This window comes from Mauremys mutica, chromosome 3 (assembly GCF_020497125.1).
Source record: "Mauremys mutica isolate MM-2020 ecotype Southern chromosome 3, ASM2049712v1, whole genome shotgun sequence".
Taxonomy (NCBI): Eukaryota; Metazoa; Chordata; order Testudines; family Geoemydidae; genus Mauremys; species Mauremys mutica.
In genome coordinates this window covers 2824620-2893425 of record NC_059074.1, presented here as the reverse complement: position 1 = coordinate 2893425, position 68806 = coordinate 2824620, and the positions used below count along the sequence as shown (strand labels likewise).

General features: G+C 63.0%; 2 protein-coding genes across 3 annotated transcripts; one reads left to right on the top strand and one right to left on the bottom strand.

Annotated features, from left to right (window-relative positions):
- The first annotated feature begins 25633 nt into the window (after positions 1-25633).
- Positions 25634-25954, top strand: UCN (urocortin). The gene has a single exon (XM_045010892.1). The coding sequence runs from the start codon at positions 25634-25636 to the stop codon at positions 25952-25954; it is 321 nt and encodes a 106-aa protein (XP_044866827.1).
- A 7875-nt stretch (positions 25955-33829) lies between these two features.
- Positions 33830-65666, bottom strand: TRIM54 (tripartite motif containing 54). Of its 2 annotated transcripts, none has more exons than XM_045010890.1 (10): positions 65499-65666; positions 54263-54435; positions 51099-51270; positions 47435-47530; positions 42015-42248; positions 41656-41678; positions 38288-38412; positions 37705-37803; positions 34792-34830; positions 33830-33981 (listed from the first exon to the last, which is right to left on the bottom strand). In XM_045010890.1, the coding sequence occupies exons 1-10, from the start codon at positions 65664-65666 to the stop codon at positions 33971-33973; spliced, it is 1140 nt and encodes a 379-aa protein (XP_044866825.1). In that variant the 3' UTR covers positions 33830-33970. The 2 variants fall into 2 exon arrangements, with proteins under 2 accessions (XP_044866825.1, XP_044866826.1); XM_045010891.1 differs by having other exon boundaries at positions 34792-34827.
- Positions 65667-68806: the final 3140 nt, after the last annotated feature.

Sequence of the window (68806 nt, the reverse complement as noted above, 5' to 3'; positions counted from 1 at the left end):
TACACCGGAGAATTGTGGACCAGTCAGCTTAACTTCTGTACCTGGTAAGATAGTGGAGCAAATAATTAAGAAATCAATGTGCAGATACCTAGAAGATAATGAGGTGATAAATAACAGTCAGCATGGATCTGTCAAGAACAAATCATGTCAAACCAACCTGATAGCTTGATAACAAGCCTTGTGGATTGGGGGAAGCAGTAGACTGGAATATCTTGACTTTAGTAAAGCTTTTGATACTGTCTTGCATAACCTGCTGATAAACAAACTGGGGAAATACAACCTAGATGGAGCTACTATAAGGTGGGTGCAAAACTGGTTGGAAAATTGTTCCCAGAGAGTAGTTATCAGTGGGTCACAGTCAGGCTGGAAGGACATAACGAGTGGGGTCCCGCAGGGATCAGTTCTGGGTCCAGTTCTAGTCAATGTCTTCATGAATGATTTAGGTAATGACATAGAAGGTACACTTATAAAGTTTGCAGATGATACCAAGCTGGGAGGGGTTGCAAGTGCTTTGGAGGATAGGATTAAAATTCAAAATGGTCTGGACAAACTGGAGAAATGGTCTGAATAGGATGAAATTCAATAAGGACAAATGCAAAGTACTGTATTTAGGAAGGAACAATCAGTTGCACACGTACAAAATGGGAAATGGCTGCCTAGGAAGGATACTGCGGAAAGGGATCTCTTATAGTGGATCACAAGCTAAGTATGAATGAAGAGTGTAACACTGTTGCATAAAAAGAGAACATCAGTCTGGGCTGTATTAGCAGGAGTGCTGTAAGCAAGACACAAGCAGTAATTCTTCCTCTCTACTCCGCTCTGATTAGGCCTCAACTGGAGTATTGTGTCCAGTTCTGGGTGCCACATTTCAGGAAAGATGTGGACAAACTGGAGAAAGTCCAGAGAAGAGCAACAAAAATGGTTAAAGGTCTAGAAATCATGACCTATGAGGGAAGATTGAAAAAACTGGGTTTGTTTATCCTGGAGAAGAGAAGACTGAGAGGGGACATGGTAACAGTTTTTCAAGTACATAGAAGGTTGTTACAAGGAGCAGGGAGAAAAATTGTTCTTAGCCTCTGAGGACAGGACAAGAAGCAATGGGCTTAAATTGCAGCAAGGGCAGTTTAGGTTGGACATTAGGGAAAACGTCCTAGCTGTCAGGGTGGTTAAGCCCTGGAATAAATTGCCGAGGGAGGTTGTGGAATCTCCATCCTTGGGGATTTTTCAGAGCAGGTTGGACAAACCCCTCTCAGGGATGGGCTGGACAATACTCAGTCCTGCCATGAGTGCAGCGGACAGGACTAGGTCTCTCGAGGTCCCTGCCAGTTCTATGAGTCTATGATAATCTCATGGAGCACACACAGCCTCTCAAAGGTGATGAACTATTCAGCAATGTCCCCAGACTCACTGTATGCAGGACACTTGTGGATTTTTGGAGAGGGGGGGCCCCCTGGTGTGGGGTTCTGGTTCTGCTTCTCTATCAAGGTGTCACAGAGTGTGGGGAAGTCAGGGCCCTGCACCCCCACTTCCTGCGATTCACCGGGACTCTCAGCCAGACAATAAAACAGAAGGTTTATTAGATGACAGGATCATAGTCTAAAATGGAGCTTGTAGGTACAGGAAACCGGACCCCTCAGTCAGGTCCATCTTGGGGGTGGGGAGCCCAGACCCAGGTTCTGGGCCTCCCCCCATCTCCCCAGCCAGCTCCAAACTGAAACTCCCTCCAACCGTCTCACCCAGCCACACACCCCGGCTCCTCCTCCAGCCTTTGTCCATTTCCCGGGCAGAAGGTGTCACCTGGCCCCAACCCCCTGCTGGGCTCAGGTTAGGCAGGGCAGCCGCCATCCTTTACATGCTGGCCGCCAAGTATCATCCCTCAGTGAAGTCACCCCCTTATTTCCCGTCACCATCTAGTATTAAAGCAGATGGTAAACTAGTAAAGCGCCCATGCAACATTCCCAGGTTAATCCTCCCTACTCCCTGCTCCGTCACATCTCTCCCCACTTCGAGACTGAACTGAGCGGGGTCACTTTGCCCGGTGACCTGGGGAAGTTCAGGGCCCCCTCTCCGGGACAATGCGTCCGCTATCAGGTTGGCACTTTCCTTCACATGGACCATGTCCATGTCATAGTCCTGCAGGAGCAGGCTCCACCTCAGGAGCTTGGCGTTGGCTTCTTTCACCTGGTGCAGCCAGGTCAGGGGAGAGTGGTCGGTGTACACGGTTAAGTGGCGCCCAAAGAGATATGGCTCCAGTTTCTTAAGGGCCCACACCATGGCCAGGCATTCCTTCCCGATGGCCGCGTAGTTCTGCTCCCGGGGTAGCAACTTCTTGCTCAGGTACACGATGGGGGGAGGGTTAGCTCAGTGGTTTGAGCATGGGCCTGCTAAACCCAGGGTTGTGAGTTCAATCCTTGAGGAGGCCACTTAGGGATCTGGGGCAAAAATTGGTCCTGCTAGTGAAGGCAGGGGGCTGGACTCGATGACCTTTCAAGGTCCCTTCCAGTTCTAGGAGATTGGTATATCTCCAATTATTACCTTCATCCTCCTGCATTAACACTGCCCCCAGTCCCGTGTCTGAGGCGTCAGTGAATACCATAAAGGGCTTGTCAAAGTCTGGGTTTGCCAGAACTGGGCCACTAACCAGAGCCTCCTTCAGCGCCCAGAGAGCCTGCTGGCACTGCTCGGTCCAGACCACCTTGTCTGGCTTCCCCTTCTTGCACAGCTCAGTGATGGGGGCGGCTATGGCACTAAAGTGGGGCACGAACCTCCGATAGTACCCCGCCATCTCAATAAAGGCCTGGACCTGCTTTTTGGTCTGGGGAGCGGGCCAGTCTCTGATCGCCTCCACCTTGGCCGGTTCCGGCTTTAGGCAGCCGCTCCCCACCCGATGGCCCAGGTAAGATACTTCAGCCATCCCCACCTTGCACTTCTCAGCCTTTACGGTTAACCCCGCCTCCCGGAGTCGGTCCAGCACTTGTCTAACCTGGGACACGTGGTCCTCCCAGGTCCGGCTAAAGACGCAGATGTCGTCAATATACGCCACGGCAAAACTCTTCATCCCCCTCAGTAGCTGATCCACCAGGCGCTGGAAGGTGGCCGGCGCTCCCTTGAGGCCAAAGGGCAGGGTCAGAAACTCGTAGAGCCCCAGGGGGGTGATGAAGGCTGATTTCAGCCTGGCATCTGCGTCCAGCGGCACTTGCCAGTAGCCCTTGGTAAGATCCATGGTGGTGAGGTACCGAGCACCTCCCAGCTTGTCCAGGAGCTCGTCAGGCCTGGGCATGGGGTAGGCATCAGATACGGTGATGGCATTGAGCTTTCGATAGTCCACACAGAACCGGATCGACCCGTCCTTCTTGGGGACCAGCACCACTGGCGAGGCCCAGGGGCTGGCGGACGGCTGGATCACCCCCAAGGCCAGCATGTCCCTGACCTCTCTTTCTAGGTCCTGGGCAGTTTTCCCTGTGATGCGGAAGGGGGAGCATTTTATAGGAGGATGCAATCCTGTCTGCACCCAGAGGACAGTCAGATTAGTGAGTTCAGGCTGGTTGGAAAACAGCTGTCGGTACAAACGCAGCACCCCTCTGATCTCAGCCTGCTGGGCCGGGGTCAGCTGATCAGAGAACATAAGAACGTAAGAACATAAGAACGGCCATACCGGGTCAGACCCTGTGCAGCTCGCAGGCCTTCTCAAAGGCAATCAGGAATTCATCTATGTCCTTCCCCCGCACTCACCGCAGCCGGGTGCCCTCTGCTCCTCAGCCTGGCCAGCTCCAGTTCATGCTGCCGCTGTTTCTCCCGATCCTCCAGCTCTTTCAGTTTGATCTCCCTCTCCCATTCCAGCCACTTCAGCTCCAGCGACAGAGAGCTTCATCGTGAGGATCCTCTGCTGGCCCCAGGGTCTGCCGGGCTCCTTCCAGCCCCTCCCCAGCCATAGGTAGGAGGGGCCTTGGAGTGCCCTCAGCAGCAGTCTGACCCCTCCCAGCCGGGACAGACACTGGCACCGGGCTGCTTTTCTCTGGGGCAGGGATCAGCGCCTCCGAACAATCCTCCTCCTCCAGCTGGGCAATCAGCTGTTCTTTGGTGAGCCTCCCACTGCGCAGCCCCCTCCGCTTGCACAGCTCCACCAGGCCGCTCGTAAGGAGATGGTTCTACATCTCCCCGCTGTTCATAGACTCATAGACTTTAAGGTCAGAAGGGACCATTATGATCATCTAGTCTGACCTCCTGCACAATGCAGGCCACAGAATCTCACCCACCCTCTCCTGTAACAAACCCCTGACCTATGTCTGAGTTATTGAAGTCCTCAAATTGTTCCCAAGTTCTTGTGGACTCGCAGGCCTGGGTGCTCTCAGCTCCCCACGGTTTCCAGGAAGAACCCCTAGTGCACCAGCCCTTCTCCAGGTCACCACCTCTCTCCCAGGGTCAAGCCACAGACTTCTGAGCCCCTGAAACCACTCACCACAGTCCCCGGGGGACCCCATTACTGCAACAGTCCTCACTGGTCACACACTCCCAGGGGTTAAGCGTAGCTCTTTCGCCTCCTGAAACCGCCCCTTTCTGAGCCTTCAGCACGCCTGGTCCTCGTCAATCCCCCTTCGTTTTACTGCTCCCCAGTCACTTACTGCAGGAAGCGCCATCCACAGAGTGCAGTAGATCCCACCGCTCCCACCACTTGTCACAGAGAGAGAGGGAGTCAGGGCCCTGCACCCCCCACTTCCTTCCATTCACCGGGACTCTCAGCCAGCCAGTAACACAGAAGGTTTATTAGACGACAGGATCACAGTCTAAAATGGAGCTTGTAGGTACAGGAAACAGGACCCCTCAGTCAGGTCCATCTTGGGGGTGGGGAGCCCAGACCCAGGTTCTGGGCCTCCCCCCATCTCCCCAGCCAGCTCCAAACTGAAACTCCCTCCAACCATCTCACCCAGCCACACACCCCGGCTCCTCCTCCAGCCTTTGTCCATTTCCTGGGAAGAAGGTGTCACCTGGCTCCAACCCCCTCCTGGGCTCAGGTTACGCAGGGCAGCCGCCATCCTGTACATGCTGGCCGCCAAGTATCATCCCTCAGTGAAGTCACCCCCTTATTTCCCGTCACCATCTAGTATTAAAGCAGATGGTAAACTAGTAAAGCGCCCATGCAACATTCCCAGGTTAATCCTCCCTACTCCCTGCTCCGTCACACAAGGCCAGTTCATGCTTGTGATGCTCTGTACCTTGGGGGAACACCCAGCACCCCATGTTCATCCTTGTAAAATGATTGTGTGGTATCCAATGCAAAGTTTGTCATGTCAGGTGTCTTTGGAAGGCTCATGATGCACTGATCATTGTTGTTATAGTAATGTTATAGGTTATAATTTCATGTATGTAGTTATGAGGCTGAAAATGTATCCCCATGGCTTAAAATAAGCCCAGGCAAAAACTCTCCAAGAGCAGAGAGGCAGTTCGCACCTCATCAGGGCGCGGATGGGACAAACCCAGCCCGACCACGCAGGAACAAAGGGTAATGGCCTAGGCAGCAACAAAAGAATCTGTTAGACTCTTGAGAGAGTTGCCCCCCTTCCTTTGGTCAGTTTGGAACTGCGAGGAGGTAATGCTCACCTGACTCTGAAGTCGGGGGTGGGCGGGGGAGGCGGCAAAGCCAAGAGGGAAGAAAGGACATGATAAAAGGGAGAGACATTTGCCAGGCTCTCTCTCTCTCCCACCTACATCTACATACACCACCACCAAGCAACTGAAGTGCTGATCAAAGGGGAGAGCCTGGCTGAAGAGCAACCAGCCAACCTGTGGTGAGAAGCATCTAAGTTTGTAAGGGCACTGAAAGTGTTAAGATCAGCTTAGAATGTATTTTGACCCAATCTGACTTGTTGTGCTTTGACGTATAATCACTTAAAATCTATCTTTGTAGTTAATACATTTGTTTGTTTAGTCTACCTGAAGCAGTGCGTTTGGTTTGAGATGTGTCAGAGACTCCCCTTGGGGTAACAAGCCTGGTACATATCAATTTCATTGTTAAATTGACAAACTCCTATAAGGGGGTAGGGATAGCTCAGTGGTTTGAGCATGGGCCTGCTTAAACCCAGGGTTGTGAGTTCAATCCTTGAGGGGGCCACTTAGGGATCTGGGGCAAAAATCAGTACTTGGTCCTGCTAGTGAAGGCAGGGGCTGGACTCAATGACCTTTCAAGGTCCCTTCCAGTTCTAGGCGATTGGTATATCTCCAATTATAAAAATATAAAAAAGCTTGCAGCGTCCAGGGGGCATAACTGGACACTGCAAGACGGAGGTTCCTAGGGTTGTCTCTGGGACTGGAGATATTGGCTAGTGTCATTCCGTTGCAAGTAGCTGGGAGCAGCTTACATGCCAGAGGCTGTGCGTGAACAGCCCAGGCGTGGGGGTTCTCCCAGCAGAGCAGGGTAAGGCTGGTTCCCAGAGTCAAGGATGGGGGTGACCCAGCAGATCCCAGGTCCAGATGACAGCAGAGTGGAACACCGCAGCGAGCAGGGTGTAGGCGTGGCTTGCTATTCCAAGTGGAGTGCACACTTTAAGCACTGATAGTTGTGATTTTCAGTGCAGTGGCTAAGAACGGTCAAGAGGAGGTCACCGGTTTGTTATTTGCTGTTTGCTTATTTCAGGAAAGGGAAGTAGGAACGGAAAAGGAGTGAAAGCAGTGAAGTGATTGCAAAGTTGGAGCTTTTTAGGCTGCAGGTTGCGGAAAAGGCGCGGGAGCACCAGAGATTATTGCAACGGAAAGAACTGGAGATAAAAGAAAAAGAGGCAGCCAGGGAGGAGGCTGCACACAGAAGAGTCACGGAAGAAAAAGAGCGGGAAGGACGAGAGAGGGAGAAATCACCAACTGGACCTGCTAGAGAAGCAGAACCAGAACCCCTGACCCCAACGACTCCCATCACTCCAAACAGCCACATGTGGGAACACATGTCCCGCACACAGTGAGGACGATGATATTGCTGAATATCTGACTACCTTGGAAAGGCTGCGTGTAATACATGAAATCAAGGCCAACGAGAGAGGGCGGGGGAAGCCGGTACAAATTACCGGGGCCTGGCAGTCCCCAGGGCCCAGCTTCCCCGGCTTCGTCGGCCCTGTTTAGCCGGTCCACCCTTGCTGGGGGACTCGAAAAATTTTTTTCACCGGGGCCTGAACCCGCTCTTGGTGGCCCTGCATGAAATCCTGGATGATAAGAGAGTTCCTACCCTGATTGTGAAATTAACTGGTAAAGCTCAAAATGTATTCAGTGAAATGCCTATTGAAGATGCTTTAGACGATTGTAAATTTAAAGATACTGTTTTGTGAAGTTTTCAGATTGCCCCTGAAACATATAGTTAAATGTAGGACTCTTAAGGGGGATATTGGGATGAGTAATGGGGAATATGTGAACAAAACGAAAGCGTTGTTGGGGAAATGGGTGAGGGGTAAAGAGGTGGCAAGTTTTGAGGGAATGTTGGATCCTGTTGTTCAAGAGCATTTCCTGGGCAGGTGTGACGAAGTGGGACTGTTCGCACTGGGGGCTGGGTACAGTTCCTAAGTATCTAGCAGCAAAAGGCCATGCAGCCAAATGCCTGACACTCTGTCTCCTAGCAACGGATGGCCGGGCCCCTCCCTGCAAAGGTGCATCTAAAGGTGTTGGAGACAAAGGGGTCAGGTGACCTCCTGGCCCGGGAGAGAAGCTGAGGAGAGAGGAGGGGCCGGAGGGGGCTGGGCAGACGGGAGCTGGCTGGGAAAAGAGGGGAAGCAGAGACAGGGCTTTGATCCCCAATGGGGGCTGTGGGGCCCCAAGATGGAGCTAACGGGGGGATCCTGTTATCTGTGCCTGCAAGACCTGTGTTGGACTGTGTTCCTGTCGTCTAAATAAACCTTCTGCTTTACTGGCTGGCTGAGAGTCCTGGTGAATCGGCAGGGAGGCCGGGGGTGCAGGGCCTGACTCCGCTACACTCCGTGACAGCCTGTGTAAGGCTGATGGACGCAGGGTCTGTGGGACAAAGCTGTAAAGTCTGTGGCTAAGGCGGCTTTTTTAGCTGATGCCTTTGAACAGACTCAGGCGTCTATTGCGGGCAGGCCACAGAGGGGTTTAGAACTGGTGGGAAGGGAGGATCCCATATTGCCCCTGGGAAGAGAGAAGGCGGCTGGGAGCCTAAACATTCTCTTACCCCCAAACATTCCTCTAACCCTCACCCCCACCCCAAATCTCCTGTAGGAGCAGAAGCGCCCAAGGAGCTATCAGGGTAATCCCACGGATCGTCTGAGGCATAAACGCCCTGTGCTAGGAGGAAGCCGGCAACCGATAGCTCATGTTAGTGCTGCCGTCCTCACCACAGAACCCCCCCCCCCCAGGCAATCGAAACCTGTCGCATTGGTTCTGTGAGATTAGCCTCTGCAGAACCAGCCATGGAGCATGTTAAGGCTGCCGAAGCTGATGGCAGGGAAGGCTTGGGGCAGAGGGATACAGGGGCCCAGATCTCTCTGGTTAAGCAGAGGGTGGTCCCAAGGCCAGTATGCTGCCTGGCCAAAGGGCAGAGATTGTGGGGGTGGGTGAAAGCAGATTCCTCGTACCACTAGCTAAGATCCATGTGGTTTGGGAAGGTTTGGAAAATATTTTAACTGGGGGGGTAATGGAAACAGAGAAGGGACAGGGAATCTCAGAAACCACTGAGGTGGGTGAGGATTCCCATGACTCTGTAGCACAGGTGTGACATTACTGACATAACCTGTGACCATATAAATCATTGTTGCAACCACTGTTATATATTTGCAGCAAGTAGTGTACAAAGGTTGTCATGTAAGGTGTCTATGGAAAGGTTCTGATTTGCTGGTGATGATTATGCTGTCTGTATGGGTGTATCAGCTTTGTAGTTGAAGTTATGAATATTGGGCTCTGTACTGGTATCTCCATGTGTTTTGATTCTAAGAAGCCTCAGTGAAGCATTTGGGCAGCGTCTTGAGAAGGGGCAATTCTCAGGAAGTGCCCAATCAAGAAACACTTAACGGACAATGGACCTTGGGAGGCTCCAATCCACATCTGAGAAGTCTTCCTGGGACGTTCAAGGCAGCATGTGAGCAATGGCTGCTCTCCCTGAAAAGAACTGAGTAATGCATGGACATGTGACTTGCCCATGTGACTCCAAACTCCATCTTGCTGCTGTGATTTTCCACAGTAAGAACAAAGAGGTGTCCTACCACCTGGAAGAGACTATAAAAGGCTGCTGCATCTCCTCCATCTGATCTTCAATCCTGCTTCTTGCCTCTGGAGGGACTTTGCTACAAACTGAAGCTCTGAACAAGGGACTGAATGACCCATCCCAGCTGTGAATGTTCCAGAGACTTGATTTGAACCTGCAGTTTACTCCATCACTGCTACAAGCCTGAACCAAGAACTTTGCCATCACTGTATGTAATTGATTCCATTTAACCAATTCTACCTCTCATCTAGATCTTTTTTCTTTTATGAATAAACCTTTAGATTTTAGATTCTAAAGGATTGGCAACAGCGTGATTTGTGGGTAAGATCTGATTTGTATATTGACCTGGGTCTGGGGCTTGGTCCTTTGGGATTGAGAGAACCGTTTTCTTTTACTGGGGTGTTGGTTTTCATAACCATTTATCCCCAGGACGAGTGGCACTGGTGGTGATACTGGGAGACTGGAGTGTCTAGGGGAATTGCTTGTGTGACTTGTGGTTAGCCAGTGGGGTGAGACCAAAGTCCTCTCTGTCTGGCTGGTTTGGTTTGCCTTGGTGTGCAAAGGACCCCAGCCTGGGGCTGTGACTGCCCTGCTCGGAGCAATTTGTCCTGCATTGTCACTCTCAGAAGTATCCCGCCAGAGGCAGCATTGTAACGACAGGGAAGCAGGGTGCTTCCAAGTATGGGACTGAAGTAAGGGACTGAAGCGCTGATCAAAGGGGAGAGCCTGGCTAAAGGGCAACCAGCCAGCCTGTGTGAGAAGCATCTAAGTTTGTAAAAGAATTGAAAGTGCTAAGATCAGCTTAGAATGTGTTTTGACACAAATCTGACTTCTTGTGCTTTGACATATAATCACTTAAAATCTGTCTTTGTAGTTAATAAATTTGAAGAAGTGTGTTTGGTTTGAGATGTGTCAGAGACTCCCCTTGGTATAAGAAGTTTGGTGCCTATCAATTTCTTTGTTAAATTGATGAACTCATATAAGTTTGCAGCGTCCAGGGGGCATAACTGGACACTGCAAGACGGAGGTTCCTAGGGTTGTGCCTGGGACTGGAGCTACTGGCTAGTGTCATTTGGTTGCAAGTAGCTGGGAGCAGCTTACATAGAATCATAGAATATCAGGGTTGGATGGGACCTCAGGAGGTATCTAGTCCAACCCCCTGCTGGCTACTAATTGTGACGAAGTGGGACTGGTCTTACTGGGGGCTGGGTACAGTTCCTAAGTATCTAGCAGCAAAAGTCCATGAAGCAAATGCCTGACACTCTGTCTCCTAGCAACTGATGGCCGGGCCCCTCCCTGCAAAGGTGCTGGCTAAAGGTGTTGGAGACAAAGGGGTCAGGTGACCTCCTGGCCCGGGAAAGAGGCAGAGGGGAGAGGAGGGGCCGGAGGGGGGTGGGCAGACGGGAGTTGGCTGGAGAAGAGAGGGGAGGCAGGGAGATCGGGCTCTGATCCCCGAGGGGGGCTGTGGGGCCCCAAGATGGACCTAACAGGGGGGGATCCTGTTATCTGTGCCTGCAAGACCTGTGTTGCACTGTGTTCCTGTCGTCTAAATAAACCTTCTGCTTTACTGGCTGGCTGAGAGTCCTGGTGACTCGGCAGGGAGCCCGGGGGTGCAGGGCCTGGTTCCCCCACACTCCGTGACACTAATACAGCCCAAAATGCCGTTAGCCTTCTTGGCAACAAGGACACACTGTTGACTCATATTCAGCTTTTCGTCCACCGTAACCCCTAGGTCCTTTTCTGCAGAACTGCTGCCCAGCCATTCGGTCCCTAGTCTGTAGCAGTGCCTGGGATTCTTCCCTCCTAAGTGCAGGACTCTGCACTTGTCCTTGTTGAACCTCATCATGTTTCTTTTGGCCCAATCCTCTAATTTGTCTAGGTCCCTCTGGACCCTATCCCTACCCTCTAGTGTATCTACCTCTCCCCCCAGCTTAGTTTCATTTGCGAACTTGCTAAGGGTGCAGTCCACACCATCCTCCAGATCGTTAATGAAGATATTGAATAAAACCGGCCCCAGCACCGACCCTTGGGGCACCCCACTTGATACCGGCTGCCAACTAGACATGGAGCCATTGATCACTACCCGCTGAGCCCGACCATCTAGCCAGTTTTCTATCCAGCTTATAGTCTGCGCAGTAAGTGGCTGGGCAGTGTGTAACCTCGGGAGTTACGGCGCAGAAAGCTGCTTTACTGCACAGAAACTTGCCAGTGTAGACAAGGCCAGAATGACTGTTCCCCTGACAGCGAGCTGGGAGGGGGAGAGGCTTTGGGTGTGTTTATGTAAATATAGTTTGCTCCTGCTCTGCTTTATATTCAGCAGATAGAGCGGTGTCAAAGTAATCAATTTTGGCTGGTGTTGGGTACGAATCACTTTAGTACTGAATGCAGGGGCAGTGAAATGCTGTTACCAAAATGTTGTAATTACTGTAGGAATGCAAAGAAGCAGGACTGTGCTTAGCCTGTCCCAAATGAGGGGGGTGACCTTCAGCTGAAAGCACCTTGTTAAGCCAGGGGCTCGAATGCCAGAGGCCTGTGAAAGGAAGAGTGGGTGGGAACAGATCTTCCAGCCGGGAGGTGTGTGGCCTCTGCCTAGGAATCCCTAGACTGTTCCTCCCCCACTGTTCGACGACCACGCTACGTAAGGGCTGGTCTAGACTGAAAAGTGCTGCCCTGGCACCAGCGCTCTAAACGCACCATCTGCCCAGGGGCGCAGCTCCCAGCGCTGGTGCCCTGTCTACACTGGTGCTTTACAGCCCTGAGAGTTGTGCTCGGGGGGTGGTTTTTCACACCCCTGAGCCATGCTGTAAATTGCCAGTGTAGACGAGGCCTCGGTTTCATTGGGAGCCTCTTTTGTTATTTTAAATGCTCCATCACTGAGAGCGGGAATCACTTGGGATGGGGCAGTGTCTGCCCAGCCAGCGGAGAGCTGAAAATCAGTAAGAGACGGCTGAGCAGAGGGTGCAGCAGAGCGGCAGGTGGCTGGCAGAGGAGTGGCGGGTGAGCGGCCAGATAGCTGTCAGGGGAGCATTCCCTCAGACCCCTGGTTAACGGGAAGTAGAAATGCAGGTGCTCAGGCATCACCACCAGACACTGGACTCTGATGAGTGGTTACTGAAAACCAATTTCATCACATATGGGGCCTCTAACCCCAGGAGAGCAGCCCCTTAGCCAGGTCAGGAGCCAGCTCAGATCTGCCCCAGTAACTGCACTGCTGCCATGCGGCGGCGTATTATCGCCTAGGCCAACAAGGCCTAGGTCTAGGGCAGCAAATTTCCTCGTGACCCCTCTCCAACTCCGAGCGCGCCACAACTCCCCTTGCCCCCCGCCCCCAGGCTTGCCGCGGGGGAGCGGAGGTGAGCTGGCGGGGGGGGAGGGATTTTTTGAGGGCCTAGGGGCGCCAAATTTGTTAATCTGCCACTGCTGCCACGCCCGTAGGCACTAGAAGCCACAGGGTTAATGGCAAACGCAAGAAGAGCGCGACTAAGACTTAGCAGCTCACACGCAGCCCACCATTGCGACGCCCTCGTTTCCGGGCAGTGGCAGTGACGGAATAGCCTGCTGGCTTGCAGCGTCCCGCTGGCATCTCCCAAAAGTCTGGGAGGGCCTCGGGCCATAGTTCAAAATGCTCCGCTCAGCTGGAAAGCCACAGGCCAGAGAAGCAGGGCAGGCAACGGAGGCCCAAACAGAGATTTCTCAGGGCCTTTTATATCCTCTGCCATGTGCCTGGAAATTCACTGTCTCACACAAGCCCACAGGCATGGAAAGTTACAGGCCCAAGCTGGAGTCCAGGGTCGCATGGGCACATGCACATCCCCAGCCGCTGCCTGGCCTTGCAGGAAATCCATGGGGCTCGTCCCGGCAGCCGGCCCGTGTGTGATGCCAGGGCATTGCCAACACTCATTACTTCAGCCAGTCGCACCTTCCCCCGGCCCGGCGGCCAGGACAGGCTGCAATTGTCGAACCCTGGCAGCAGGCACTCGCCCAGCCTCGCAGCCCGTCTGCCACGGAGCCGGGCTGCCAGGCGCCTGCGGGGGGCGCTGGCCACGGAGCGGCTCCTTGAGCTGAGGGCTTGGCGGGGCCGGTGCCTGCAGGTGGGTGACTTGGGGGAGAGGCCGTGGGGGGAGGGGGTGCAGACGGGCGGGAGGTCTGGGCGTAAGGGGCGTGTGAGGTGGGAGCGGGTGGCTCCTATGGGGCATGCAGGAGGGGCTCGCAGCCAGGAAGTGGGGAGGCTGTTTGTGGACCCCCCCTCCCCTCGCCCTGTGCCCCACACGCATGGCCTGCTGGGACGAGGCTGCAGCCAGCGAGGGCCCATGATTAACCCCTTCCTAACGGAGCTGTTCTGTTTGAGAACGCCGGGCCCCTTGTTCTGTGCTCGTGACGGATTCTCACGCGGGTAAATCATCGGCCCCCTTCCCTCTCTCACTCGCCATGGCTGATGGGCCGAGCTGGGGGCAGGAGGCTCATCACACAGACCCCTCCCCTGACCCACACCCCTCCCCTGACCCCCGGCCCATCACATGGACCCCCTCCCCTGATCCCCACCCCATCACACAGACCCCCTCCCCCATTGCACAGACCCTCTCCCCTACCCATCACACGGACCCCTCCCCTGACCCCCACCCCTCCCTGCTGCATCACACAGACCCCTCCCCTGACCTACACCCCTCCCCTGATCCCCACCCCTTCCCGACCCCCGCCCCATCACACGGACCCCTCCCCTGACCACCACCCCTCCCCGCCCCATCACACAGACCCCTCCCCTGACCTCCACCCCTCCCCTGGTGATCCCACACCCCACACCCCTTCCCGCCCCATCACACAGACCCCTCCCCCATTGCACAGACCCCCTCCCCTCCCCATCACACGGACCCCTCCCCTGACCTCCACCCCTCCCCGACCCCTGCCCCATCACACGGACCCCTCCCCTGATCCCCACCCCTCCCCGCTGCATCACACAGACCCCTCCCCTGACCCACACCCCTTCCCGCCCCATCACACGGACCCCTCCCCTGATCCCCACCCCTCCCCGCTGCATCATACAGACCCCTCCCCTGACCTACACCCCTCCCCTGATCCCCACCCCTCCCCTGACCCCCGCCCCATCACACAGACCCCTCTCCTGATCCCCACCCCTCCCCAACCCCATCACACGGACCCCTCCCCTGACTCCCACCCCTCCCCGCCCCATCACACTGACCCCTCCCCTGACCCCCACCCCTCCCCTGATGCCCAGCCCCTCACACGGACCCCTCCCCCATTGCACAGACCCCTCCCCGGCCCATCACACGGACCCCTCCCCTGATCCCCACCCCTCCCCGCTGCATCACACAGACCCCTCCCCTGACCTCCCCCCCTGCCCCATTGCACTGACCCCTCCTCCCCATCCAACGGACCCCTCCCCATATCCTCACCCCATCCTGCCCCATCACACAGACCCCTCCCCTGACCTCCCCCCCTGCCCCATTGCACTGACCCCTCCTCCCCATCCAACGGACCCCTCCCCATATCCTCACCCCATCCTGCCCCATCACACAGACCCCTCCCCTGACCTCCCCCCCTGCCCCATTGCACTGACCCCTCCTCCCCATCCAACAGACCCCTCCCCATATCCTCACCCCATCCTGCCCCATCACACAGACCCCTCCCCTGACCCCCCACCCCTCCCCACCCCATCACATGGACCCCCATCCCCCCTCCCTATCACACAGACCCCTCCCCTGACCCCCGCCCCATCACACAGACCCCTCCCCACCCCACCCTGAACAACACAGACCATGAAACTTCCCCAAAATAATTTCCAGAGCTGATGTTTTAGGAAAACATCCAGTCTTGATGGAAAAACAGCCAGTGCTGGAGAACCGCCCCCACCCCCGGCCCCTATTCTGATGGTTAATCACTCTCACAGCTACATTTACACTGTATTTACAGTCTGAGATTGTCTGGCTTCAACTTCCAGCCCTGGGCTGTGTCAGACCTTCCTCTGCTCGATTGAAGAGCCCATTAGCAAATATTTGTTCCCCATGTAGAGCCTGATAGACCATGGCTCTTCTCTGACCCTCACCAACTGATCAGCATCCTCCCAGAATTGTGGCACCAGACCGGGACACAGGATCCCAGCAGCAGTCACATCAGCACCAAATCCAGAGGGAAAAATAACCTCTCGGCTCTGACGCAAGATTCCCCTGTTTGTCCAGCCCAGGATCACGTTAGCTGTTTTACTGGAGTCATAGACGATTAGGGTTGGATGAGATCTCAGGAGGTATCCAGTCCAACCCCCCTGCTCAAAGCAGGACCAACCCCAACTAAATCATCCCAGCCAGGCCTTTGTCAAGCCTGACCTTAAAAACCTCTAAGGAAGGAGATTCCACCACCTCCCTAGGTAACCCATTCCAGTGCTTCACCACCCTCCTAGTGAAATAGTGTTTCCTAATATCCAACCTAAACCTCCCCACTGCAACTTGAGACCATTGCTCCTTGTTCTGTCGTCTGCCACCACTGAGAACAGTCTAGTCCAGGGGTAGGCAACCTATGGCACGGGTGCCGAAGTCGGCACACAAGCTGATATTTAGTGGCACTCACACTGCCTGGGTCCTGGCCACCGGTCCAGGGGGCTCTGCATTTTAATTTAATTTTAAATGAATCTTCTTAAACATTTTAAAAACCTTATTTACTTTACATACAACAATAGTTTAGTTATATATTATAGACTTATAGAGAGAGACCTTCTAAAAACGTTAAAATGTATTACTGGCATGTGGAACCCTAAATTAGAGTAAATTAATGAAGACTTGGCACAGCACTTCTGAAAGATTGAAGACCCCTGGTCTAGATCCATCCTCTTTGGAACCCCCTTTCAGGTAGTTGAAAGCAGCTATCAAATCCCCCCTCATTCTTCTCTTCTGCAGACTAAACAATCCCAGTTCCCTCAGCCTTTCCTCATAAGTCATGTGCTCCAGCCCCCTAATCATTTTTGTTGCCCTCCGCTGGACTCTTTCCAATTTTTCCACATCCTTCTTGTAGTGTGGGGCCCAAAACTGGACACAGTACTCCAAATGAGGCCTCACCAACGTCAAATAGAGGGGAATGATCACATCCCTCGATCTGCTGGCAATGCCCCTACTTATACAGCCCAAAATGCCGTTAGCCTTCTTGGCAACAAGGACACACTGTTGACTCATATCCAGCTTCTCATCCACTGTAACCCCTAGGTCCTTTTCTGCAGAACTGCTGCCTAGTCATTCGGTCCCTAGTCTGTAGCAGTGTGTGACGTTATGTGTCTGATCTAATATCTCATTGAAGGATGACAGGGCCAGAAAGAGTTAATTACCTCCCAGACTGACCTGACCCAGGGCCGAACTTTAAAGACTTGTTAGGAAGATCTGTAAATGACTAGAGCTTTGAAATGCAGCCCATTGTTAGAGGTAGAAGGATAGATGTTTGCTCAGGGCTTGGGATGTCAGCAAACAAGGCTTGTCTATTGCTATAGCTTTGATTCAAAGCTCAAAAAAGGAATATTAACATTTAGGAAGACACTTGAATGAAATAGTATTATTGTCTGTGTGTCTCTTTGAAGGTTGTGGTGACCTGTATCTGAACTTGTGGCACCTTGGAGACTAACAAATTTATTTCAGCATAAGCTAAAATAAATTTGTTAGTCTTCAAGGTGCCACAAGTACGCTTGTTCTTTTTGCGGATACAGACTAACATGGCGGCTACTCTGAAACCTGTATCTGAACTGTTAATGGATAAATTACTCTGTGCTAATTGCCAGGATGGTTGGGAGAAGGAGAGTTAAGCCCATTGTTTTCTCAGGCGGAAAGGCTGCTAAGAACCCTGGGACATGATCCTGCTTCATCTCAGATCTGCTTTGGGTTTCAAGAGGGGGAAACCTTAAGCCACAAGGATTGAGATCCCCAGTCACTGACTGGAGTCACCCTGAATATGGACATTGGACTGTAACCTCTGGACTATTTCTAAAAGGACTTTTGGCAACTACAAGCTCATCTCTGCTGTGTCTGAACCTCAAGAACTGAATTCACGTCTGTCTGTAGATTGATCTTTTAACCAACACTCTCTCTCTTTTCTTTTTAAATAAATTTTAGCTTAGTTAATAAGAATTGGCTGTAGCGTGTATTTTGGGTAAGATCTAAGTTATAATTGGACCTGGGTGTGTGGCTGATCCTTTGGGGTTGGAAGAACCTTTTCTTCCGCTCTCCTCTGCGCTGGTCAGGCCTCGGCTGGAGCATTGTGTCCAGTTCTGGGCACCGCATTTCAAGAAAGATGTGGAGAAATTGGAGAGGGTCCAGAGAAGAGCAACAAGAATGAGTAAAGGTCTAGAGAACATGACGTACGAAGGAGGCTGAAAGAATTGGGTTTGTTTAGCTTGGAAAAGAGAAGCCTGAGAGGGGCCATGATAGCAGTTTTCAGGTATCTAAACGGGTGTCATCAGGAGGAGGGAGAAACCTTGTTCACTTTAGCCTCTAAGGACAGAACAAGAAGCAATGGGCTTAAACTGCAGCAAGGGAGGTTTGGGTTGGACATTAGGAAAAACTTCCTAATTGTCAGAGTGGTTAAACACTGGAATAAATTGCCCAGGGAGGTTGTGGAATGTCCATCTCTGGAGATATTTAAGAGTAGGTTAGATAAATATCTATCAGGGATGGTCTAGACAGTATTTGGTCCTGCCATGAGGGCAGGGGACTGGACTCGATGACCTCTCGAGATCCCTTCCAGTCCTAGAGTCTATGAATCTATGATGAGATAAGATGTTCAGGAATCATCAGCATATCTGATGTGTGTGTCTGGATGGAGGCCTGAGGCTGGGCACTTTAAGGGAACTGCGGGGTTTGGACTCTGAGTAACCAGTGAGGTGCTACAGAAGCTGTTTTGTGCTGGTTGGTAAATCTAAGTATTGGAATAACCACCAGCTTCTGGGGTTTGTCTGCCCCGTTTGGTTTGCAGTTCACCCGAAGTGAGTGACCTCAGCTGGCTCCCACGGGCAGCACCATCACACAGTACATGGGATTCTTCTGTCCGAAGTGCAGAACTCTGCACTTGGCCTTGTCAAACCGCATCAGGTTTCTTTTTGGCCACAGCATTGCTCTGGGAGCTCATGTTTGTCTGTCGTGGGCCCCAAACTTTTCCAGAGTCCCTGCTGCCCAGGACCGAGTCCCCCAACCTGTATGTACAGCCGTATCCTTTGTTCCTAGATGGACACATTTACACCTGTTTGCTTAACATAAGAACGGCCGTACCGGGTCAGACCAAAGGTCCATCCAGCCCAGTATCTGTCTACCGACAGTGGCCAGTGCCAGGTGCCCCAGAGGGAATGAACAGAACAGGAAATCATCAAGTGACCCATCCCCTGTTGCCCATTCCCAGCTTCTGGCAAATTGGTTAGGGAGACCCAGACCATTGGGTTGCATCCCTGCCCATCTTGGCTAATATCATCCAGGAACTTATCTAATTTTTGTTGAACCCAGTTATACTTTTGGCCTTCACAACATCCCCTGGCAATGAGTTCCACAGGTTGTGTGTTGTTTGAAGAAATACTTCCTGTTCTTTGTTTTAAACCTGCTGCCTATTAATTTCATTGGGTGCCCCCCGGTTCTTATGCTATGTGACAGGGTAAATAACACTTCCTCTTTCACTTCTTCACATGATTTGCCTCTATTGTACCCCCCTCAGGCAGCTCCTTTCCAAGCTGAAAAGTCCCAATTTGTTTTCTCTCTCCTCATACGGCAGCTGTTCCATCCCCCGAATCATTTTTGTTGCCCTTCTCTGAACCGTTTCTAATTCCAATAGATCTTTTTTGAGATGGGGCGACCACATCTGCACACGGTGTTCAAGATCTGGGTGTCCCATGGATTTATACTCAGGCAATATATTTTCTGTCTCATTATCTATCCCTTTCCTAATGGTTCCCAACATGCTGTTCGCTTTTTTGGCTGCCGCTGCACATTGAGTGGATGTTTTCAGAGAACTATCCACAGTGACTCCACGATCTTTCCTGAGTGGTAACGGCTAATTTAGCCCCCAGCATTGTATATGTAGCATTGGGATGATGGTTTCCAATGGGCATCACTTTGCATTTATCAACATTGAATTTCATCTGCCATTTTGTTGCCCAGTCACCCAGGTCCCTTTTTAACCAGCGCAGCGTCTTTGTGACTGTTGGATTGTGGATTGTGGGGCCCCTGGTACGGTGTCTTACATGATTTCCAATTCTCATTCACATTTTTCTGATTAAACTCTTCCTCCCAGCTGATCTGGCTCCGAATTGTTTTCAGCTCTGTCAAATTGGCCCTGTTGAAGCCCCAGATGTGCATATTACTGGTCCGGGCTTTATGCTGGTTGCGCATTATAAAGGTGATCAAGTCAGGATCACTGTTACCGAAGCTGCCAGGAATTTTTCGCTCTGTGATCAGTTCCCCTCTGTTAGGACCACAGGAGCCAACTTTCCTTGGTGCCGGTGGGTGCTCGTACCCCCCTGCCCCTGGTCCCGCCCCTGGCCCACCCCGACTCCGCCCCCTCCCTACCCCTATTGTACCCCTCCCCAAATCCCTGCCCCGCCTCTTCTCCGAGCGCCGTGTTCCCCCTCCCCCCCAGCGCTTGCCGCGTGAAACAGCTGTTTTGTGGCGCAAGCGCTGGGAGGGAGGGGGAGAAGCAGGACTCAGCGGCGCCCCAGGGGAGGCTGCGGAGGTGGAGCGGAGGCGAGCTGGGGCGAGGAGCTGCCGGTGTCGGAGTCGGCGCCTATGGTTAGGACCAGGTCTAATGTACAATCCCCCCTGTCGGCTGCAACCCTTTGGAAGGTAGGGACTTGCCATCGCCATGCGCAGCCATTCCAAGGACGTTTCGCGCTGGCAGGACGAGCCCTCCAGCAGGTCACTCAGCATGAAGGCGCCAGCGGTCACGGCTTGTTCCCCTGCAGGCTGTAGGTAGGTGCGTACGGCGCGGGTCATCCTGGGGTCTGTAACACACACCAGCTCACGCCCTGTCCTGTGCTTCGGCTGCTAGGACATCGAGCCAGAAACATCTACCACCATTTTCTTCTGAGTTATCCGTGACTTGGAGCCAGGTAATGCCCCTCCCTCTCCCCTGCCTGGGTGGGGTGCACCACTGATTGTGACACGCGCGTTGTCCCACCAGCTCTGTGTCAGAACAAGGAACAGGCTCAGAAATCAGCAGTCCCAACCCCCCTGGCTCCGCGCCGTGCTGCAGCGGCACAGGGAGGAGAGGAGCCCTTCTCGCCATGGCCTTCGGCTCCTGAACGAGTTGTGTTCTCAGCAGCTCCAGCCTGTGCTGAGCGCTCGGCTCTGCTTACCCCTCCTGTGCGATTAGCTGAACCCCGCAGCTCCTCCAGCCAGCCCGTCCCGAGGAGAGCGACCCCCCTCCAAGGTGCAGGCCAGGCAGCCTGTATCGCCCCCTCGCCCTGGAGAAGGGGCCCCATATTCCACTCCCGCAAAGCCCTCCCCCTACATGCCTCACCCAGCCAGCGATTCCCCTCCTGCCTCCTCTGGCTCCTTGCTCGTGGGACAGGAGGGCGCTCGGGGGACAGGATGGCCTGGCCATTCCTCGTCAGCAGGCTGCTGCGTGCTCTGACGTCTCCCGTGAGCCCGCCCGGCACGCGGTGTCATTGGGATGCACAGGCCCGAGCCCCGGGGGCCCCTGTCTGTGGCCATCAGCCCCTGGCCAGTCTTCGCTCTGGGGAGGGTGCACCCCTTGGGGCCAGGGTCGCCGGGGGGGGGAAGGGGGGCCATTTGCCCCAGGCCCCCAGGAGAATATCGTATTCTATAGGATTGCAACTCTTGTTTATGGAAGGGGCCCCCAAAATTGCGTTGCCCCAGGCCCCTGAATCCTCTGGGCGGCGCTGCCTGGGGCCTGGGGAGCGATGGTGCATGTGGGTGCATTGCTGGGGGGCGGAACATCCCTGTGGGTGCATTGCTGGGCAGGGCAGGTAGTGTGTGTCAAGGGATGCGCTATGTGGGAGGGGTGGGATGTGCTGGGTGGGGGGGAGCTGTGCCATGTGGGGGTGAGATGCACTGTATTGCTTGGCAGGATGCACCGTGCGGGGGTGGGGTGATCTGTGTGGGGGTGGGATGTGCCATGTGGGGGTGGGTCACACTGTGTGGGGGGTGGGATACAGTGTATTTCTTGGCAGGATGCACTGTGTGTGGGTGGGATGTGCCATGTGCGAGTGGGATGTGCCATGTGGGGGTGGGATGGGTTGTACTGTGCTGGGGGAGCGGGATGCATCACGTGGGAGTGGGATGCAACAGATGGGTTGTACTGTGCTGTTGGGGGGGGGGCTGGATGCACCATGTAGGGGTGGGATGCACTGTGTGAGCTGGCATGGGTTGTACTGTGCTGGGGGGGGGGCGGGATGCACTGTGTAGGGGTGGAAAGCATTGTGTGGGGTGGGATGCACAGTGAGGGGGTGGGATGGGTTGTACTGTGCTGTGGGGGGGGAGTGCACCGTGTAGGGGTGGAATGCACTGTAAGGGGGTGGGATGGGTTGTACTGTGCTGGGGGGTGGGATGCACTATTTAGGGATGGAATGCACTGTGTGGGGGGTGGGATGCTCAGAGAAGTGGTGGAATACACTGTGAGGGGGTGGGATACAGTGTATTTCTTGGCAGGATGCACTGTGTGTGTGTGGGCTGCACCTTGTGGGAGTGGGATGCGCTGTGAGGGGGTTGGATGGGTTGTACTGTGCTGTGGGGGGGATGCACTGTGAGGGGGTGGGATGCACCATGTGGGCTGAGATGGGTTGTACTGTGCTGGGGGGGTGGGATGCACTGTGAGGGGGTGGGATGCAGTGTATTGCTTGGCAGGATGTGCCATGTGGGGGTGGGATGCACTGTGTAGGGGTGGGATGCACCATGTGGGCTGGGCTGGGTTGTACTGTGCTGTGGGGGTTCAGGATGCGCTGTGTGGGGTGGGCTGGGTTGTACCATGCTGTGTCGGGGGGGATGCACCGTGTAGGGGTGGGCTGGGTTGTACCATGCTGTGTCGGGGGGGATGCACCATGTAGGGGTGGGCTGGGTTGTACCATGCTGTGTCGGGGGGGATGCACCGTGTAGGGGTGGGCTGGGTTGTACTGTGCTGTGTCAGGGGGGGATGCACCGTTATGTATCTCTGGCACGCCCCCGCCCCCCCACCCCCGCCCACTGTCTCTGGCTCCCTGCAGGGCAGAGGACCCCGTGATTCAGGAACAGGCTGGCGAGGGCTCCGGCTTGCTCTGGAGCAGCGGGTGGGGAACAGCCCCTCCAGGTGTTGGCCGGAATCCCAAGGGCTGCAGGTGGTTTGCGCAAACTGGAGGGACGAGCTGCTGCCCCCTCTCTGCCAGCATGTAGGGGAGACCCCCGCAGGCACCTCGCTGCTCCCCGGGAGCCAGGGCCTGGCCGAGCTGGTGCCGGCTCCACAGAGTGCAGGTCACAGGCCCAGGCTGCTCCTTGGCCACTGGCACAGGGCTCTCCAGGGAACGCCGCAGCCTGAGCCAGCGGGTCCCTCCCCGCCTGGGCTTTGACTGCCCCCCAGGATGCTCTCAGCCCCCGAGCCTGCTGAGACAGGAGCAGAAGTGTCCCCCTGGATGGGCCCAGGCAGCGTCTGGGAGTGCCCAGATCCATAAACGTCCCCCCATGACCTCACACCGGGGTCAGGGGGCCAGGGCCCAGGAGCAATGGGGCTCAGGGCAGACAGCCCGGGGGGGATTTTGCTCCCCAGCAGAGACCCATGGGGTGCTGCCTGCCCTGGGCTCACCCCAGCCAGGGACAGGAGCGCCCAGCCCCACAGGGCCCTGGCTGGCTCTGACCTCGCCCAGCGCCCTGCGGCTGAGGGCGGCAGCACCGTATGCTGCAGGGGAAGGGGTGAGAGCCCCTGGCAGGTAGCCATTGCCTTCAGCCCCGAAGCAGGGTGTTTTCTCTCTGTTACGGCATTAATGGGGCTGGATCCTCCGGGGATCCCTAGAAACGGCTGGTCCCTTGCAGTCACACTCAGTTCTGGCCCTCAGCGACTCCCAGTGGCAGCGAGTTCCACAGGCTACGTACACCTGGGCTGGAGAAGCGTTTCCTCTTCTCACTTTGAGCCTGCCACCGTGTGCGCCACTGACTGTCCCCTTGTCCTTGTGTTCAGTGGCTGGAGAACAGACACTCCCCTCTCCGCCAGCCACTGGGGCCAATGCATGTGTCCTGGCCTCCCTTATCCACCTCCCCACCCGTCCCGCCCTCCCTGCCTGGCAGTTTTCCCAGCTCCTGATCACACTGGTCGCTCGTCGCTGGCCCACAGCTCTGTGCTGGCCCAGGGCAGGTGGGGGCCGTGCTGCGGTGGCAAGGGGAGCTGCCTGGCGCTCGGACCCACATCCCGCAGCCGCCCTCGCCCGCTTCCCCCCAGCTCTGGGCAGCGCTCACCAAACCCCAGCAGAGCAGAGAGACGGGCACCGACCAGCCCCCGGCAGCGCCCACCCGGGGGCACGGCTGATGGACCCCCAGTGCGGGCCAGACCCGGGAGCCCCTGCGCCCGGTAACCGCGGCAGCCACTTCCCTGCCCCTGGGGTTCGGGGAGCGGAGCGGCCGGCAGCAGAGCTCAGCACCATGGACAGCAACGCGCGCAGGCCCGGGCTTCCAGCCCCGGGGGGGGGGGCGGGGAGACATAGGGGGCGCAGGCCCGCGCCTCCGGCCCCGGGCTATGGGGGGCAGTGAGTGTAGGGGGCTATGGGGGGCAGTGAGTGTGGAGGGCTATGGGGCAGTGGAGGGGGGTTATGGGGGGCAGTGAGTGGGGGGGACTATGGGGCAGTGGAGGGAGATTTGGGTGACAGTGAGTGGGGGGGGACTATGGGGACAGTGGAGGGGGCTATGGGGGCAGTGAGTGTGGGGGGGGCTTTGGGGCAGAGAGTTTGGGGGGCTATGGGAGCAGTGAGTGTGGGGGGCTATGGGAGCAGTGGAGGGGGGCTATGGGGCAGAGAGTGTGGGGGGCTATGGGGCAGTGGAGGGGGCTATGGGGCAGAGAGGGTGGGGTGCTATGGGGACAGTGGAGGGAGTTTTGGGGGGCAGTGAGTGGAGGGGGCTATGGGGGCAGTGAGTGTGGGGGGGGCTTTGGGGCAGAGAGTGTGGGGGGCTATGGGAGCACTGCAGGGGGATATGGGGGCAGTGAGTGTGGGGGGACTATGGGGACAGTGGAGGGAGTTTTGGGGGGCAGTGAGTGGAGGCGGCTATGGGGGCAGTGGAGGGGAGTTATAGGGGGCAGTGAGTGTGGGGGGCTATGGGGCATTGGAGGGGGATATGGGGGCAGTGAGTGTGGGGGGCTATGGGGGCAATGTGTTATGGGGGCTGGCTCTAGGGGACGGCTGTGGGTACATGGGGCTGTGGGTGGAGCGGTTATAGCTGGGGGGTTGCTCTGGGGGGCAGTGCGGGGGGGCAATACGCTATGGGGCTGGTTATGGGGCGGCCCAGGAGGGGGCATGGCCATGCAGAAGGAACTGAATGGGGGCCACATACCTATGGGCTGGCTATGGGGGGGGAGGCTTTCTGGCCGCTGCGCCCCACCGGCAGCTAAGAATCTGAAAATAAAGCGCAGGGAGAGGAGAGACGCAGGGCCTGGGACCGGCCCAGAACGAACCGTCCCCGAGCCGCGGCGCTCGGTGCCCCCGGGGCTCAGGCTCGCCAGGTGCCAGCGCTGCGCGGGCCGGTCCGAGGGCGGGGGGCGCGTACCGGGCCGGTCCGGCGCTGGCCCAGGCCGGACCCTGAGTCGCTCCATCTCTAATCAGTTCATGTCCCACTGACGTCAATGGAGCTCCCGGCTCTATATAAACATCCCGCGAGCCTCCGGCTCAGCGCGCTCGGGACGGACCGGACCGGACCGGACTCACCCCGCACGGCACCACTCGGTGAGGCCGCCGGAGGGGCCGCGCGCCCCGCCCGATTCCCCAGGACCGGGCCGGCCGCGGGACCCTGCGCCGGAGAGCGCAGCCTGGGGCGGGGGCGGGGGTCGTTGGGGCAGCCCGGGGCAGGGGATGGGGTGGGGCTTGGGGGCTCGGCGAGGCAGCCCGGGGCCTGGTGTGGGGAGGGGGCTCGGCGGGGCGCGCAGCCGGGGCAGGGTGTGGGGAGGGGGCTCGGCGGGGCGGGGGGAGGGGCACGGGGGGGGAGCGCAGCCCGGGGCGTGGTGTGGGGAGGGCGCTCGGCGGGGCGCGCAGCCGGGGCAGGGTGTGAGGAGGGGGCTCGGGGGCAGCCCGGGGCAGGGGATGGGGTGGGGCTTGGGGGCTCGGCGAGGCAGCCCGGGGTGTGGGGAGGGGGCTCGTTGGGGCGGGGGGAGGGGCTCGGCGGGGCGCGCAGCCGGGGCGGGGTGTGGGGAGGTCGCTCGGCGGGGGCTCGGGGGCAGCCCGGGGCGGGGTCCGGTTCCCGGTCACCTTCGCGGTCTCTCCGCAGGTCCCGGACCGCGCCCGGCATGAGGCGGGCGCTGCTGACCGCGCTGCTGGCGTCGCTGCTGCTCTCCCCGCTGCGCCCCGCCGGGCCCCGCAGCAGCGCCGAGGCCGCGCCCCGCCCGAGCCGGTCCCTGCGGGGCCCCGCGCAGCGCCCCGAGCCGGCCCCGCTGCTGCGCGCCCTGCGGCCCGTGGGCGGCCTGGCGCGGGCGAGGCGCGAGGAGCCGCCGCTCTCCATCGACCTGACCTTCCACCTGCTGCGCCACATGCTGGACGTGGCGCGGGCGCAGAGCCAACGCGCGCAGGCCGAGCAGAACCGGCTCATCTTCGACTCGGTGGGCAAGTGAGGCCACGTGCGCGGGCCGCTGCGCTGCGCCGGGCAGGGCCGCCGGGGGGCGCGCAGAGAGCCCGGCCCCGCAGCGCCCCCCGGCCCGGCCCCGCAGCGTTTCGCGCCAGGGCGCAGCTGGAGGCGCGGCTCGGGCGCTGCGATTTTCTAATAAAATGTCTTGGGAAAAGCCCCGGCGTCTGCGCGTCTGTGCTGGGCGGGGGTGCGGGGCTCTCCGGGGCGCAGGGTCTGTGCGGGGTGCGGGGGTGCGGGGCTCTCCCGGGGGCAGGGTCTGTGCGGGGTGCGGGGGAGCGGGGCTCTCCCGGGGGCAGGGTCGGTGCGGGGTGCGGGGGAGCGGGGCTCTCCCGGGTGCGGGGGTGCGGGGCTCTCCCGGGGGCAGGGTCTGTGCGGGGTGCGGGAGTGCGGGGCTCTCCCGGGGGCAGGGGCGGGGGTGCGGGGCTCTCCCGGGGGCAGGGTCTGTGCTGGGCGGGGGGCGGAGCTCTCCCGGGGGCAGGGTCTGTGCGGGGTGCGGGGCCGCGGGGCTCTCCCGGGGGCAGGGTCTGTGCGGGGTGCGGGGGTCCGATGCTCTCCCGGGGGCAGGGTCTGTGCTGGGCGGGGGTCCAGGGCTCTCCGGGGGCGGGGGGCGGAGCTCTCTGGGGGGCAGGGTCTGTGCGGGGTGCAGAGTGCGGGGGTGCGGGGCTCTCCGGGGCGCAGGGGCGGTGCGGGGGGCGGTGCGGGGATCTCCCGGGGGCAGGGGTGCGGGGCTCTCCGGGGGCGGGGGGCGGAGCTCTCTGGGGGGCAGGGTCTGTGCGGGGTTCGGGGGTGCGGGGCTCTCCCGGGGGCGGGGGCGGTGCGGGGGGCGGGGGGGCGGGGCTCTCCCGGGGGCAGGGTCTGTCCGGGGTGCGGGGGTGCGGGGCTCTCCCGGGGGCAGGGTCGGTGCGGGGTGCGGGGGTGCGGGGCTCTCCCGGGGGCAGGGTCGGTGCGGGGTGCGGGGGTGCGGGGCTCTCCCGGGGGCAGGGTCTGTGCTGGGCGGGGGTCCAGGGCTCTCCGGGGGCGGGGGGCGGAGCTCTCTGGGGGGCAGGGTCTGTGCGGGGTGCAGAGTGCGGGGGTGCGGGGCTCTCCGGGTGCAGGGTCTGTGCGGGGTGCGGGGGTGCGGGGCTCTCCCGGGGGCGGGCGGCCTGGGGCTGGAGCCGCAGGGCCGGGGACCGCCGAGGGCTATGGGGGGGATGCGGGGATCCGGGCGGGGCTGAGCTCTGCTGGGGCGGCGCTGCCCGGGACGGGAGCGGGGCCGCGGCGCTGGGGCCGCGGGGGGCCCCCTGTGTGCACCCCGGACCCGAGGGAGCGGGCGGGAAGCGAGCTGGCCCGGAGCGCCGCAGCGGAGCTGCCTGGGGTCCCAAGGACCGGCCGGGCCGGGCCCCCACCGGCCGCAGCGGGTCGTTAGCCTGGAGCCGCCGACACCAGCCCCCGGCCGAGCCCGAGGAGGGGGAAGGGGAGTCTGGCGGGGGGGGGGGGGAGCCCAGGGGGCCAGACCCCGAGGGGGAGCGGGCGGAGTTGGGCCAATAGCTCCGAGGGGCTCCAGCCCCATTGCTCGGACCTCACCCCCGGCCCAGGGTCAGTCCCGGGGGCCCCGCCTGTCTGGGGGAGCCGGGGCCTGAGGGGGACCGACAAAGGGGGGAGGGGCGCTGCCCCCAACACCCAGCCGGGCTGGGGGCGGGGACCGAGACCCGGAACATTGGCCTGGCCCGCGGGGGGCGGGGGGGCGGGAGGTCAGGCGGGAGGCGCCTCCCCCCGTGCGCAGGGCAGAGCGGGCTGCTGAGCCCCGAGTTCGGTCCGCCTCCCCCTTCTGGGTGCGCCTGCAGGCGGGGGGCGGGGGAGATTTCTATGGGCCAGGGGCCTGGGGGAGGGCAGGGGACCCCGACGGGCCAGGGGCCTGGGGGAGGGGAGGGCAGGGGACCCCGACGGCCCAGGTGATGGGGGAGGCGTTGGCCGCCCCCTCCCATTGCAAAGTCGCTATTGACTCTGGTGTTTCGTGCTGCCCGTCTCAAGGTCCCTGGGTGCCTGGGGTGGCGGATCCTGTAGTTGGGGGCTCGGTGGTGCCTGCTCAGAGCCCCGGGGAAGGCAGCGGGGTGCCCATGGGGCTGGGTGCCCATGGGGCTGGCCCCTGCCCCTGCTTCCTTTCTCCCAGGGGGGGCAGGCTTTGTTCGGGTGGTTCCCTGGGCTCCAGAGGGGCCCAGCCCCCAGCGTGCCAGGAGGGGCAGGGACTGGGGCGCCCGGGTGGGTGGGAGACAGGGCAGGGCCCGGCCCTTTGTGGCGCGGTGCCCAGGGGTGCCCTACGGTGCTGCTGGCAGGGTGCTGGGGCCCAAGACAACCCAGACCCCGGCAACCTGCCGCAGCCGTGCGGGGCAGAGCCGCGTGGGCTGCAGCACCAGCCCCTCTGCGCAATGAACCCCCTGCAGATTCCCTGGGCGCCCGGCAGCTCTGCACGGGCCTGGGGCTGGGGCTGGACGGGTTTGCTTGGCTGCAGGCGCGGAGAGTGGGTCTAGCCCCCTGCATTGGGGGAAGCAGCTTGTAGGGCCCAGGTCTTGCTGGGTGGCACAGGGTTTGCAGCATGGGGGACACGGGGGGGGGCATGGGAAGGGAGGAGTGGTGGATCTGGGGGGCACAGGGTTTGCAGCACAGAGACAGAGGAGTGGGGGAGGTGGGGGGACAGGGACAGAGAAGCGGGCAGCACGGGGACAGAGGAGCGGGGGAGCTGGGGGGCACGAGGACAGAGGAGCGGGCGGCACGGGGACAGAGGAGCGGGGGAGCTGGGGGGGGCACGAGGACAGAGGAGCGGGTGGCACTGGGCCATACAGGGACAGAGGAACAGAGGAGGTGGGGGGGACACAGGAGCGGGGTGGCACTGGGCCGTACAGGAACAGAGGAGCGGGCGGCACTGGGCCGTACGGGGACAGAGGAACAGGGGAGGTGGGGGGACACAGGGACAGAGGAGCAGGCGGCACTGGGCTGTACGGGACAGAGGAACAGGGGAGGTGGGGGGGACACAGGGACAGAGGAACAGAGGAGGTGGGCCGTATGGGCCAGGATGGGTAAGAATGGTGTCCCTAGCCTCTGTTCGTCAGAGGATGGAGATGGATGGCAGGAGAGAGATCACTTGATCATTGCCTGTTAGGTTCACTCCCTCAGGGGCACCTGGCATTGGCCACTGTCGGTAGACAGATACTGGGCTAGATGGACCTTTGGTCTGACCCGGTACGGCCTTTCTTATGTTCTTATGTTCTTATGTTGGGGGGACACAGGAGCGGGGTGGCACTGGGCCGTACAGGAACAGAGGAGCAGGCGGAACTGGGCCGTATGGGGACAGAGGAGCGGGCGGCACTGGGCCGTACGGGACAGAGGAACAGGGGAGGTGGGGGGGACACAGGAACAGAGGAGCGGCCGGCACTGGGCCGTACGGGGACAGAGGACCCGGGGCGGGGGGGGGACACAGGGACAGAGGAGCGGGTGGCACTGGGCCGTACGGGACAGAGGAACAGGGGAGGTGGGGGGACACAGGGACAGAGGAGCGGCCGGCACTGGGCCATACGGGGACAGAGGGACAGGGGAGGTGGGGGGGACACAGGAGCGGGCGGCACTGGGCCGTACGGGACAGAGGAACAGGGGAGGTGGGGGGGACACAGGGACAGAGGAGCGGGTGGCACTGGGCCATACGGGGACAGAGGGACAGGGGAGGTGGGGGGGACACAGGAGCGGGGTGGCACTGGGCCATACGGGGACAGAGGAACAGGGGAGGTGGGGGGACACAGGGACAGAGGAGCGGGTGGCACTGGGCCATACGGGGACAGAGGAACAGGGGAGGTGGGGGGACACAGGGACACAGGAGCGGGTGGCACTGGGCCATACGGGGACAGAGGAACAGGGGAGGTGGGGGGGACACAGGAGTGGGCGGCACTGGGCCATACAGGGACAGAGGAGCGGGCGGCACTGGGCCGTACGGGGACAGAGGAACAGGGGAGGTGGGGGGACACAGGGACAGAGGAGCGGGTGGCACTGGGCCATACGGGGACAGAGGGACAGGGGAGGTGGGGGGGACACAGGAGCGGGGTGGCACTGGGCCATACGGGGACAGAGGGACAGGGGAGGTGGGGGGGACACAGGAGTGGGCGGCACTGGGCCATACAGGGACAGAGGAGCGGGCGGCACTGGGCCATACGGGGACAGAGGAACAGGGGAGGTGGGGGAGACACAGGAGCAGGCGGCACTGGGCCGTACGGGGACAGAGGAACAGGGGAGGTGGGGGGGACACAGGGACACAGGAGCGGGGTGGCACTGGGCCGTACGGGGACAGAGGAACAGGGGAGGTGGGGGGGGACACAGGAGTGGGCGGCACTGGGCCATACAGGGACAGAGGAGCGGGCGGCACTGGGCCGTACGGGGACAGAGGAACAGGGGAGGTGGGGGAGACACAGGAGCGGGGTGGCACTGGGCCGTACAGGAACAGAGGCACGGAGGAGCTGTGGGGCACGAGGACAGAGGAGCAGTTCCAGAGCATCGCCCAGGGACCCCATGACAGACCCACGGTTGGACACCTGTGGGGCCGGGCCCATGGGGGTGAGCCCAGGGCTGGGTTCTGGGGGCACTGGCAGGCACTGGCAGGCACTGGGCATCCCGAGGCTTCTGACCTGAGCCCCTGGCTGGCCTGGGCTCAGGGTTCCTCACAGGCCGCAGCGCCACCCACTGCCCTTGGAAGTGGCTATAAAACTCTACTGCTCCATGGGGCTGACACTGAGGGCCTGGGGGGGGGGGGGGGGACGGACCCAGCTGCGCGGCTGCCCTGACGCTCCCATGGCGTCCCGCAGCCCCAGAGCCGCTTGCATTGGGTGTGGCAGCTTGTACAGGGGTGAGCGGCTGCAGACTGGAGGGGCCACCAGTCCCCCCACCGAGGGCCAGGCCCTGCCATGGCTGGTGTCTGGGGGCCACAGTTCAGCTGGGCCCTTGGCCCCAAGAAGCAGAGGCCGCTCTGGGGCAGACTCCTGCCTTTCTGGGCACCAGCAGTGAGCTGGGGAAGAGGATATCAGCTTCCTGCAGCCACAGGAGAGGGGAGGCCAGGCCTGGTGTGAGAACTGGGACTGTTCTTACTGGGGGCTGTGATTGCTGAGTGGGGGGGTCTTGGCCTGGGAGGACAATCTGCATTGGGGGATGGGAGACTGGCTGGAGGGAGGAGACCTGAGCGTGTAACGTGAGAACCCAGGAAGGGGTAGAGGCCAGGTGAGGCCAGGTGACACCTCTGCCCGGGAAGCTGAACAACGGCTGGGAGAGGAGACGCTGGGGGGAGTGAGAGAGTTTTCAGGAGCTGGCTGGGGAATGGAGGGGAGCCCAGATGGGGCTCTGACCCCCCAAGGGGGCTGTGGTGCTCCTGGGACCCCAAAATGGACCTAATTGGGGAGGATCCTGTTATCTGTGCCTGCAAAACCTGTCTTGGACTGTGTTCCTGTCGGCTAAATAAACCTTCTGCTTTACTGGCTGGCTGAGAGTCCCCGTGAATCGCAGGAAGCCGGGGGTGCAGGGCCCTGACTCCCCCACACTCCGAGACACCTTGCCCCCCCATGGGGGTATTCAGAGTGGGGGGCTGAGCCCCCCCCCATGCTATTAGTTCTGTGCTGATCCGCCTCGGCAGTGGCGTCAGAGCCCAGCTGGGGCCGTGCACAGAGCTCCGCCCGAGCACCTGCAGCTGCCCCCCGTGTGTGCTGAGCCGGGGCTGGCTCCTGCGTCACTGGGCCTGCCGGCGGCTCCAGGGCCAGGGTCAGGTTTGTGGAGCCAGCGTGAGCTGCTGCAGGCACAGCGCCGGGGGCAGGCAGGGGCACATCTCCCAGCTTACGGCAGTAATTGCACACAGCCCCACGCTGCTGGGTGCCTGCTTGGCCGAGCCCTGTTTGCCCACTGCCGCCAGAGGAAATTGCATGAGACACAGCACCTGCCCCATCTGCACAGGCCCATGGCAATGGAGGGCTGCGGGGGGCTCCGTGCTGCTCCCCCTCCGCGGCCGTGCCCACAACTCCTTCCCATGGGGGAGCCACCACCCCCACAGCCGCATACAACTGGAGGCCCAGCAGGCTAAGGCGGCAAAGCCAGAGCCCTGCACCCCAGGCAGCGTGTGCAAGGTGAGCAGGACACCTGGCTTCTATTCTCCACCACCCCCGCAGGCTATTAATACCTCACAGCACTGACCCCAGGCTGGTGCCAGGGAGCAGCTCAGCAGGGGGCGCTCTCCCCCGGCAGGCAGGGCTGGCCCCAGGGCGGCGCTAGGGGGCACTGGGCTGCAGGGAGTGGGGTGGGGCACTCAGTAGGGGGCGCTGTGCTGCAGGGAGTGGGGTGGGGCACTCAGTAGGGGGCGCTGTGCTGCAGGGAGTGGGGTGGGGCACTCAGTAGGGGGTGCTGTGCTGCAGGGAGCAGGGTGGGGGGCTCAGTAGCGGGCGCTCTCCCCTGGCAGGCAGGGCTGGCCCCAGGGCGGCGCTAGGGGGCGCTGTGCTGCAGGGAGTGGGGTGGGGCACTCAGTAGGGGGTGCTGTGCTGCGGGGAGTGGAGTGGGGCACTCAGTAGGGGGTGCTGTGCTGCAGGGAGCAGGGTGGGGGGCTCAGCAGGGGGCGCTCTCCCCTGGCAGGCAGGGCTGGCCCCAGGGCGGCACTAGGGGGCGCTGTGCTGTAGGGAGCAGGGTGGGGGGCTCAGCAGGGGGCGCTCTCCCCAGCAGGCAGGGCTGGCCCTTGGGCAGCACTAGGGGGCGCTGTGCTGTAGGGAGCAGGGTGGGGGGGCTCAGTAGCGGGCGCTCTCCCCTGGCAGGCAGGGCTGGCCCTGGGGCAGCACTAGGGGGCGCTGTGCTGCAGGGTGCAGGGCTCAGCAGGGGGCGCTCTCCCCAGCAGGCAGGGCTGGCCCCGGGGTGGCACTAGGGGGCGCTGTGCTGCAGGGAGCAGGGTGGGGGGCTCAGCAGGGGGCGCTGTGCTGCAGGGTGCAGGGCTCAGCGGGGGGCGCTCTCCCCGGCAGGCAGGGCTGGCCCCGGGGTGGCACCAGGGGCCCATGATGCAGGGAGCGGGGCAGGGTGCACTGGGGTGCGCTCCTGTTGCAATTAGCGTGGTGCTATCCAGTCTTTCCCTGGTGGAGGCGCCATTGCATGGCGGGGGTGTCGGATCGGGGGTGTGTGTGTGACAGGCCTGGTCATTGAGCTCGGGGGGGCTGTGATGGCTCCCTCCCCCCCCCACCCCCGTATGTGACCAGGGCTCTGCGGGACGGGGCCTGATGGCCCTCTGAGCTAGCGCAAGTGGTGACGCAATGGGAAGATCCGGCCCCCACCTGTGTCATCTGAACCCCAGCCCCCTCCACCCCACCCCACCCCACCCGCAGCACCACCCAGCCAGTGACACCAGAGGGTTTTTCACATGCTTTTAACAAAATTACAAACAAAATTCCATTATTCTTGGAATATAGATAACCTGAGGGAAGGGGGCCAGGAACGCGGCAGGGACTTAGATGGGGGGGTGGGGGTAGGTTCAAGTGGGGGCCGGAAACGCGGGGCCTCGGCCGGGGGAGAAGGGGCCGGGAACGCGGCAGGGACTTAGCTGGGGGGGGGGGTTCAAGTGGGGTCCGGGAACGCGGGGCCTCGGCCCGGGGGAGAAGGGGCCGGGAACGCGGGGCCTCGGCCCGGGGGAGAGGGGGCCGGGAAGGCGGGGTCTCGGCCGGGGAGAAGGGGCCGGGAACGCGGGGTCTCGGCCGGGGAGAAGGGGCCGGGAACGCGGGGTCTCGGCCGGGGAGAAGGGGCCGGGAAGGCGGGGTCTCGGCCGGGGAGAGGGGGCCGGGAACGCGGGGTCTCGGCCGGGGAGAAGGGGCCGGGAACGCGGGGTCTCGGCCGGGGAGAAGGGGCCGGGAACGCGGGGTCTCGGCCGGGGAGAGGGGGCCGGGAACGCGGGGTCTCCGCCGCGGGAAATCGGTCGCTGTTGACACCACGTCCTGGGGGTCTCACTCGTGGGCTCCTCCTGCAGTGCTGGCTCTCAGTGCTGACCTGGCGCGGGGAGAGGGGGATCAGCACCCGCTCCCTGCGCTGGAGCCCCCTGGGCGGGCACTGGCTGAAATCCCAGAGGGTCAGGCCTAGTGCCGGGCTGAGCACATGGCGAGGTGCTGGGGGGCAGGGGCTGGAGGCTCCTGACTCAGCCAGGCCAGGGTCCGGGGCAGGGTCCGGGGCAGGATCCGGGGCAGGGTCCGGGGCAGGATCAGGGGCAGGGTCCGGGGCAGGATCAGGGGCAGGGTCCGGGGCAGGGTCCGGGGCAGGGTCCGGGGCAGGATCCGGGGCAGGGTCTGGGGCAGGGTCCAGGGCAGGGTCCGGGGCAGGATCCGGGGCAGGGTCCGGGGCAGGGTCCGGGGCAGGATCAGGGGCAGGGTCCGGGGCAGGATCAGGGGCAGGGTCCGGGGCAGGGTCCGGGGCAGGATCCGGGGCAGGGTCTGGGGCAGGGTCCAGGGCAGGGTCCGGGGCAGGGTCTGGGGCAGGCCTGTCCTGACAGTCGGGGCTACAGGACTGTCCCCCGGCTGGTTCCTAAGCATGTGAGCAGCAGGGCCTCCGGCTGCCCTGGGAGACGTGTCCCCGGCTGCCCCCATCTCCCTGCCGGGGAGTTTGCAGTTCCACCCAGTCACCCCCTAGCCCCCCTCCCCCCATGGCCTTTGCCATCTTCTCAGCCCCTGCCCCCATCTACACTCTCCCCTGTGGGTCGGGACCTCCAGCTGGACGTCAGCTGCCCCCGTGTAGGGCCCCCCCGGCCCCCAGGCTGGCCCGGCTGCACCTCGGCCCAGTGGGGGCCTGGCCGGGAACGGCACTTACCATGCGGGGAGCTCGCTGGCTTCTGCCTGGACCCCACTGCTAGGGAGGGAGGGAGAGAGGGCGGGTGAGCTGGAGTAGGAGGCTGCCTGCAGCTGCCCCTCCCCAAATATTCCCCCCACCCCCGCAGCCCGGCGCCCCCACCCAGCCCCGCTGGGGAGCCTGGGCCCGGTGAGCTGATGGAGGAGGGGTCAGTGGCAGGCCAAGAGCGGAGCCAGGCAGCGGGGCAGCGAAGGCGCGTGGGGCCCGGGGCTCAGGACCCTCCAGCCAGACCCAGCCTAAGTGCAGGCCACGCCTTCCCCTCCCACCTCCCTGTGGCCCAAGTCGCAGCCTCTGACCCTTGCGGGCCCCGGGCTGTCAGGCTGGGACTAGGGGGCATTTTCTGTACTATTTTATGAGCCCTGCGTGTGCCTCAGTTTCCCCTCGGTGCTGCGTCGTTACCGAGTGGGTGGAAAGGGGCTGTGTGCTCCCAGGGCAGGGGGAGACGGGGGTGGGCGTCACCCAGCTGCCCAGGCCCCCTCCCAGCGAAGCTCTGCGGGTGACAGTGGCAGATCCAATCGCCAACGCCCCAGAGGGAGAGGGATGTCCTGCCTCTCCGCAGGGAGCTGAGCACCAGTCCCCAGCTCAGAACAGGCTGGGGGGGGGGGTTGCTGGAGGGGGGCCCTCAGACCAGGGATTTGGACCAAGGAGTGAGATGGAGACAGACAGAGCTTGAACCACGGGGGTCACTGCAGCTGGGCTGGGCTGTAACCGTCACTTCTCTGGGCTCCCCAAGGGCTGCCTGGGCCGTGTGCCAGGCCGCGGATACACCCGCCTGCCTGCCCGCGCTGGCTGGGTGTCCCCGCAGACGCTGGCGGGGGGGTGCTGCTCCCCCAGATTGTACACGTCTCCCGCAGGGTCTGTCCCAGACTCGCTGCCCGGAGCTCCCGGGGGGGGGTGGGGGGGCTGCAGCCCCAGGGGACCAGTCTCAGGAGATGGGGAGGCCGGGTGGCTCACCCTGGGGGAAGAGTGGGACCCCCGGGGGTCAGGGTCACTGCAGGCCCCTCCCAGGGACTGTTAGAATCATAGACTTTAAGGTCAGAAGTCCTATACATAAATGTTTATGACTTCTCACTCATTTTTTAATCTGTATGTGATCCTCTACTCTGACCTCCTGCACGAGGCAGGCCACAGAATCTCACCCCCCACACCTGTAACAACCCCCTAACCTATGTCTGAGTTACTGAAGTCCTCAAATCGTGGTTTAAAGACCTCAAGGGTCAGAGAATCCTCCAGCAAGTGACCCATGCCCCACACTGCAGAGGAACGTGAAAACCCCCCAGGGCTCCTGCCAATCTGCCCTGGAGGAAAATTCCTTCCTGACCCCAAATATGGCGATTAGTTAAACCCTGAGCATGTGGGCAAGACTCACCAGCCAGCACCCAGGAAAGAATTCTCTGTAGTAACTCAGATCCCACCTCATCTAACATCCCATCACAGGCCACTGGGCATATTTACCACTAGTAGTCAAAGACCAATGAATTGCCTGTTCGCAGCCTGGGGCGTACCTGGCGCTGGGCGGTGGCAGAGGGTCAGACATGCACTAGGAGGCCGGGGGTGAGCTCAGGAAGGAGGCTGATACACTGGAGAGGGGTCAGGGAAGAGCCGTGGGACTGATCGAAGGGGTAGAAACCTGCCTCAGGGACATGCCAGGAGCTCGAACTAGACGCAGGGAAGGTCTAAGGGGTGACGTGCTCCCAGCCTAGAGCAGTGGCTGCTTCCCCACCTGTGTAAATGTCGCGACCCAGGAACTAGTCTGGGGGTGGGGGCCCTGGGGTGGTGGTGAACGGGGGGGGTTGGGTCCTGCCCGGCTCCTGCAGCTCCTGTGCTGGGGGCAGGGGGGTTGGGCTTGGCTCTCTGCTCGGGCCCTTGCACCTCGGGGTGGCAGTGCCGCCCTGGCTCACGGGTGGCAGCGCCAGCCACTCAAACCCGGCCCACCCAGACTGAGTGGGGCAGGGACCCGAGGTGCCGGGACGGGGGGAGCACAAGGTGCCACAGCCCCCCCCGCTGCTGAAAGTGAACAAGCCTGGCCTGACCCCGCCCCCCAAGGCCTGCCCACAGGCTGGAGCCCAGCCCGGCTCAAAGCAGCTGTGGGGAGCCACGGACCCGCTACTGCCCAGGGCATGAGAGCAGCCCCTGGCCTGTGTCGCCACCCCATGGTCCAGCTGCGGCTCTTGGGCCCCCAGGGGCCCGCCCCCCCCAGCCAGGCTGGACGTCGGAGCCGGGCCAGGGTAAGAGCAGGCAGCTGTGATGAGCCGCAGCCCCTCCCTCCACCTGCCCTGGGCGGGGGCCCCGGGAGTCGGGGACACAGGCTAGGGGCTGCTCTTGGGCTCTCCCCCCCGAGCAGGAGGGGCAGGGCCAGGGCCACGGAGGGGGGCCTCGTGGCCCCCCGCCTTTAGGAAGAATCTGTAGCCCCTGGCAGGGACCACGAGGGAGCCCAGCCAGCCCCGTGGGACAGGAGCTGCCACACGACCCTTCGACACAGTCTGGGGCGGACGGTGGGTCCCGACGCCCGTGCGGAGAAGCCCTGCTCTGCCAGTGCCTCCGCGGAACAAGCCTTGCCCAGGGGCTGTGCGGGCAGGTGGGGGACGGGCGAAGCCGAAGCGGGACAGATCCCCACTGGCAATGGGGGTCGGTGTTTAACGGGGAGGTAATTAGCCATTGGACAATCCCCCAGGCCGGGCAGTTCTCTGGCTCTGACAGCTGCTCAGTGCAGCCAGCTCTGCTCTGGGGCAGGTCTCTGGCCCGGGTCGTACAGGGGGCGAAGCACATGGTCACGGGCCCTGCTAGCTGGGGGCTCTGGGGGGCTCTGTACAGCAGGAGGAGGCTGTTACATCGTGTGGCCCGGGGTGACTGTCCCTCACTCCAGGCACTCACCTTCGGCCCCCTCTAGCGCCTCTGGCCTGTCCTCGTCGGCTCCAGCGTCTCCTCCATCCCCGCCCGCAAACCCGTCCGTGTCGTCCTCACCCAGCGAGTCTGGGAGAGCGAGGGAATCCAGAGTCAGCACCCGCACCGGTGGGGGCTGAGCCTGCCCCACCCTCCCCGCTGAGGGTCCCTGGCCAGGCCGCCCCAGAGAGCCCAGCGGGGCGGAGGATCTGGCCATGCCACCTGCCCCCAGCACACAGCCAGCTGCGCGTGGAGAGGGGCAGAAGCCGGGACCCACTGCCAGGGAGGGGCCGAGCTGGCAGCCACTCCAGGAGGCTGAGATCAATGCTCTGCCACCCCCTCTGAAAGCCCATACGCCCTGGTCCCCACACCCCTCGGAGGGGTCCCCCTGCCACAGCTAACACCAGCCGTGCCCCTGCCTTGGTGCATGTCAGACAGACACACAGACGGACGTCTGGGCCGAGGAGCGGCTCTGCCCACCCCGCACAGCACCCAGGGCCGGGGCTCGCACCATGGCCCCAGCAGGACCCGCCGGTGCCACCCCCCCACCACCCTGTGGCACCCCCTGGGTCACCTGTCTGGAACTCGATGGTTCTCAGCATCTCGGCCAGGTTGTCCACATTGACAGAGAAGTGGTCCATCTTCTCGTAGCCGGGCTCTGGGCGGCTACTCATCGACACCTTCGACATGTCCGTGATCCTGCAGGCAGAGCCGGGGGCAGGTCAGCCTCATTCACAGCCAGTGCGGAGCACCGAGCCTGACTCCGTGACACCCCTGCACAGCCCGACCAGCTCCCCCCACACTCTGGGATTGGGGACCCTGGCCGAGCTGTGTGCGAGGAGCCCAGGGCTGGGGCACCACGGGGCTACAGGTCAGGATTTTTGTGCTCACCCCCCCGCCAGAGACACAGGCATCGCCTCATGGGATCCCAGCCAAGGTCCGTCCAGCCCAGTGAGAGTGGGACAACCTGCCTGTGATGAAGTGGGGATATTTTGTAATATTTTATTAACCCTATGTGTGCCTCTGTGTGCTGTGACATTCCTGACATAACCTGTGACCAGACAGATTATTGTTCCAACCACATTTATATATTTGCAACAACTACTGTTCAAAGGTTGTCGTGTGAGGTGTCTATGGAGAGGTTCTGATTTGCTGGTTGTAACTATGCTGTCTGTACGTGTGTATCAGTTTTGTAGTTGAAGTTATGAATATTGGCTCTGTACTGGTATCTCCATGTGTTTGATTCTAAGAGGTCTCAGTGAAGCATTTGGTCAGCTTCTTGAGAAGGTAAGTGCCCAAACAAGAAACACTTAACTGACAATATAACTGCATCTGCTCCAACCCCTCAGACAGAGCCCAACACCTACAAGATCTTCACCAAGCAGTCTCAGAACTCTGATACCCGCACGAGGAAATAAGGATACAAATCAACAGAGCCAGACGTGTACCCAGAAGTCTCCTGCTGCAAGACCAAGCCCAAGAAAGAAACCAACAGGACTCCACTGGCCATCACATACAGTCCCCAGCTAAAACCCCTCCAGCGCATCATCAGGGATCTACAACCCATCCTGGAGAATGATCCCACACTTTCACAGGCCTTGGGTGGCAGGCCAGTCCTTGCCCACAGACAACCTGCCAACCTGAAGCATATTCTCAGCAGTAACTGCACACCGCACCATAGTAACTCTAGCTCAGGAACCAATCCATGCAACAAACCTCGATGCCAACTCTGCCCACATATCTACACCAGCAACACCATCATAGGACCTAACCAGATCAGCCACAACATCACCGGTTCATTCACCTGCACGTCCACCAATGTAACATACACCATTATGTGCCAGCAGTGCCCCTCTGCTATGTACATCGGCCAAACTGGACAGTCTCTACGGAAAAGGATAAATGGACACAAATCAGATATTAGGAATGGCAATATACAAAAACCTGTAGGAGAACACTTCAACCTCCCTGAGCACACAATAGCAGATTTAAAGGTATCCATCCTGCAGCAAAAAAACTTAAAGACCAGACTTCAAAGACTGTGAATGGCTAGCCAACTACACAAGCAGTTTCTCCTCTATTGGTGTTCTCACCTCAACTGCTAGAGGAGGGCCTCATCCTCCCTGACTGAACTAACTTCGTTATCTCTAGCCTGATTCTTGCCTGGATATTTATACCTGCCTCTGGAAATTTCTACTACATGCATCTGATGAAGTGGGTATTCACCCACAAAAGCTCATGCTCCAATACATCTGTTAGTCTATAAGGTGCCACAGCTACCCCCCTCTGATACTTAACTGACAATGGACTTTGGGAGACTCCAATCCACATCTGAGCTTTCCTGGGAACATTCAAACTAACATGTAAACAATGGCGTTGGCCTGTAAAGAACTGAGTCATCATGGACATGTGGCTTGCCCATGTGACTCCAGGCTCCATCTTGCTGCTGTAATTTTCCACTGTAAGAACAAAGAGGTTCTTACACCTGGAAGAGACTATAAAAAGCTGCTGCCTCATCTCCATCTTGTCTTCAATCCTGCTTCTTACCTCTGGAGGGACTTTGCTACAAATGGAAGCTCTACACAAAGGACTGAATGACCCATCCCAGCTGGGGATGTTCCAGAGACTTGATTTGAACCTGCAGTTTACTCCATCACTGCTACAAGCCTGAACCAAGAACTTTCCCATCACTGTATGTAATTGATTCTATTTAACCAATTCTAGCTCTCATCTCTACCTTTTTCCTTTTATGAATAAACCTTTAGATTTTAGATTCTAAAGGATTGGCAACAGCGTGATTTGTGGGTAAGATCTAATTTGTATGTTGACCTGGGGCTGGGGCTTGATTCTTTGGGATCATGAGAACCTTTTTTCTTTTATTGGGGTGTTGGTTTTCATAACCATTCATCCCCAGGACGAGTGCACTGGTGGTGATACTGGGAGACTGGAGTGTCTAAGGAAATTGCTTGTGTGACTTGTGGTTAGCCAGTGGGGTGAGACCAAAGTCCTCTTTGTCTGGCTGGTTTGGTTTGCCTTAGAGGTGGAAAAACCCCAGCCTAGGGCTGTAACTGCCCTGCTCTGAGCAATTTGTCCTGAATTGACACTCTCGGTTGGGTCCCACCAAGGGCAGCATCGTTACAGCTGCATCGTTACCCAGTGAGGGGAGGGCTGAGCACCCCCAGGCAGGCTCGGGCACAGATGGGAATGGCGCCCAGGTGTCTGGGACTACGTGGATCATTGGAAAAGGACTGGCTGACTCCGTATCAATGGAGAATCCATGGCAACGCTGGCAAATCTAATTGCTGGGACATGGACACCTGGCCCCACCTCTCAGCAGGAGCCGAGCAGCATCTCCCCAGCTGGGGAACAGGGGCTGGGAGGTGCGAGGGGGGGATAAGAGCTGGGGGCTGGGAGGAGTCGGGGGCAGGGCTCTCACCTGGAGTCTGACCAAGGAGGGTGGACGGAGAGACAGACAGAGCTGTCTGGGGGGGGGTCACTGCAGCTGGGCTGGGCTGTAACCGTCAGTCAGGTCTCTGGGCCGCCCGAGGGGCTGCCTGGGCCGTGCGCCAGGTGACCAATAAACCCGCCTGGTTTCACAGGGCTGGGTGAGTGTCCCTGCAGGCGCTGGGCGAGGGGCACTGATCCCTGAGGAGAGGACACGTCCCCCCAGGCTCTGTCCCGGAGCTCCCGGGGTGGGGCCCCGTCTCAGGAGGTGGGGAGGCCGCGTGGCTCACCCCGGGGGAAGAGTGGGACCCCGGGGCGGGCGGGGGGGGTCAGGGTCACTGAAGGCCCCTCCCAGAGCCTGTTCCCAGGCTGGGGGCTTAGCACTGACCCCGTGGGTCTGTGACTCTGCCCCAAGGGCCCCCCACCCCTACAGAGATGGGCTCCACCCAGAGGTTCCTCTCCTCTGTTGTCTCCCCCCACCCCTCCCCCCAGACTTACTTTTGAAGCAGCTCCTTGGATTGCTGCAGGGAGGGAGAGGCAGAGAGCTTGGTTAGCGTCAGCACCTGCTCCTGGAGCCCAGCCCCCGCCTGAGCCCATCGGCCTGCCGGCTGGCACTGGCATCGCCGCCAGCGCTGGCTAGGGGCTCACCAAGCGGCCCGTGGGATCGGGCTTTACCCCTCAGCCAAGCAGGGCCTGGCTGGGGGCACGGCGGCAACCACAGGCGCCTGTGGCCTAGCAGGGCCCTGCCCCGACCGAGCCCTTTGCCCAGGCCCTTGTTCCAGGAGGAGGGTGCCCACGGCTTGGCCAGATCCCAGCATGGTGAAGCCCCTCTCCTGCCCTCCCCTTCCCCCACGGACCTGCAGGTACGCGGCCATCTGGGGCTCCTCCATGGCCTGGATGGCCGACTCCACCAGCTTGGCGGAGAGCTCCAGGTGCTCCCCGTACTGGCGGATGAGGGAGCGCACGTGGCTGACCCGCTCCTCCTGCTCCCGGCTGATGCGCTGCACCAGCTCCTTCTTGCGCTCCTCCAGGGTGCTGTAGAGCGAGTCGAAACGCTGGCTCAGGTGCTGCTTCTGCCGCCGACTGTTCTCCTGCAGGGGGAGCCGCACGCACATCACTGGAGGGGCTCGGGGGCCACCCCTCCTCCAGCCCCACATTCCCAGGTCAATCCACCCCGCTCCCTACTGCGTCACCCTCCCCCACTGCAACTGGAGACCACTGCTCCTTGTTCTGTCATCTGCTACCACTGAGAACAGCCGAGCTCCATCCTCTTTGGAACCCCCTTTCAGGTAGTTGAAAGCAGCTATCAAATCCCCCCTCACTCTTCTCTTCTGCAGACTAAACAATCCCAGTTCCCTCAGCCTCTCCTCATAAGTCATGTGCTCCAGCCCCCTAATCATTTTTGTTGCCCTCCGCTGGACTCTCTCCAATTTGTCCACATCCTTCTTGTAGTGTGGGGCCCAAAACTGGACACAGTACTCCAGATGAGGCCTCACCAATGTCGAATAGAGGGGAACGATCACATCCCTCGATCTGCTGGAAATGCCCCTACTTATACAGCCCAATATGCCGTTAGCCTTCTTGGCAACAAGGGCACACTGCTGACTCCTATCCAGCTTCTCGTCCACTGTAACCCCTAGGTCCTTTTCTGCAGAACTGCTGCCCAGCCATTTGGTCCCCAGCCTGTAGCAATGAATGGGATTCTTCCGTCCTAAGTGCAGGACTCTGCACTTGTCCTTGTTGAACCTCATCAGGTTTCTTTCGGCCCAATCCTCCAATTTGTCTAGGTCCCTCTGTATCCTGTCCCTACCCTCCAGCGTATCTACCACTCCTCCCAGTTTAGTGTCATCTGCAAACTTGCTGAGGGTGCAGTCCATGCCGTCCTCCAGATCGTTAATGAAGATATTGAATAAAACCGGCCCCAGCACCGACCCTTGGGGCACCCCACTTGATACCGGCTGCCAACTAGACATGGAGCCATTGATCACTACCCGTTGAGCCCGACGATCTAGCCAGTTTTCTATCCACCTTACCGTCCATTCATCCAGCCTAGACTTCTTTAACTTGCTGGCAAGAATACTGTGGGAGACTGTATCAAAAGCTTTGCTAAAGTCAAGATATATCATATCTATTGCTTTCCCCATATCCACAGAGCCAGTTATCTCATCATAGAAGGCAATTAGGTTAGTCAGGCATGACTTGCCCTTGGTGAATCCATGCTGACTGTTCCTGATCGCTTTCCTCTCCTCTAAGTGCTGCAGAATTGATTCCTTGAGGACCTGCTCCATGATTTTTCCAGGGACTGAGATGAGGCAAAATCTACTCACATTGGCCACTTTGGGTTTACCTCAGTCCCACTTCCGGGGCGTCTCCACGTCCCTCTCCCAGCACCCAGGCTTAGGCCCGTCCCCTTCGGGTCTCTCCATCCCCAGACCGACTGTCCCCAAAGTTGTGACGAAGTGGGACTGTTCGCACTGGGGGCTGGGTACAGTTCCTAAGTATCTAGCAGCAAAAGGCCATGCAGCAAATGCCTGAAGTGCTGTCTCCTAGCAACTGATGGCCGGGCCCCTCCCTGCAAAGGTGCTGGCTTAAAGGTGTTGGAGACAAAGGGGTCAGGTGACCTCCTAGCCTGGAAAAGAAGCTGAGCAGAGAGGAGGGGCCGGCGGGGGCTGGGCAGTTTGGAGTTGGCTGGAGAACAGAGGGGAGGCAGAGAGACCGGGCTCTGATCCCCAATGGGGGCTGGGAGGCCCCCCAAGATGGACCTAACAGGGGGGGATCCTGTTATCTGTGCCTGCAAGACCTGTGTTGGACTGTGTTCCTGTCGTCTAAATAAACCTTCTGCTTTACTGGCTGGCTGAGAGTCCTGGTGAATCGGCAGGGAGACCGAGGGTGCAGGGCCTGGCTCCCCCACACTCCGTGATCTGCCCACCGGCCTGCGCGGCACAGACACTTCGGCTTCCTGTCCACTACCCACGGCCTAGGCTCGTAGGGACACATCTCCTGGAGTTGTTCCGACCCAGCCAGGTTACACAAATCCTCCAGTGCAGTGACCCCTCCCCCCACCTCATTTGTGGGGACCTCCTCCCAGCGGGGGGGGGGGGGGGGGCTTCCATGTGGGTCACCCCCAGGGTCTTCTGCACACCCCAAAACCTGTTCCCATAAGCCTCAGGTGCCCATTCAGACGTGAGCAGCGGAGCCTGGTTGAACTGTTCCTAGTCCCCGGTATTGGCTCTGCCCATCTGGCTGGGCGCCCCTATGGCTCTGGGACCGAGCAAGGGGGTGAGACGTGGAGCCGGCCCGCGGGGTCAGCCTGGTTCGGTCACAGGCCTCCTCAAAGGCTGGAGGTGGGAACCGATATCCCGCCCTCATCCAACCAGGCAACAAGTTGGGATCCAGGCTCCCCTAGAACTGGCATCCTGGGGCCTTTCCCCACTTTCCCCTCAGTGGGTCCTCTCGCCCTCGGCTTCTCCAGCCCCCGTCCTCGCTTTCGCCGCCTCTCCTGCTTCCTCGTGTTTTCACTGCATCTCACGGGCTGCTCCAGCTCCCAGCACTTCAAATCCATCGCTGGGGAGCCAGGTCGCGAGGACACCCTGCTGGACAGGGAGCCAGGTCATGGAGGGAGCCAGGTCGCGAGGACGCCCTGCTGGACAGGGAGCCAGGTCGCGAGGACGCCCTGCTGGACAGGGAGCCAGGTCGCGAGGACGCCCTGCTGGACGGGGAGCCAGGTCGCGAGGACGCCCTGCTGGACAGGGAGCCAGGTCGCGAGGACGCCCTGCTGGACAGGGAGCCAGGTCGCGAGGACACCCTGCTGGACGGGGAGCCAGGTCGTGAGGACGCCCTGCTGGACGGGGAGCCAGGTCATGGAGGGAGCCAGGTCGCGAGGACGCCCTGCTGGACGGGGAGCCAGGTCATGGAGGGAGCCAGGTGGCGAGGACGCCCTGCTGGACAGGGAGCCAGGTCGCGAGGACGCCCTGCTGGACGGGGAGCCAGGTCATGGAGGGAGCCAGGTCGCGAGGACGCCCTGCTGGACAGGGAGCCAGGTCATGGAGGGAGCCAGGTGGCGAGGACGCCCTGCTGGACAGGGAGCCAGGTCATGGAGGGAGCCAGGTCGCGAGGACGGCCTGCTGCTGCCTCCATTCCTGCGGGACTTTTCTGGAACCCCATGTGAGGCAGGAGGGAGCAGGCGGACTGACCTGGGAATGTCCTTTAGTGTTACTGGGGCTGTCTGCATGGGGGAGGGGAGAGCGGGGGGGGTGACTTTAGGTGAGGGACGATACCTGAGCCTGTAACCTGAGGCAGGAGGGGGTGGGGCCAGGTGACACCTTTGCCCGGGAAACGACAAAGGAAGAGGAGGAGCCGGGGGAGGGGAGCGAGTCGGCTGGAGGGTTTTGGTTTCAGTTGGGGCTGGCTGGGAGGAGGCAGGAACCCCCAGTCTGGGGTCTAAGCTCCTTCCCCCCAGAGGGACCTGGCTGAGGGGCCCTGGTTGTACCTACAAGCCCTGCTTGGGACTGTGTCCCTGTCGTCTAATAACCCTTCTGTGTTACTGGCTGGCTGAGAGTCCCGGGGAATCGCAGGAGGGGGGCAGGGGGTGCAGAGCCCGGACTCCCCCACACTCCATGACACCCACTTGGGCCTGGAACCTGCTTCTTGGACCGACGGTCCTTCTCCAGCTGTGCAACCAGCTGCAGCTTGTCGAGTTTCCCAATGTTTAACCCTCTCTCCCTGCACAGGTTTGCGATGTCCCTCTTATGGAGGTGGTTATACCCCGTTTTCTTCTGCTTCCTTTCAACTGGCCTTGTTTTACTGTTGCAAGTCACTTATTGCAAAATGCTACTGGTGCATCCAGGATCCCACCGCTACCACCACCTGTCATGGCTCCACAGGATGAGTGCTATGGCCTCAGCTTGGGAACAGTCTCTGGAAGGACCCTTCAGTGGGCCAGACCCCCCCGGGGGCCTCATTCTTCCTTCAGTGTAGGCCCCATGGCCACACCGCCTCCTTAGACTGAATTTCTGGGACTCCAAACCTCCTGCTTCACCCCTTGAGCTCTGTTCAGTGACTATAACTGAGCCAGACCCTGGGGGGACGTGTCCTCTCCTCAGGGATCAGTGCCCCTTGCCCAGCGCCTGCAGGGACACTCACCCAGCCCTGTGAAACCAGGCGGGTTTATTGGTCACCTGGCGCACGGCCCAGGCAGCCCCTCGGGCGGCCCAGAGACCTGACTGATGGTTACAGCCCAGCCCAGCTGCAGTGACCCCCCCCCAGACAGCTCTGTCTGTCTCTCCGTCCACCCTCCTTGGTCAGACTCCAGGTGAGAGCCCTGCCCCCGACTCCTCCCAGCCCCCAGCTCTTAAATCCATCTCCCGCTGGGGCGTAGGGTGCCTGGTGCCAACGTCCCGGGGATTGGATCAGCCACTGATGTGGGGTCAGCCTCGGCCAGTCCTTTTTAATGCCCCGCCTGGCTCAGGCTGCTGGGCGCCGTTCCCACCGCTGTCTCATTGCCTATCCTGAGAGCAAACGGTCCCTTCCCCACACTGGGTAACACTGCTCCATAAAGAGGAACCTGAGGCACATGCCGGTGTCATAAAAATATGACAGAAAATCCCCCCTTTGTCCCACCCTCCCTGTTGGACACCTGCACCTTGTTCCCAGACCGAATTCGTGCCGCTCCCGCTCCCAGCCGGCGGCTCGCGATCCTCTGGCAGATGGAGGAGCCGTCTGCTCTCCCAGCTCTCTCCCCACACAGGTACGAGCAGACCCTGAGCAAGTCACCTTTCAACCGTCGAGACAATCAGATCCGCCTCCTCCAGGCTCTCCGCAGCCGGCGGATTTTCTAGCCCTCTGTCCTGTTCCCTGAACCCCCCGTTGGCAGAGCAGGCCCCAGCCCCCGGCTCACTTCCCTGGCTGGAGAGCCAGTCCACCTTGTACCTGGAAGGGCCTTCGCCCTCTTAGCTACAGCCTGGCACAGGCTACGCTGGGCCGGCTGCTTTCCCCAGGAGCCCTTCCCGGCTCACCCCAGCCCCAGGCACCTAGCCTGTGACCTGGCGTTTGTGCCGCAGGGCCGCGCTGCCCCGGGGCTATTTACCGCTCCCCTCTCCCCAGCAGGTTTGACCAGCGGGGATTTTTATCTTGGCTGCCAGGTCCCTGATGAAGACCCCGAAGAGCCGTGGGCGGCTCCCGGATCGAGCCCACTCCCAACCCCCGCGGGAGGAGAGACCCCTGCGCAGAGCCACCGGCTGCTCTCGCCCCGTGCGGGGGCCGCCCGGGGACCCCTCACCTCGATGGCCTTGCAGATCTCCTCCATCTGGGTCACGATGGCCTGGATGCGGTCGTTCCCAGCCACCAGCATGGCGACGCCGTCGCTCAGTTCGCTCTGCCACAGGGGAGGGGGGGTCAGTGCTGGGCACGGGCAGAGGGGTCGGTGCTGGGCACGGGTGGGGGGGTCAGTGCTGGGCACGGGCAGAGGGGTCGGTGCTGGGCACAGGTGGGGGGGTCGGTGCTGGGCCCGGGGGGGGGGTCAGTGCCAGGCACAGGCAGAGGGGTCGGTGCTGGGCACAAGGGGGTCAGTGCTGGGCACGGGTTGGGGGGGTCAGTGCTGGGCACGGGCAGAGGGGTCGATGCTGGGCACGGGCAGAGGGGTCGGTGCTGGGCACGGGCAGAGGGGTCGGTGCTGGGCACGAGGGAGTCGGTGCTGGGCATGGGCAGAGGGGTCGGTGCTGGGCATAGGGGTGGGGGGGGTCAGTGCTGGGCACGAGGGGGTCAGTGCTGGGCACAGGCAGAGGGGTCGGTGCTGGGCACGAGGGGGTCAGTGCTGGGCACGAGGGAATCGGTGCCAGGTACAGGCAGAGGGGTCGGTGCTGGGCACGAGGGGGTCGGTGCTGGGCACGAGGGGTCGGTGCTGGGCATGGGGGTGGGGGGGTCGGTGCTGGGCACGAGGGGGTCAGTGCTGGGCACAGGCAGAGGGGTCGGTGCTGGGCACGAGGGAGTCGGTGCTGGGCACAGGCAGAGGGGTCGGTGCTGGGCACGAGGGAGTCGGTGCTGGGCACGGGCAGAGGGGTCGGTGCCGGGCACGGGTGGGGGGGGTCGGTGCCGGGCACGGGAAGAGGGGTCGGTGCTGGGCACGGGCGGGGGGGGTCGGTGCCAGGCACGGGCAGAGGGGTCGGTGCTGGGCACGAGGGAGTCGGTGCCGGGCACGGGTGGGGGGGGTCGGTGCCGGGCACGGGCAGAGGGGTCGGTGCTGGGCACGGGCGGGGGGGGTCGGTGCCGGGCACGGGCGGGGGGGTGGGAGCCGGGAACGGGTGGGGGTCGGTGCCGGGCACGGGCAGAGGGGGTCGGTGCCGGGCACGGGTGGGGGTCGGTGCCGGGCATGGGAAGAGGGGTCGGTGCTGGGCACGGGCCGAGGGGTCGGTGCCGGGCACGGGCAGAGGGGTCGGTGCTGGGCATGGGTGGGGGGGGTCGGTGCTGGCCAGGGCCAGAGGGGTCGGTGCCGGGCACGGGTCGGGGGGTCGGTGCCGGGCACGGGCAGAGGGGTCGGTGCCGGGCACGGGCGGGGGGGGTCGGTGCCGGGCACGGGCCGAGGGGTCGGTGCCGGGCACGGGCAGAGGGGTCAGTGCCGGGCACGGGCGGGGGTGGTCGGTGCCAGGCACGGGCAGAGGGGTCGGTGCCGGGTACGGGCGGGGGGGTCGGTGCTGGGCACGGGCGGGGGGGGTCGGTGCCGGGCACGGGCAGAGGGGTCGGTGCTGGGCACGGGCAGAGGGGTCGGTGCTGGGCACGGGTGGGGGGGGTCGGTGCCCGGCACGGGTTGGGGGGGTCGGTGCTGGGCACGGGCCGGGGGGTCGTTGGTGGGCACGGGCAGCGGGGTCGGTGCGGGGCAGGGGGGTGGGGGGGGTCGGTGCTGGGCACGGGCAGAGGGGTCGGTGCTGGGCACGGGCAGAGGGGTCGGTGCTGGGCACGGGTGGGAGGGGTCGGTGCTGGGCACGGGAAGAGGGGTCGGTGCTGGGCACGGGTGGGAGGGGTCGGTGCTGGGCACGGGCAGAGGGGTCGGTGCTGGGCACGAGGGAGTCGGTGCTGGGCACGGGGGGGGGGGGTCGGTGCCGGGCACGGGCAGAGGGGTCGGTGCCGGGCACGGGTGGGGGGGCTCGGTGCCGGGCACGGGCAGAGGGGTCGGTGCCGGGCACGGGCAGAGGGGTCGGTGCTGGGCACAGGCAGAGGGGTCGGTGCTGGGCAGGGGGGTGGGGGGGGTCGGTGCTGGGCACGGGCAGAGGGGTCGGTGCGGGGCACGGGCAGAGGGGTCGGTGCTGGGCACGGGTGGGAGGGGTCGGTGCGGGGCACGGGCAGAGGGGTCGGTGCTGGGCACGAGGGAGTCGGTGCTGGGCACGGGGGGGGCGGGGTCGGTGCCGGGCACGGGCGGAGGGGTCGGTGCCGGGCACGGGGGGGGGGGCTCGGTGCCGGGCACGGGCAGAGGGGTCGGTGCCGGGCATGGGAAGAGGGGTCGGTGCCGGGCACGGGCAGAGGGGTCGGTGCCGGGCACGGGCAGAGGGGTCGGTGCTGGGCACGGGCAGAGGGGTCGGTGCTGGGCACGGGTGGGAGGGGTCGGTGCTGGGCACGGGAAGAGGGGTCGGTGCTGGGCACGGGTGGGGGGGGTCGGTGCTGGGCACGGGAAGAGGGGTCGGTGCCGGGCACGGGTGGGAGGGGTCAGTGCCGGGCACGGGAAGAGGGGTCGGTGCTGGGCACGGGTGGGAGGGGTCGGTGCCGGGCACGGGCAGAGGGGTCGGTGCAGGGCACGGGAAGAGGGGTCGGTGCCGGGCACGGCTACAGGGGACGTTGCTGGCAACGAGGGGTCAGTGCTGGGCACGGGCAGAGGGGTCGGTGCCGGGCACGGGCAGAGGGGTCGGTGCCAGGCACAGGCAGAGGGGTCGGTGCTGGGCACGGGCAGAGGGGTCGGTGCTGGGCACGGGCAGAGGGGTCGGTGCTGGGCACGGGTGGGAGGGGTCGGTGCTGGGCACGGGAAGAGGGGTCGGTGCCGGGCACGGGGCGGCGGGGTCAGTGAGGGGCACGGGAAGGGGGGTCGGTGCTGGGCCCGGGTGGGAGGGGTCGGTGCCGGGCACGGGCAGAGGGGTCGGTGCCGGGCACGGGCAGAGGGGGCTGTGCTGGGCACGGGGAGAGGGGTCGGTGCTGGGCACGAGGGGTCTGTGCTGGGCACGGGCAGAGGGGTCGGTGCCAGGCACAGGCAGAGGGGTCGGTGCCGGGCACGGGCAGAGGGGTCGGTGCTGGGCACGGGTGGGGGGGGTCGGTGCTGGGCACGGGCAGAGGGGTCGGTGCCAGGCACGGGTGGGGGGGGTCGGTGCCGGGCACGGGCAGAGGGGTCGGTGCTGGGCACGGGCAGAGGGGTCGGTGCTGGGCACGGGCAGAGGGGTCGGTGCCGGGCACGGGGTGGGGGGGGTCGGTGCCGGGCACGGGCAGAGGGGTCGGTGCTGGGCACGGGCGGGCTGCAGTCCCCCCTTGCTGCGGGAGGGGGCCTGGCCGGCAGCCACCACAGCAGTGAATACGTGGGGAGCTCAGCAAGCCCAGACTGGGCCCTGCAGGCTCCCTGCCAGCCGCCCCTACCCCCGGCCCCCTGCAGGAGCCCCACAGAGCCTGCACCTGGGGCAGCTCTGGCCCCTCGGTGTCCCCGGGGAGGAGAGACCTGCCCCAGGCCCGGAAGGGGGGGCAGCCGCTGAATCGCACAGACCTGGGGGTGGGGCTGTCCGGTCCCCCTCCTGCTGCTCCAGCCGGGCCAGGCCAGGCTGCTCCTGGGGGGATCAGGGCAGCCCAAGGGCCCCCGCGGCCACATGGGCACCAACCGCAGCGGAGGAGAACGGGACACGGGGACCCCGCCACGCCCCTCCCCCGGCCACGCGCCCCCTGCCCCGGTTCCTGGCCCCCCGGGCGCCACCAGGTACCTTCTGGCGCTTGTAGACGCTGGGCAGCGGGGCCACCTCGCAGTCCTTGTGGGCCCCGAACACCTTGCACAGGGAGCAGGTGGGCGCCTCGCAGCTCAGGCAGTAGATGTTGATCTTCTCGTCCTCGTGCTCATCGCACATCAGCTGCTGCTCGGCTTTGGCGTGCAGGGGCCTGGGGGATGGGCACAGCTTGGGCCCCACTCCCCGCACACCCCCTGCCGGCCCCCAGGGCCCCCCGCCCTCGGTGTGCCCTGCAGCCGCCCCGCACGGCCCAGAATCGCCCCACACGCTCAGGAACCCCCCCCACACCCCCTGCCGGCCCCCAGGGCCCCCCACCTCCGTGTGCCCTGCAGCCGCCCCACATGGCCCGGAATCGCCCCACGCGCTCAGGAACCGCCCCCCCGCACACCCCCTGCCGACCCTCAGGGCCCCCCACCTCCGTGTGCCCTGCAGCCGCCCCGCACGGCCCAGAATCGCCCCACGCGCTCAGGAACACCCCCCCCCCGCTCTCCCTGCCAGCCCCCAGGGCCCCCCACCCTCCGTGTGCCCTGCAGCCGCCCCGCACGGCCCGGAATCCCCCCATGCGCTCAGGAACCTCCCCCCACACCCCCTGCCGGCCCCCAGGGCCCCCCACCTCCGTGTGCCCTGCAGCCGCCCCACATGCCCGGAATCCCCCCACGCGCTCAGGAACCCCCCCCCCCACACCCCCTGCCGGCCCCCCGGGCCCCCCACCTCCGTGTGCCCTGCAGCCGCCCCGCACGGCCCAGAATCGCCCCACGCGCTCAGGAACCCCCCCCACACCCCCTGCCAGCCCCCCGCCCTCCGTGTGCCCTGCAGCCGCCCCGCACGGCCCGGAATCGCCCCACGCGCTCAGGAACCCCCCCCCACACCCCCTGCCGGCCCCCAGGGCCCCCAGCCCTCCGTGTGCCCTGCAGCCGCCCCGCATGGCCCGGAATCACCCCACCTGCTCAGGAACCCCCCCCCGCACCCCCTGCCAGCCCTCCGTGTGCCCTGCAGCTGCCCCGCACGGCCCGGAATCCCCCCCCGCGCTCAGGAACCCCCCCCACACCCCCTGCCGGCCCCCAGGGCTCCCCGCCCTCGGTGTGCCCTGCAGCCGCCCCACATGGCCCGGAATCGCCCCACGCGCTCAGGAACCCCCCCCACCCCCCCTGGCGGCCCCCAGGGCGCCCCGCCCTCGGTGTGCCCTGCAGCCGCCCCACATAGCCCGGAATCGCCCCACTTCCTCAGGAACATTCCCACCCACACCCCCTGCCGGCCCCCAGGGCCCCCCACCTCCGTGTGCCCTGCAGCCGCCCCGCACGGCCCAGAATCGCCCCACGCGCTCAGGAACCCCCCACACACCCCCTGCCAGCCCCCCGCCCTCCGTGTGCCCTGCAGCCGCCCCGCACGGCCCGGAATCGCCCCACGCGCTCAGGAAACCCCCCACACCCCCTGCCAGCCCCCCAGCCCTCCGTGTGCCCTGCAGCCGCCCCGCATGGCCCGGAATCGCCCCACGCACTCAGGAACCCCCCCCACACCCCCTGCCAGCCCCCCACCTCCGTGTGCCCTGCAGCCGCCCCGCACGGCCCGGAATCGCCCCACGCGCTCAGGAAACCCCCCACACCCTCTGCCAGCCCCCCAGCCCTCCGTGTGCCCTGCAGCCGCCCCGCATGGCCCGGAATTACCCCACGCGCTCAGGAACCTCCCCCCACCCCCCCTGCCGGCCCCCAGGGCCCCCCACCTCCGTGTGCCCTGCAGCCGCCCCACACGGCCCGGAATCGCCCCACGCGCTCAGGAACCCCCCCCCCACACCCCCCGCCGGCCCCCAGGGCCCCCAGCCCTCCGTGTGCCCTGCAGCCGCCCCGCATGGCCCGGAATCGCCCCACACGCTCAGGAACCCTCCCCCCCGCACCCTCTGCCGGCCCCCAGGGCCCCCCGCCCTCCGTGTGCCATGCAGCCGCCCCGCACGGCCCGGAATCGCCCCACGCGCTCAGGAACACCCCCCCCCCGCACCCCCCGCCGGCCCCCAGGGCCCCCCACCCTCCGTGTGCCCTGCAGCCGCCCCGCACGGCCCGGAATCGCCCCACGCACTCAGGAACCCCCCCACACCCCCTGCCGGCCCCCCCGCCCTCCGTGTGCCCTGCAGCTGCCCTGCACGGCCCGGAATCGCCCCACACGCTCAGGAACCCCCCCCCGCACCGCCCGCCAGCCCCCAGGGCCCCCCGCCCTCCGTGTGCCCTGCAGCCGCCCCGCACGGCCCGGAATCGCCCCACGCGCTCAGGAACACCCCCCCCCGGCACCCCCTGCCGGCCCCCAGGGCCCCCCGCCCTCCATGTGCCCTGCAGCCGCCCCGCACGGCCCAGAATCGCCCCACGCGCTCAGGAACCCCCCCCACACCCCCTGCCGGCCCCCCGGGCCCCCCACCTCCGTGTGCCCTGCAGCCGCCCCGCACGGCCCAGAATCGCCCCACGCGCTCAGGAACCCCCCCCCACACCCCCTGCCAGCCCCCCCGCCCTCCGTGTGCCCTGCAGCCGCCCCGCACGGCCCGGAATCGCCCCACGCGCTCAGGAACCCCCCCACCACCCCCTTCCGTCCCACAGTGCCCCCAGCCCTCCGTGTGCCCTGCAGCCGCCCCGCATGGCCCGGAATCACCCCACGTGCTCAGGAACCCCCCGCCCCCCGCACCCCCTGCCAGCCCCCCAGCCCTCCGTGTGCCCTGCAGCCGCCCCGCACGGCCCAGAATCGCCCCACGTGCTCAGGAACCCCCCCCCGCACCCCCTGCCAGCCCCCCAGCCCTCCGTGTGCCCTGCAGCCGCCCCGCATGGCCCGGAATCGCCCCACACCCTCAGGAACCCTCCCCCCCGCACTCCCTGCCGGCCCCCAGGGCCCCCCGCCCTCCGTGTGCCCTGCAGCCGCCCCGCACGGCCCGGAATCACCCCACGTGCTCAGGAACCCCCCCCCGCACTCGCTGCCGGCCCCCAGGGCCCCCCGCCCTCCGTGTGCCCTGCAGCCGCCCCGCACGGCCCAGAATCACCCCATATGCTCAGGAACCCCCCCCCCGCACACCCCCTGCCCGCTGTGCAGATCTTCCCCTCCCCTCCCCAAGCCCTTGGGCCCCCCAGGCCCTGGCAGACCCACGCCCCTCGCTGGGCCTCTGCCCCCACCTGGTCGACTCCTGCTTGTAGATGTCGATGATGTTCTCCACGAGCAGGTTGCGCTGCAGCCCGTAGACGCCGTGCCGGTCCAGGACGACCTCGTGGCGGCAGGAGGGACACCGGAACCGCCCCCCCGACGACACCGAGCTCGAGCCCCGCGACTGCCACAGTGGGTTGGAAGCCTGGCATGGAACAGGCACAAGTCAGGAGGGTGGGGCCAGCACGCGCCAGGAACGCTAAGGCCAGGAGGCCATGGGGGAGACCCAAATATGCCTGCCCAACACTGAGCACCCAGCCCGGGGTCACCCCTCCGTGCTCCAGCCCCAGAGTGGGCTGCAGGGCACCAGCCCGGGCGCCTGGCATAGACACAGCAACATCCAGGTGAAGTGCAGGGCAGAGTCACTGTGACGAAGTGGGGCTGTTCTTAATGTTTCCTCTGAATACTGTGCGGGTGCCTCAGTTTCCCCTAGGCAGTTCTTAAGTCTCCAGGGTGCATAAATGGCCGACACTGTCTCCTGGCAACAAACGGCCGGGGCCCTTCTGTCACGGAGTGTGGGGGAGTCAGGTCCTGCACCCCCGCACTCCCTGCAGATTCATCAGGACTCTCAGCCAGCCAGTAAAGCAGAAGGTTTATTTAGACGACAGGAACACAGTCCAACACAGGTCTTGCAGGCACAGATAACCGGATCCCCCGGATAGGTCCATCTTGGGGGGCCCCACAGCCCCCCTTGGGGATCAGAGCTCGGTCTCCCTGCCTCCCCTCTGTTCTCCAGCCAGCACTCGTCTGCCCATTCCCTCCGGCCCCTCCTCTTTCCTCAGCTCCTTTCCTTTGTCTCCCCTGGCCAGAGGTGTCATCTCCCCTCCCCCAGGCCAAGCTCAGCTCACAGTTGAATTCCTGCATCTTCACCTAAACCTCTGGCTCTCCCCTCCCCCGCACAGACAGTCTGTGCTTCCTACTCCTTCACACCTCTCCCCCCTCCGAGACTGAACTGAGCGGGGTCACTCCAGCCAGTGACCCGGGGAAGTTCGGACCCACCTACACCCTTATGCCGCCCGCGCCCTCTCCCCACCCCAGTACCCCTGGGGTGCACACGGGCCTGGGGCCTTCCCCCCACGTTCCAGTCTGGGGGGCTGTGATTCAGGCTCTCTCGGTTCAGAGCCCCCCTCCTGACCCTGGCCCCCCTCCGGACAGGCTCCTCGGGGTGGGGCCCGGGCCTTACAGCCATCTCCCCCCTGTCCCGGGCCTTCCTCCCCCTCTGGCAGACGTCACAGGAGCGGCAGTGCTGCCGGACATGGGCAAAGACCCCAGGCCAGTAATAGTTCTGCAGCAGCCGCTGCTGGGTACGCCAGGCTCCCTGGTGCCCTGAGGGGGACATGTCATGGGCCTGGCACAGCAGCTGGCGGCGATACTCCTGGGGTGCCACCAGCTGCCTCCTGATCCCTCCTGACTCCATCTTCCCTGGGGGAGCCCATTCTCGGTACAGGAGCCCCTTCTCCCACAGGAACCTTTTCCGGCCACCTCGTCCCATGGTCTGTCCCCCCCGAGGTTGGCCAGGTCCCTTATCCTCCGCAAGGAGGGGTCTTCCCGCACCGCGGCCTGGTACTCAGCCGCTGGGGCAGGGACGGGGATCTGCTCTCTCTCCCCGGCTGGGTCTGGGGCCACAGCCTCTCTGAGCCCTGTCCCTGGGCGTTCCCTCCCTACCGGGTCAGGGTCCGGTGTCTCGGCCAGAGTACGTTCCCCGGGGTCAGGGTGCAGAGCCCTGCGTCGACCCTGACTACGGTTCACGGACAGGGTACCCTGGGTGTTACTTGGCCAGTCCTCGAGGTCCCCCCCCATTAACACCTCCGTGGGCAAATGTGGGTGCACCCCCACGTCCTTGAGGCCCTCCTTGTCCCCCCACTTTAGGTGCACCCTCGCTACAGGCACCTTGAATGGGGTCCCGATCACACCCCTCAGGTTCAGGTAGGTGTTGGGCACCATCCGATCTGGGCCCACCACCTGCGGCCGGGCCAGCGTCACCTCTGCGCCCGTATCCCAGTACCCAGTGACCTCCTTCCCGTCTACCTCCAGGGGAACAAGGCACTCGCTCCGGAGGGGTAGTCCCGTGCCCACCCTGTAAACCCCAAACTCAGGGCTGGGAGCATCCAGCCCCTCGGAGGGGTCCACCCGGGGCCCCCCTCCCTCCTTCGCAGGGGGTACGCGGCCCACCCCCCTTTCGTGCGAACGCTGCCCCTCATCCGGCTGGGTCTCTACCAAGTTGACCCAGTGTGGGGTTGGTCTGCTCAGTTTGTCCCGGAGCTTGGGGCACTGGCCCCGTACGTGGCCCGGTTGGCCACATTGATAGCAGCCCATGTCTCGTGGGTCCCCTCGAGTGGGACGGCTGGACCTGACGCCAGATGCTTCCCTTTGGTGGGGGCCCTCCCTCGGCTCCTTCTGGGAGGTCCCATGGTGACTCTCTCTCTGCGTTGAGGCAGACCTGCTCCTTCGAGACGCCTCCCTGCCATCCGCCGCCCGACTGTCCATGTATTGGTCGGCCAGCCGGCCTGCATGCTGCGGGTTCTCCGGCTTCCGGTCCATCAGCCACTGCTTCAGGTCGGATGGGCACTGCGCATACAGGTGCTCCAGTACAACTAGGTCAAGCAGGTCCTCTCTAGTTTGGGCCCCAGCCGTCCACTTGCGGGCGTACCCCTGCGCCCGGTTGACCAGTTGCAGGTATGTGACCTCCCGGGTCTTACGTTGACCCCGGAACCTCTTCCGGTACATCTCCGGGGTCAGCCCAAACTCACGGAGCAGGGCCTCTTTGAACAGGTTGTAGTCCCGCGCCTCCTCCCCTCTCATTCGGCTGTACACCTCCACGGCGGTGGAGTCCAGTAAGGGGGTGAGGCACCGGATCCTGTCTGCAGGGTCCACCTGGTGCAGCTCGCAGGCATTCTCAAAGGCCGTCAGGAAGGTGTCTATGTCCTCCCCCTCCTTACGCGGGGCCAGGAAGCTCTTACCGAAGCTCTTTGTAGGCTTGGGCCCCCCCTCACTCACCGCAGCCGGGGCCTCCCTGTTGTTCAGCTGGGCCATGGCCAGCTCATGACTGCGCTGCTTCTCCTTCTCCCTCTCATCGTATTCCCGTTGCTTCTGCCGGTCCTCCATCTCCATCTCCTTCAGTTTGATCTCTCTCTCCAAGTCCAGCCGCCTGCGCTCCACGGAGGCCGAGCGTCGCCGGGACGATCCCCTGCTGGCCGGGGGGGTCACGGTGCCCTCCGTAGCTGGGCTCCTCCTCCCCCTCCCTCTAGGCCTAGGGGTGGGGGGTCTCGGGACGCCCTCAGCGGCCGGCTGACCACTCCCAGCGGGGACAGACACTGGTGCCTGCGCTGCATCTGCCCGGCTGCTTCCCTCAGAGACAGGGACCGGTTCATTCCTGCGATCTCTCTCCTCCAGCCGGGCAATCAGCTGGGCCTTGGTGAGCTTCCCACAGTGCAGCCCCCTCTGCTTGCACAGCTCCACCAGCTCACACTTGCGCTGCGTGGCATACATCTTCCTGCTGGCCACTCGCAGGCTGGGGTGCTCGCCGCTCCCCACGGGTTCCAGGGGGACCCCTAGTGTGCCAGTCCTTGAGCTCACCACCTCTCTGCCAGGGTCGAGCTGCAGACTCCTCCGCCCCTGGGATCGCTCGCTGTGATCCCCCGGAGGACCCTGTTACTGCAAAGTCCTGCTCTCTGGCCACACTCGCCCAGGGGTGACTCGCCCCTTCGTTTTACTGCTCCCCAGTCACTTACTGCAGGAAGCGCCGTCCACGGGGTGCCGCTGATCCCACCGCTGCCACCAGTTGTCACGGAGTGTGGGGGAGTCAGGTCCTGCACCCCCGCACTCCCTGCAGATTCATCAGGACTCTCAGCCAGCCAGTAAAGCAGAAGGTTTATTTAGACGACAGGAACACAGTCCAACACAGGTCTTGCAGGCACAGATAACCGGATCCCCCGGATAGGTCCATCTTGGGGGGCCCCACAGCCCCCCTTGGGGATCAGAGCTCGGTCTCCCTGCCTCCCCTCTGTTCTCCAGCCAGCACTCGTCTGCCCATTCCCTCCGGCCCCTCCTCTTTCCTCAGCTCCTTTCCTTTGTCTCCCCTGGCCAGAGGTGTCATCTCCCCTCCCCCAGGCCAAGCTCAGCTCACAGTTGAATTCCTGCATCTTCACCTAAACCTCTGGCTCTCCCCTCCCCCGCACAGACAGTCTGTGCTTCCTACTCCTTCACACCTTCCCCCTGCCAGGGGATGCTAAAGGGGAACACAGAGCTCAGGTGACCTCCTAGCCCCGGAAAGAGACAAAGGCCAGAGAGGAGGGGCTGGAGGGGGGTCAGTCTGGAGCTGGCTGGGGATGAGGAGTGAGGGCAGATGTGGGGGTCTGGCTCACTGCCCCCCAGGATGGACCCGGCCCAGGGGTCCCGTTCTCTGTACCTACAAGCTCTGTTTGAGACCCTGTTCCTGTCATTGAATAAACCTCTGTGTCACTGGCTGGCTGAGAGTCACGTCTGACTGCGAAGGGGGGGGCAGGACCCCGCTGGGGGGACTCGCTGGGGGAAGCGCACGGAGGGGCAGAGGATGCTGAATGCTCCAAGGTCAGACCCAGGAGGTGAAGCCGTGGGAGCTTCTTGCCCTGCAGACAGGCTGCTCCGAGGGAGAGGAGGCTCCCAGAGTCCTGCCTGGCTTGGTGGGGAGCAGCTCCAGAGCAGCGCCCGGGGACTCCGTGACACTCACAAACTCAGGCCAGGGCACGTCTGGGCTGCAAAGGGGCCACCTCTGCACAGCTCAGGGGAGTGAGCCCCTTCGATAGCCCTGCCAGCCCCGCCCACAGCCCCCCCAGCCCCCCCCAGCCCTGCCAGCCCCCCCAGCCCTGCCAGCCCCGCCCACAGCCCCCCCAGCCCTGCCAGCCCCACCCACAGCCCCCCAGAGCCCTGCCAGCCCCGCCCACAGCCCCCCACAGCCCTGCCAGCCCCCCCAGCCCTGCCAGCCCTGCCCACAGACCCCCAGAGCCCTGCCAGCCCCGCCCACAAACCCCCAAGCCCTGCCAGCCCCGCCCACAGCCCCACCCACAGCCACACCAGGGCCACACCAGCCCCGCCCCAAGCCCCCCCAGAGCCCTGCCAGCCCGCCCACAAACCCCACAGCCCTGCCAGCCCCGCCCACCGCCCCCCCAGAGCCCTGCCAGCCCCGCCCACAACCCCACCCACAGCCACACCAGGGCCACACCAGCCGAGCCCACAGCCCCCCCCAGAGCCCTGCCAGCCCCGCCCACAAACCCCCAAGCCCTGCCAGCCCCGCCCACAGCCACACCAGGGCCACACCAGCCCCACCCACAAACCCCTAAGTCCTGCCAGCCCCCCCCAGCGCCCCCAGCCCTGCCAGCCCCGCCCCCAGCCCCGCCCCCAGTCATACCAGGGCCACACCAGCCCCACCCCCAGCTGAACCAGGCCGCCCACTCGTCCCTCCCTGCACCCCAGGGCGCCTTGCCGGGCTCCTCTCCCCAAGCCCCAGACAAACGAGCAGCCCAGACTGAAAGACGCGTCCCCTGGGAGTCCGGAGGGGCCTGGTCTGTCCCGACGGCCAGGCCTGAGCCAGGGCCGGCTCCAGGCACCAGCATTCCAAGCTGGGGCTTGGGGCGGCCATGTGCAAGGGGCGGCCGGCCCTGTTGTTTTGCCCCCACGCAGCGCGCCGAATTTCCGCCGTGGGCAGTCCGTGTGCCCTCAGGGCGGCAGGCGCGTTTCCGCGGTAGCGGCAATTCGGCGGCAGCTTCTATGTTTAGCTGTCCGCGGCGGCTTCAGCTAAACATAGCAGCTGCCGCCGAATTGCCGCCGCGGAAATGCGCCTGCCGCCCTCAGGGCACACGGACTGTCCCCGCCCCCGCCATCCGGCGGCAATTCAGCGCGCTGCTTGGGGTGGCGAAAACTGTAGAGCCGGCTCTGGCCTGAGCCCACAGTGGGGAAACTCACTGCCAGCCCCCGCAACCTGCTCCTTGCCTGTCTCGCACTCCCGACTTTCCATCAAAGCCTGAATAACCTGCCCTGCATCGGCCCTGCGAGACGAGCTGGCCACAGCCCAGCCGGCCGGAGGAGACAAGGCCGGAGGGTGACCCAGAGGCCGGGGCGCCCTGCCAGCCAAAGCCCCATCCGTGGCTGACCAACCGCCCCCTGCTCCAAAGCCGCATTTCCAGCTTTCCTCTCCACTCTCTCCTCTGCCTTGTGTCTGGCTGGTGACCCCTCTTCACACTGCAGGACCGGGGCCTGGGAGCCCTTTCCGCCCCCCCAAGGCCGGTCCGCGGTGAAAAGGAGACGCGAGTATTTTACCACCAAAGCAGAGAGACTTTCGCGTACGTTTGTGCTGCACAATCGCTCAGTTTCATTTCTGTGCAAACGCTTGTTTGAATTTCTTGTTCATTCCTGTTTGAGCAGGAACCTGCTGGGCTCAGAATGGGGAGGGGAGGGGGTTGGGGGGTGTTTGCCGAGGACCCGAGCGTGACGAAGTGGGGGGGGTTGTGTTTTCCTTGTTTTTCCAGGGGGTTGCATGCAGAGGGGGTGGGACTCAGTGTCCCTGGGTGTTACTGGTTTAACGTGGGGAGGGGAGAGGGAGTTTGTTGTTACACAGGACCGGAGAGGGAACGTGGTACCCCGGCCGATGGCCTGGAGGATGGAGACCCCAGCGACTGATGACCTGGTGACTCGAGGACCCAGCTCAGGAGTCGCAGCTGGTTCTGGCCAGTGGGGGTGTCACGGAGTCCCCGGGTGATGCTCTGGAGCTGCTCCCCACCAAGCCAGGCAGGACCCTGGGAGCCTCCTCTCCCTCGGAGCAGCCTGTCTGCAGGGCAAGAAGCTCCCACGGCTTCACCTTCCTGGGTCTCTCCTTGGAGCATTCAGCATCCTCTGCCCCTCCGTGCGCTTCCCACAGCGAGTCCCCCCAGGCGGGGTCCTGGGGAAGCCAGAGGGTCCTGCACCCCCACGTCGCAGTCAGACGTGACTCTCAGCCAGCCAGTAACACAGAGGTTTATTAAGATGACAGGAACACGGTCCCAAAACAGGTCTTGCCAGTACAGACAACAGGACCCCCTTTAGTCAGGTCCATCTGGGGCCCCAGGGAGGCCACAGCCCCGTTGGGAAGCCCAAGCCCCGTCGGGGCTCCCCTCCATTTCCCAGCCAGCTTCAAACTGAAACTCCCCCCAGCCTCTCACTCAGCCTCCCCCCGGCTCCTCCCCCAGCCTGTGTGTCCTTTGTCCAGTGTCCCAGGTAGAGGTGTTGCCTGGCCCCCAACCCCCCTCCTGGGTTCTCAGGTTACATGCTCAGGTACCTCCCTTCCCCAGTGCAGACAGTCCCGGCACAACCCCCTGCCACCTTCCCAGGTCAATAATCCCCCCTCAGCATTCACAGAACAGCCAGCACAGTCCCACTTCCTCACAGGAGGACAATGGGCTGTGGGGAGAGGACCCCGTGACCTGACCAGCCGCTTCCAGCCCGAGGGGCCAGAGGAGGGCTGAGAGTTGGTCCAGGCAACCAGGTTACGACCCTGTTTCCTGGAGAGAAGCCAATGGACAGAGGGGGCTTGGGGCCGGGGGTATCGGAGGCCCAGCTGGAAAGCAGGGGGGTCGGGGCTGGGGGGGAGCAGGCAGAGCCCCCCTGGCTGCAGGGGGACTGGGATGTGCTGGGCTGAGGGAGGCCAGGCCTGAGGCTGGAGAGTTTCCTGTGCTGGGTTCACCTCTCAATAAACCTCCTGTGTTACGCTGGGGGAGAGTCGCTCTGGGCTAGAGAACAGGGCGGGGGGGGGGATCATCCCCTTCGGGGGTGAGGAGGCCCAGGGGGCCCAGAGCGCGTGGACTCCCTGGGGGGGCCCATGGCAGAGACAGACGTGCTGAGGCTCAGAGAGGTGCGGCTCCGGGAGGTGGAGGGGCCTGACCCCGAGAGAGAGCGGCCCCCCGAGAAGGGCTGTCGCCCTGAAAAGGCCCCCCCCCACAGACCACCCGGGGCCACGCGTGGGCACGATCTGTGAGTCCGTGACACCGAGCCAGCCACGGGCTCTGGAAACCCCCCAAACCCGAGAGTCACTGTCCTAAGGTGGGACAGTGACAGAGTCACTAAACACCTTGATCTCATTGAGATCAATGCAACAGGCCTCGGCCCCGGGCCGGGGGCTGCTCAGCGGGGGTCCCAGCCGGTGCCCCGGGGGCAGAGCCTCGCTGACTCACACTACCCCAGGGGACAGCGGGCGCTCGCCGTGGGGGAGACATGAGTGGGGGGCACATGGCACAGGGACGGGGGATGGACACTCGTTCCAGCCGCAGCCGCAGGCGGAGACGGCAGCTGTGATGCTTGAGGGCTGTGCAGGCAGCTCAGAAAACCCGCGGCTGAGCCGGTTCCCTGCCTCCCGGCCACGGTGTCCCTGGAGCCCCCGGCCTGGCAGCGTGTGGAGAACGTGGGGGCACATCGGGGGCTCAGAGGCGGATCGCAGGGGCTGGGGGCCAATGTCCAGGGCCAGCCGTCGCACGAGAGGGCAGCGCACCCCACGGCCCAGAACCGAGCCCGCGGGCCCCTGGGGCCCTCACTGGAGCAGTGACCCTGCAGGTCCAACCAGGGAGGGGACGTGGGGCTAGATGGACCCTGGTTCTGATCCACCTGCTCAGTCCCACCTCCCCCCGGCCAGAGCTGAGGAGCACCCCCAACCCCAGCCCCTAACTTACCCCTCCAATCCAGAGGCTGCACTAATCCCCCAAAGCAGGGCCCCCACCACCTGAGCAGAAGCAGCAGGCACCAAGCAGGACCCAGGGACCCCTGGCGTCCACCCTGCCGTGCCCGAGAGGCCCCCTCGCGCCCCCCACCCTGCTGGTCGCACCGGGCACTCAGGGCCATGGAGGCTGCCCCACACTAATAGACCAGCTGTGCCAGTGTCTCCGGAGGGGGCTGCAGAGGTGGGGTCCCCAGGGTGCCCTTGGGAGGAGCCCAGGGCAGAGGCCAGTTACTATTGGAGATGGAGACGAGACGTGCGGGCTTGTGAGCAGGCCACAGGGAGCGCCAGGGGCTGGGGAAAACCACAGAGCCCCCTGACCAGCCATGGGGGTGGCTGCGTGGACAAGGCTGGGGACCACTGCAGGGCCGGTTCGTGTGACGCTGACTCCGGCCAGGCTCTGGGGGGTGGATGAGTGTCAGGGGGCCTGGCCCCCCACGCAGCCCCCCCAAACTATCCCCCTCTGCCACTTCCAGCCCCTTACACAGCCCCCATCCCATCCCATCCCCCAGTGCTGCTCCCAGCCCCATGCGTCCCCCACCCCATCCCCCAGTGCCGCTCCCAGCCCCCAATGCGGCCCCCACCCCATCCCTCAGTGCCGCTCCCAGCCCCCCACATGCCCCCACCCCATCCCTCAGTGCCGCTCCCAGCCCCCAACGCGGCCCCCACCCCATCCCTCAGTGCCGCTCCCAGCCCCCCACGCGGCCCCCACCCCATCCCCCAGTGCCGCTCCCAGCTAGGGTGACCAGACAGCAAATGTGAAAAATCGGGACAGGGGGTGGGGGGTAATAAAAGCCTATCCAAGAGAGAGACCCAAAAATCAGGACTGTCCCTATAAAATCGGGACATCTGGTCACCCTACTCCCAGCCCCCAACACGGCCCCCACCCCATCCCCCAGTGCCGCTCCCAGCCCCCAACCCGGCCCCCACCCCATCCCTCAGTGCCGCTCCCAGCCCCCAACACGGCCCCCATCCCATCCCCCAGTGCCGCTCCCCGCCCCCAACACGGCCCCCACCCCCTCCCACAGTGCCGCTCCCCTCCCCCCCCGAACCCCTCCACATCCCCCAGTGCCTCTTACAGCCCCCCACTCAGCCCCCACCCCATCCCCCAGTGCCGCTCCCAGCGCCCCACGCAGCCCCCACACCATCCCCGAGTGCTGCTCCCAGCCCCCAACACGGCCCCCTCCCCCTCCCCCAGTGCCGCTCCCAGCCCCCCACACGGCCCCCACCCCATCCCTCAGTGCCGCTCCCAGCCCCCAAGACGGCCCCCACCCCATCCCCCAGTGCCGCTCCCAGCTAGGGTGACCAGACAGCAAATGTGAAAAATCGGGACAGGGGGTGGGGGGTAATAAAAGCCTATCCAAGAGAGAGACCCAAAAATCAGGACTGTCCCTATAAAATCGGGACATCTGGTCACCCTACTCCCAGCCCCCAACACGGCCCCCACCCCATCCCCCAGTGCCGCTCCCAGCCCCCAACACGGCCCCCACCCCATCCCTCAGTGCCGCTCCCAGCCCCCAACACGGCCCCCATCCCATCCCCCAGTGCCGCTCCCAGCCCCCAACACGGCCCCCACCCCATCCCCCAGTGCCGCTCCCAGCCCCCCCCGAACCCCTCCACATCCCCCAGTGCCACATCCAGCCCCCCACTCAGCCCCCACCCCATCCCCCAGTGCCGCTCCCAGCCCCCCACGCAGCCCCCACCCCATCCCCCAGTGCTGCTCCCAGCCCCCAACACGGCCCCCACCCCATCCCCCAGTGCCGCTCCCAGCCCCCAACACGGCCCCCACCCCATCCCCCAGTGCCGCTCCCAGCCCCCAAGACGGCCCCCACCCCATCCCCCAGTGCCGCTCCCAGCCCCCCCCGAACCCCTCCACATCCCCCAGTGCCACATCCAGCCCCCCACTCAGTCCCCACCCCATCCCCCAGTGCTGCTCCCAGCCCCATGCGTCCCCCACCCCATCCCTCAGTGCCGCTCCCAGCCCCCCACATGCCCCCATCCCATCCCCCAGTGCCGCTCCCAGCCCCCCCGAACCCCTCCACATCCCTCAGTGCCGCTCCCAGCCCCCACGCAGTCCCCACCCCATCCCCCAGTGCCGCTCCCAGCCCCCACGCAGCCCCCACCCCATCCCCCAGTGCCGCTCCCAGCCCCCAACACGGCCCCCACCCCATCCCCCAGTGCCGCTCCCAGCCCCCAACACGGCCCCCACCCCATTCCTCAGTGCCGCTCCCAGCCCCCCCGATCCCCTCCACATCCCCCAGTGCCGCTCCCAGCCCCCCACGCGGCCCCCACCCCATCCCCCAGTGCCGCTCCCAGCCCCCCCGAACCCCTCCACATCCCCCAGTGCCGCTCCCAGCCCCCCACGCGGCCCCCACCCCATCCCCCAGTGCCGCTCCCAGCCCCAATGCCACCCACCCCGGTAGCCCGTCTCTCCAGCCCCCCCCCCACACACACACACACTCCAGCCCAGCCCGCCCCAGTCGCGCCCGCACCTGGAAGATGTCGTTGGCACATTTGCGGCACAGGTTGTGCTGGCAGGGCAGGATGACCACGGGCTTGCTGAACATCTCCAGGCAGATGGGGCAGATCAGCTGCTTCTCCAGGCTGTCCATGCTGTGCGAGTCCCCCAGCATGGGCTTGAATCCCACCGCAAAGTTCATCCCCGCGGCCCTGCCCGGTGCCCCGCGCCTGCTCCCACGCTCTGCCCCGGCCTCCCCTTGGGCTGGCTGCCTGGCCCTGGCCTGCGCTCGCCCCGGCTGCGCCTCTAGCTCCGTGCGTCCGTCTGCCCCGGAGCCGCTCCCCTGCCCGTCTGCACTCGCTGCCCGCCCCGGCCCCGGCCCCGGCCCCGGCCCCGGCGGTGAGCGCGGGCGCTAATTTTAGCAGCACGTGGGCCCCGTGGAATCCCAGAGCCAATTTTATCGCAGGCCGAGGCTGCAGCTGTCAGCGGCGTCGGGTGACACTGAGTCACGCAGCCTCGGCGGGGTCCCGGCTCCCACTGGGCCCAGCCTGTGCTCCCTCTGGGCCAGGCTGGTCACGCTGGGTCCTGGCAGGCCGGTGTGCTCCTCCCCCTCGCAGCCAGGGGCCCTGCGGTGCTGTCCCAGGGAGGCCAGCAGGACGGAGGCCTGGGGGAGGGAAAGGGCCCCATGCAGCGGGGTGACCCTGGAGGGCAGCCTGCTCCTTGGGCTCAGCAGGGGCAAAGCCCAGAGTGGGAGCAGCCCCCGCAGCACCAGACCCTGCCCAGATGTGCTCCCAGGCCAGGCCACGGGGCACCGCAGGGAGAGTAGGCAGAGGGTGGCCAGGCCAAGCCGAGACGGGCGCGTGCTGGTTACTCCAGGCCGGCTGGGTGGGTGCAGCTGCAGCCACCCCTGGGTTCATGGGCTGACATTGCTGCAGGGGCTCTTGGGGACTCTGTGCCACACGCCAGGGCCCCTGCACCTGTAATTCCCCTCAGGGGGCCAGCAAGGCCCCAGCCCCGTTCCCCTCCCTCCTGCGGGAGCATGGCCAGGCTGCACAGCCGCCTGCCTTCTCTGGGCTGTTCCCGGCAGAGACAGGCTGCCAAGCACCCGGCTGCTTCTGGCTGACAACACAGTGACTGTCCCGGTGACAGAGCCGCACAGCTCTCCTGTGTCACCCAAGCACCCGGCTGCTTCTGGCTGACAACACAGTGACTGTCCCGGTGACAGAGCCGCACAGCTCTCCTGTGTCACCCAAGCACCCGGCTGCTTCTGGCTGACAACACAGTGACTGTCCCGGTGACAGAGCCGCACAGCTCTCCTGTGTCACCCAAGCACCCGGCTGCTTCTGGCTGACAACACAGTGACTGTCCCGGTGACAGAGCCGCACAGCTCTCCTGTGTCACCCAAGCACCCGGCTGCTTCTGGCTGACAACACAGTGACTGTCCCGGTGACAGAGCCGCACAGCTCTCCTGTGTCACCCAAGCACCCGGCTGCTTCTGGCTGACAACACAGTGACTGTCCCGGTGACAGAGCCGCACAGCTCTCCTGTGTCACCCAAGCACCCGGCTGCTTCTGGCTGACAACAGTGACTGTCCCGGTGACAGGGCCACTGACGTTACTGACTTGAACTGGGACCGTATAGATCATTGTTGCAACCAAGGTCCTGTAGTGGCACCAAATCTTGTATAAGGGGGTCAAATGAGGTGTCTAAGACCAGGTTATGGGTTGCTGGTTACGATTATGCTGTCTGTGTGTCTGTATCAGTTTTGTAGTTGACATTATGAGTATTGGCTCTGTACTGTCTGTATTTCAAATCTGTGCTGTGCTTCTGGGTGACACCCCAGACAAGTTGGTGTCAGCTCTGCCTAGCCTGCTTGGTGGCCTGTTAAGGACCATCAGCTACAACTGACCCATTGAGAGGAGGCAGATACGCCTTGTGACTCAGCAAGGCAGGGACCTGCCTATGGACAGAACTCTGAGGTTTTTCCAGGACATGGGCTGGGTAACTTGTGTTTGGAACAAAGGAAGAGAGGCCACATGACAAGAGACTATAAAAGGCAGCTGCAGCTCGTCTATCTGGTCTTCAATCCTGCTTCTGACCTCTGGAGGGACTTTGCTACAAACTGAAGCTCCACACAAGGGACTGAACGACCCATCCCAGCGGGGGATGTTCCAGAGACTTGATTTGAACCTGCAGTTTACTCCATCACTGCTACAAGCCTGAACCAAGAACTTTGCCATCACTGTATGTAATTGATTCCATTTAACCAATTCTAGCTCTCATCTAGATCTTTTTCCTTTTATGAATAAACCTTTAGATTTTAGATTCTAAAGGATTGGCAACAGCGTGATTTGTGGGTAAGATCTGATGTGTATATTGACCTGGGACTGGGGCTTGATTCGTTAGGATCGAGAGAACCGTTTTCTTTTATTGGGGTGTTGGTTTTCATAACCATTGATTCATCCCCAGGACGAGTGCACTGGTGGTGATACTGGGAGACTGGAGTGTCTAAGGAAATTGCTTGTGTGACTTGTGGTTAGCCAGTGGGGTGAGACCAACGTCCTCTTTGTCTGGCTGGTTTGGTTTGCCTTAGAGGTGGAAAAACCCCAGCCTAGGGCTGTAACTGCCCTGTTTGAGCAATTGGTCCTGAATTGGCACTCTCAGTGGGGTCCCGCCAGAACCGCATTGTTACACTGTCCCATAATGCTCCGTTTCTGTACTGGATTGACTCGGAGACCAAAAGGGGATATTGTCCTTTAGACGGGACTTGTGGTGTAATGATATTTGTCCTCAGCTCTCTTTGAAGCCTGTAATTCCACAGAGCAGCTCACCTGTGACTCTCTCGTTCCTTCGAGTGGCTGCTGCTGAAGGGATTGTCTGAGCAAGGACCCACTGAATGGATCGCAGCACATGCCATCAAAGCCCACGTGTGGAGCTGCTGGTCAGCGCCCAGCCTGCAGCTAGAAAGGAAGCTTCAGGCCTGATCCGGCCGTCTCAGGTCTGCTTAGACTTTGAACAGGGAAAGCATAAGTCGTAGGCCGGCGTCTTGCACCTACTGCTTTGGAGCGAAGGCACGGAAGGACTCGCAGCCTCTGCCCCCGGACGGCCTATTGGACTATAACCCTTTACAGGGGTTCCAGAGAGACTGTTACAGCTCAGCCACCACGAACCTGACCTAGGACTTCACACCCGCGTGATTAGCCACAGCAACGCTCGTCTTCCTTCCCTGTTAGCTGTAGTGACTGGCGCTTACTGGGTAAGGGCTGAGACACACACGGACCTGGGGATCAGTGGTCAGGCCTTTGGGATTGCTGAACCCAGGGGCAGATTATGGTTTTGTGG

Excerpts from the sequence above, each read along its gene's own strand:
- UCN (XM_045010892.1), top strand. The coding sequence starts at position 25,634 with ATGAGGCGGGCGCTGCTGACCGCGCTGCTGGCGTCGCTGCTGCTCTCC.
- TRIM54 (XM_045010890.1), bottom strand. The coding sequence starts at position 65,666 with ATGAACTTTGCGGTGGGATTCAAGCCCATGCTGGGGGACTCGCACAGC. Across the intron at positions 54,436-65,498 it reads GTGCCAACGACATCTTCCAG|GCTTCCAACCCACTGTGGCA; the intron begins GTGCGGGCGCGA and ends GTTCCATGCCAG. Across the intron at positions 51,271-54,262 it reads TACAAGCAGGAGTCGACCAG|GCCCCTGCACGCCAAAGCCG; the intron begins GTGGGGGCAGAG and ends CCCATCCCCCAG.